Below are 69,166 nucleotides of genomic sequence, written 5' to 3'. Positions count from 1 at the left end.
ATATTGCTTAGCCCTTGATGTAAGAATTTTAGATCGAGAGGGTCTGAGTTGACTCAGGAATTCGCCTTCACTAAACATTCCCAATAATTAAAAACAACAACAAAAAAAAAAAAAAAACAAGGACGGGGGGGGGGCGGGGGGGGATGGCTCAGTGAGTAAGAGCCACTGGCTGCTCTTTCAGAGGTCCTGGGTATGAGTCCCAGAACTCACAACTGCCAGTTTCTCCAGTCCCAGGAAATCCAAAACCCTCTTCCAGGCTCCACAGGTGCCAGGCGCCCACGTGGTGCATACATGCAGGGAAAACATCCAAACACATAAAAAGAAATAAATAAAAATTTAAAAATAGCTGGGCAGTGGTGGCTCATGCCTTTAAACCCAGAACTTGGGAGGCAGAGGCAGGCAGATCTTCAAGTTCAAGGCCAGCCTGGTCTACACAGAATGTTCCAGGACTACACAAAGAACCCCTGTTTTGAAAAGACAAGATAAGTAAACTAAGAAACTAATTAATGAATAAAAATTCATGGTATGGGGTGGCTCCCTAGGTAAAGGTGGTTGGCACCAATCCGGTGATGGAAGAAGAAAACTGGCTTCCGCAAGTTCTCTGACTTCAGTGTGTGTTGTGACACACACTCACGTGCACACACAGAATGAGTAGGTAAGAATGTCTTACATTTTCAGTGTCTTACATTTAGAAGTTCACAGTCTCTAAAAGTGTCTTCAGCCACACTGGCACACCTGTAAGTGATCTTGGGCTGGGCATGGGCTCTGTAACACAGCTCTGACTGAGCGCACACACAAGACCTCGGGTTTGTCACTGCTGTGGGGGTGGACAGCTCTGGAGGGGCTTCAGAGAACCTGGTTTGGGTTCCTTCCTAGCACCCACATGTGGTTCACAAATATCTGTAACTCCAGTTCCAGAGAATCTGGCAACGTCTGACCTCCACAGAAACCAAGCACGCACACCGTGCACATGCTGGAAAAACTCTCGTACACATAAAATAGTAAATGCAAGCGTTCCTTAGTCCTGAGCAGTGTGATTCATTGATGCTTAAAGTGCCGTTAGCACAAAACAAAGACTAGCTTTGAAATTTTAATTAGTTAACTTTGTAAATTTTGTGCTTGAGACAGACTATATTATCCTGTAGCCCAGGCTGGCCTAGAACTCACTGGCCATGTGGACTGTTATCCTTTGTAACCCCCTACACCAGAAAAACCAATTCCTATGATCACTCAGCTGAGCCAGTGTCTGTGTGTCTGTCTGTGTGTCGGTTGTCTGTCTTCTCTCCTTTGAAGCTACTATTTCCTGATTCATAGTTGTGAAGGGGCTGCGGTAAGATCTCCTGACGGTGCAACTTCCTTTATGACTCAGCCCTTTCTCACCAGTGTTGGTGTATTCGCACTCATTATTTAGGAAAAAGCAACAAAAGAAAACACGAGAAATGAAAAATTCATCAACATTTGTTTTACATCTCTAAAAGATAGCCAACACTGAGAGGAGAAAAAGCTTAACCACAATACCATGGTTAGTATCAGTTCTACCAAAGGGACTGAGAGGATCTCTAGGTAGGGGCACTTGCCAAGGCTGATGACCTTGTTCCATTCTTAGAAGACACACGCTAGAAAGGAAGAACTGACTATGGTGGGGTGTCCTCTGATCCCCATACCCCCCACCCAACCCATAACTGAATTAAAATAGTGTTTGTTCTTCGAAGCAAACTGTAATGTCAGCTGTCTCGAATCTCTCTATGTAGGTTCTGAACCCACAGAGATTTTCCTGCCTCTGGAGTGCTGGGATTAAAGGTGTGTGTTGCCACTCTGGTCCTAATTAAAATGTTTTTTTATAAAAGCATCAGAGTAGGGGGCTGGAGAGATGGCTCAGTGGTTAAAAGCACTGGCTGTTCTTCCAGAGGTCCTGAGTTCAATTCCCAGCAACCACATGTTGGCTCACAACCATCTGTAATGGGATCTGATGCCCACCTCTAGTGTGTCTGAAGAGCCACACTGTGCTCACATACATAAAATAAATAAATAATTTTCTAAAAAGCATCAGAGTTGAAAGCCCCCCCCCCCCATGTGGACTTCATGTGAAGGGAAAATAGAGCCGGGGGTGGGGGGAGTCCCACACTTGTAATTCCAGTTCTTGGCAGAAGGGTCAGATGGCTCAATTGGTAGAGCGTATGCCTTACTGGCTTCAACCCCCAGCACTGAGTAAACCTAGCATGTGGCAGTCTGGGTAGCAAAGTAGCTAGCCACCAAGGAGGACTTGTTTGATTCTTCATGGTGGAAGGAGAGAACCAGCTCCCAAAAGTTACGCTTCTCACAAGTGAGAAATAAATGTATTCTTTTTACGGTTTAGGGGCCAAGAGATGGTTTGATGGTTAAGAACACTTGCTGCTCTTGTAGACAGTCCAGCTTTGGTTCCCAGCACCCACATGGTGGTTCACAATCATTTGTAACTTCAGTTCTAATGGATCTGATGCTACCTCTGGTCTCCGTGAGCACCAGGCATGCGTATGCAGGTAGGCAAACACTCATAAACATGGAATAAAAATAAATTGATCTTTTTAGAAAGTTGAACAGGTAAACCTGGAGAGGCCTGTACCCCTGACATCCCACGGAGATGGAAGTGGGAGGGTCAGGAAGTTTGTCTCATGTGATTCATCCCTAGTAGCCATTTGTGGTGTAAGATTGCCTACAGCCTTTTACAACCCAGCAGTGTCAGGCAGGCCACCTGATAATGCACAGCTGTTTTCCCCTTTGTGAAAAAACAAGACAGCCTTAGCTTGTCTTGCTGTGTCCCCTGTCCCCAGCTCATCAATCCCCCACCACAAACCGAGAATCTCATGTAGCCCAGGCTGACCTCAAACCAACTATGTAAGGGAGACTGTTCTCCCGCTGTACCTGCCTGTCTCCACCTCCTCAGTACTGGGGTTACACACACCACTAAGCAGTGCTTGGGATGGAATATATGGCCTTTGGTGTCCTAGGTAGGTCCTCCTTCAGAGGACCAGTTCCCATCCTATCTCAATCTGCTCCTATGAGTCAGGGTTCCCGAACTAAGACTGGGACAATGAAGGAAACTTCTAGAAACATCTCCAATGCCCTGAAAGTAAGGCCCTCTCTGTGCCAGGTATTCTCAATGATCGGGACTGCCTTTGGCTCGTCTGCTGGGGTTGATTGAGGGTCATTGGAGAGAGGAACCATCAGGTGGAAGCCCTCTTCGTCTGATGGCTGGGGCGGAGCCAACCTTTATATCTACTCACCGCTGCTCTCGGACTGCGCCACTTTCTGCTGCTCGTGCCCAGACGCTGCGGCTGGTGTGTTTTCACGTCTTTTGAAAGGTGGGCCATTCTCTGCTCTCACTCATCACTGCTGTTTTCCAGGGCTATGAGCAGGGGAAGGGCTATGGCTGTGAGTCCAGGGGATGGGAGAGCAGCCCTGTGTAAGTAGCAAGAGGTCACATTCGATGAAGAAATATTGGGGTCAGTGCTGGAGACGTAGACTAACACAGCTCTGGTGTGTGGTCTCTGCCCTAGTTTCTCCCCTGTGCGCTGTAAGTTGTAACTTTATCTTTCTGATTTCTGCTATTGGGGTTTCCTGTATGCTAGATAAGCACTCTGTCACAGAGCGATGTCCCCAGTACTGCCTGCATTTCTGATAGAAGCTGTAACCTAGTCGTTCAAGGGGATTGTCAAGTTGCCATCCAGGGGTCAAATCCATTGTGTAGCTTTGGTTGGTTGGTTTTTATAGCCCAGGCTGGCCTAGAACTCCCAGTATGGTCAAGAGTAACTGTTACCTCCTGGTTCTCCTGTCTCCAACACCCACTTCAGTGCTGAGATTTTGCACTTGTGGTTTACGTGGTGCTGGGATGGACCCTGGGGCTTCCTGCGTGCTAGGCCAGCGCTCTCCTGAGTCTCCTCCCCACCCCTTTTAGCTTATTTTCACAGGGACAGTAAACTTAACTATAAATGGCTATTCCATTTTTAAGCTGTGGAAAACAACCACCATCCCACAGTCGATTATGCATCCTGGGAGCAGCGTGGAGGCAGGTTTAAGTGCTTATGAACTTTGTTGGCACATAGTGCTCTCTGGTTGTCTGGGGGCTTTGGTGTCATGGGTCTCACACTTTGTAAAATATTCGCTGTCCAATCCCTTTGTGAAAAATCTTAGGGACTGGGGCCCAGCATGTACAAAACTTGGGGTTCCATCCCAGAGCTGTATCCACCAGGCATAGTGGTGCATGCAAGTCATTGAAGCACTGGGGAGGTGGAGGCAGGAAGATCAGGACTTTAAGGTCATCTTTGGCTGTATATAGCATTTTACCTAGTGAGCTCCAGGTTTCCCTATGCTGAAGAAGAAACTATCTCCACCCTGAGATACCACATTTCATTGAGCAAAGTAATTGGCTTGGGTTTGGGGCTGTTGTAAGGAAACTGCTTGGAACATTTTTGCATATTTCATTCAGTTACTACGCAAGGGCTCTATGTAATTGCTAGGTCCTAAGGTGTGAGTATATGTTAGTGTTGCCAAACCAACTTCCAAAGCGGTTTATTCAAATTTTCAATAAAAAAGTTGATTACACGTGTGCGCAGTCAAGTGTGTGGGTAAATACATGTCATGGAGTGTGTGTGTGTCTTGGTCACAGGACACTAGCAGGAGGAGTCGGGTCTCTTCTTCCACCTTGTGGGTCCCAGGGATTGAACTCGGGTCTTTGGGCTTGGCAGCAAGCCTCTTTACCTGCTGAACCATCTGCTGGTCCTCATTTCTCAATTGTATGCGTATGTTGTGCCATGGCGCACACCTGTGGAAGTCAGGACATCTTTAGGGAGTTGTCTTCCACCGGTGTGTTCTAGGGCTCAAACGTAGACTGTGTGGCTCTTGGGGCAAGTGCTCTTGTCCACTGGGTCAACTCACTAGACCAGCTGTGCCAGGTTTTGACTTGTTCTGACATTGCTAACATTGAATTTTTTTTTTAAAATTTGACCCATCCTGGGGTGTGTATGTGTTGAGTGAGAAATATTGAAGTTTTAGTTTGTGTTTCTGTGATGGCTGAGCTTGGCCAGTTTCTTTCACCATTGTTGTGAGTGAAGGTGTCTTTATCTCATACTGTCCCCACGGGCCTGTCTTTTTTAATTTGGAGTTCTGACTGAAGGCTGCAGCTAGCTCTTTATCAGGCAGGTTGGTTGCCATGGGGAGGCTTAAGGGGACCACCAGGAGCTCTGAGAAGCCATTCAGGTGTAGTAAGGGAAGGCCAGGTGTTCTGAAGCTTATGGCTTTTCACAGCTCGCCAGGAGCCTAGGGATACGGAGGGCACCTGGAGGGGCAGTTTGCCAGCTGAGTCAAGACCTCTTTGATGTAAAACTGGCAGGGGCTGGAGCCAGTCCTGGTGATACCAGAAAAGTTCTGGGCTTTACTCAGATGGGGTCTCAAGAAGGTGGTCCTGTCTAGCATACTCAAGGGCTGAATCTGGATTCCTGCCTTGGACAAGTTACTTGAGCCTGGAGAAAGGTGTAGGTGCATATGCCATCATACCCAGCTGAAAAGTATCTTTAAAAAGTATGATTGTTGTGGGCTGGAGAGATGGCTCAGTGGTTAAGAGCACTGACTGTTTTTCCAGAGATCCTGAGTTCAAATCCCAGCAACTACATGGTGGCTCACAACTACCTGTAATGGGATCTGATGCCCTTTTCTGGTGTGTCTGAAGACAGCTATAAGGGAAAAGGTGTGCTTGTTAGTCAGGTGGTCCTGGAACACCTTAATTCCAGCACTCAGGAGGCAGAGACAGGCAGTTCTGAGTTCAAGGCCAGCCTGGCTTACAGAGGGAAGTTTTGAAAAACCAAAACCCAAAACCATCCCACCAAAACAAACCATTTATTTGGGAGCTTATACTGTTGTACTTAGGTTCTTTGGTGTGCTGGGTACAGAATCCAGAATAGGCAAAGGCTCTCATTACTTGAGCTACAGGTAGTCCTTCGTGTGGTATTTCAAATATCAATCAAGTTGGGTAGACTGTGGACTGTAGACTGTAAACCCACTTTTGCATCTTGCTCCCGTTAGGGCCCCAGTCTTCCTTTGAAAAAGGTAAAGACACTGTTAAACAAAAATAGCTCTATTTTAGAAAAGCACTTTTATCACTGAGTTGTCCCTTATCTATGTATTGGGCACTTCTTCTGGTCTATGTGCTGATTCAGCAGAGAGCTGTATTTGACCCACTGTTTTTGCATTAATAAAGTTTTATTGGGACAGTCAGGAGAATGATTAATCCATAACTATTGTGCTTTGGTAAAAGACTTCAGTGGGTGCAGCTCTGAGCACGTGGTTTACAAAACCTTTAATATCCCCTTCTCTGAGAGTTTGGCCGATACTCTACTCCAGTGAGAGGTGGTAAGAGTCTCTGGCCATGGGTACCAAGAACGGTGTCTGGTAGGAGTAACAGGTGGCTTCCATGTGGTTGGAGGGAGTTTTGATAAGAGTATTTGGTGCTGTACAAATCTTCCCAGAGAATGTTCTGGTTAGAAACAATGGACGTTCTGGAGCACACAGGCTTGAAATAAGTGGTCAGTGGAGCCGTGCTTAGTGAAGGATGTGTGCGTCCAGATGGCAGTCTACAGATACAACAAAAGCTCATGTGATTTATTATATGTACTTAAATCTGTGGGAGGGTTCATAGAATGTGCTATGGTGCACGCATGGAAGGCAGGACAGCTTGGAGGCAGTCCTCTCCCTCCACCATGGAGCTGGAGATATCAGGATGGGCTGGCAGTGCCTTTACCATGGGGCCATCCTGGCAGCCTGGATTCCACACTTTCCCTTTCTCATCCAGGCAGGAGTTGCTAATAAAGCAGATGTCTGTGGAATCTGCTGGTGAGGGACAGTGTCTGCACTCGAACATGCTTGGGGCTTCATTCCCAGGACCCTCTTTCTTGACTTGAGGCAACTCAACAGGAAATCTGCCCATGTGTGCCCTTCCCCTTTCCTTGTGACTTATGGGTGGCAGGGCTAGGTTCTGGCTAGCTGATGGCTTCCCTCTGAGATTACTGGTTACCCTGTTCCTGCCCTTCTGTCCTGTCAAACCTACAATCGAATCACCTATTGCACATGAGGTGGCCCTGAAGTAGAGATCTATGTTCCTGGGCCCTGGAGTCTCTCTCTCTCTCTCTCTCTCTCTCTCTCTCTCAGGCACTTTTTCTCTTTGGTGCCGCTCACTCTTTTGGTCTCTTTCCCTCTGTATCTGACTTTTTAAAATATTTATGAGTACACCATAGCTGTCTTCAGACACACCAGGTCCCATTACAGATGGTTGTGAGCCACCATGTGGTTGCTGAGAATTGAACTCGGGACCTCTGGAAGAGCAGTCAGTGCTCTTAACCACTGAGCCATCTCTCAAGCCCTCTGACTCTTATGTCTCTCCCCCCGCCCCCCAGAGTATTCTCTCTAGGATTCCTCTGGTCTGCAGTACTGAAGGTTGTGTCTAGGGTGAGTGCTGTGTGGCTGAGCTACAGCCTGGCCCATCTTCATTAATGTTTGGTGTTAGGGCATTGCTGGAAGCCAGAGGAAAATGACAATTATCCTTCTCTATGAGGGATGCCTGTGACCTGCTGTTTTTACTACTTTGAAACAATTTCTCACTAGCACTGAAGTGAGAGGCTAGAGGCCAACAAGCTCAGTGATCTGTCTCTGCCCCCACAGTACTGGGGTCACAGCATATGCTTGGCCAGATCTGGCTTTTATGTGGATGCTGGGATTTGAACTCCGATCCTCATGCATGTTCCAAGAGTGTTCTTACTCATGGAGTTCTCTCCCAGTTACAAAAACAAAATGAGAATGTTACAATAGTATGTTTTGAGATGGATTATGGATGTGTCTGGTCTTAATCTGGACTCGGTTGACTGTCCTGTTACTCCTACTTGCAGGCATATCCCACCACATACTGGACATCCTGCCTTTTTTCTCTGACAAGGGGTATCATGTAGCCCAAGATAGCCCTGATCTTAGCCATGGTTGACCATGAAGCTCTGATGTCCTGCCTCTGGCCTTGTTTTGGCTTTATGGGTATGTCCTACTGTATCCACCATCTTCTGTTACGATGAAATGTGTGGTTCTGTAGTGCTTAACTACAAGCACATTTTGCACAGATTTCTGGAACTTTACTGTAGGCATTGCTCTATTTCCTCCTCTGCTCATCTTTTGTTACCACTTGTTTTTCTAAGATTTTTTTTTCCTAGACGTTCATTGATGTGACATGTATTTGTCATCGTTGTTACTTAGCTCGGTCCCTAAGGTTTGTCATGTAGCTTAGGCGCCCTGCCTTCTGCCCTCTTTTCTTTTCTTTAGACAAGGTCCTAAACTCTCAATCCTTCTGCATTAGTTGCTAAGTGCTAGAAAAAATGTCTTCTATCATGCCTGCCTCAGGGTTTTTAAAGTTAAAAACTATGTTTCCAACAAAGTTAACAATTTCACTTGTGTACTATGCATGGGTATGTGACCTTAAAAGTGCACAGTCAGAAGACAACTCCTGGCTTGGTTCTTTCAGCAGTCTTTCTGGTCCTTGTTTGTTCATTTATTCATCTCGTTTGGGATGACTCTTGGGGCTTTGGCTTGGTGAGGTTAGCATTCTGCTGTTGAGCTAAGTCTTCAAAGGCCTTCCATACCATGTGGAAGGCAATGAGAACATTTCTCCGAGATCAACACAGACGGCAGAAGTGGTCCTGCCTCCACTATACTACCTCATTGGTATATTGTCCTAACTCTGAGTTATCCTTTTAAGGAGGTGGTTTCAGCTCTGACAGATGAAGCCACTGAGGAGGAGTCCAGATGGTGTACTCAAGGTCATTTTAGAGGATAAGTGGGTGAAGATGGGGTTAGATGTGAGGCCTTTTGTTTAAGGATTTATGTATTTCCTTCCAAAGTGGTAATGGGATGAGCATAAGGGAAGCAGAATAGAGCAATGCCTACAGTTTCTGCTTCAGAAGATGGAAAGTTCCAGAAATCTGTCCAATTATGAACATGTAGTTAAACACTACAGAACCACACATCTCATGTTAATAGTGGAGATGGTGGTTATGGTGGGGGGCATACCCATAAATCCATTACAAGACCAGTGAGAGGCAGGGGAATCTGAACTTGAAGGTCAACCATATTATCTATAATATTGGGCTAAGAAATTGTTTGTGCACTTCAGGGCAGCGCCCACAGAGGCCGTAGGATCCCCTGGAAGTGGAGTTAACATGGTCTTGGAGTGGTTGGATGTGGGTGTTGGCAAACAACCCAGGGTCCTCTGCAAGAGTCGGTACGTGTTCTCAAGCGCTGAACCGCTTCACCAGGGAGGAAGCTAGCCACAGCGCAGACCAGTCCACGTTTGTTTGAGACAGGGTTGAGACAGGGTCTCTCTGTAACCCTGGCTGTCTTAGAACTCACTGTATAGACTTCGGCTGGCCTCAAATTGAGATCCTGCCTGCCTCTGCCTCCTCAGTGCATGCTTGGCCTTTTTTCCTATTTCCAAAGATTTTGTTTTTAGACCAGGCTGAACACAGAGCTTCCTGCTTCTGCAGAAGTGCTAAGATTACAAGCAGCGCGCCACAGCTGCTGTTGCCACCTCTGCCCGACTCAAAAGATTTTTTAAAAAATTGTTTGTGCATGTGAGTGCAGTGCCCATAGAGACCAGAAGAGGGTGTAGGATCCCCTGGAAGTGGAGAATTACAGGGGCTTGGAGTTGCTGGACGTGGGTGCTGGCAAAGGCAGCACTACCTGCTCTCAAGGGCCAAGCCACCTCTTCAGGCAAAGGAGAGGTGAGTGGCGCCAGTCACAGTATGGACGAGCCCACTACAGCCAGGAGGTATGGGTGTCTCCATCCTGCGCATGCGCACTCACGTCAGGCAGAGCATGGTCTTTCCCCCCCCTCTTGCCCTGTGTGGTACACGCTGCTTCCGCTTGCGCCGCCCCCTCCCAATTGGTTTCCGCGCGCGCGAAAAAGCCGGGGTCTCGTTCAGAGCCGTCCTGTCGTCTGCAACCTGCAAGATGCCAGCACGAACAGCTCCAGCCCGAGTGCCTGCGCTTGCCTCTCCGGCAGCCTCGCTCCCCGACCATGTCCGCCGGCGGTAGGTGCCACGCAGGGTGAGGGTGAGGGGCGGGACCGATGCTGAAGCATTTATTGGGGTATCTCAGGGTGGCCCTGCGGCCGCTGACAGCCAGGGCGCGCATGCGCGGGACAGCGTTTGGCGCGGGCTGTGCTTCCGGTCGCGCGTGCCCCTGGCTGTTGGCGCCAAAATGGGTGGGGGCCGAGTGCTGGCAAGCCCATTGACTGGGAACTTGAGGGAGGAAGGGGATCGTCTCTCCTAGCCCTCTGAAATTGAACAAGCTTGGGTTTTCCCTCTTTGGTCAGCCAGGCTCCTGGGTATGCAGAAAGTGCCCCTCTCCCGGCCTGTGGACACCCTGAAGCCCCTACCCCGCTCCAGCCTCCACTTCCGGTGCCCTGCAGATCCCGCCGCGCCCACCCTCCCCTGGAGGCCCTCGTACAGAAGGGCTCTGCATTTCCCTTCTTCCCAGCCCCGCTGTCGGGTCCTTTTCTCTCTCATGGTGCTGTGCTGGGCCTGGGCTTCTTGCCGCCCTCGTGGGTTTTGTTTTTGTTTTTATCCTAAAGCAGCTCCTGCGATCCTGGAGCTATCAGACTCTTCTCTGCCTGGAGAGAGGTGTTGCAGAATGGGCCCTCCGCTTTGGCAGTGATATAAACTGTGTCCTGAGATCCCGGAGCAATCGAGGAAACCTTTTAACACTGTCCAAAGTGTGTATCACAGGGAGGGAAAGATGGATGGTAGTGAGATGTCTCCGCTCCGCCCCTTTATTTTAACCCCTGTGAACCAGTTCCTTCGATCCTGCGGGCCATCGAAGAAGCTTTTTACATTGTCCAGTGTTTATTCTGAGGAGTGAGGGATGGCAGGTAAACTCCCCTATTTCAGAATATAAATCACCCACACCTCCACCTTAACAGTCAAGCGCTTCACCTTCCAGTGTTGTCACTGGAAATGAGGGACCCTGGGTAATGAGCCCTCCACTAGTACCTTCCGTGCCTCCACGTGTGCAGGGATTGGCGGGAACACTGGATCCCGCTTCCTGTTCCACAAGGGCATCGTCAGTCCATTCAATCCTGAAGGCTTGTCCCACGTGACATTGTGCGTTAGTCATTGGTGCCCTGACTGGTGCCGTACATATTCCAACCCAATTATGAGTTTATTTGTGCTATTTCCATGGGTTAGTCAGGTCGGTTGCTGTTTGAGGTTTGGGGGATGCAGTTGGAGAAAAGGCTGAATTCCCCCTTGTCAAATACTCCCCACCCCCAGGATTGGACCTGAAACTCTGGACATTTTCTACCACTGAGCTACACCCCCAGCCCTTTCATTCTTTCTTTTTTTTTTTTTTAAGACAGAATTCTTGGTGAGTTTTTCTTCTTGCCTATGTCTCCTCAGTGCTGGGACTACTGGCATGTACCACCATGATGGTTTGCATTTGGTAATTGAATGCTTGTTTTTTGATTGTATAGACATAAATCTACAGCTTTTGACACACCTCAACACTTTTTCTTTTACAATTTACTACCAAAAATACATTTGGTTCTTTAAAGTTAGACAATGCTATAACTTCTGTCTCTTGTCTCCTCCTTTCCTTTGGTTGGTTTGTTTACATGCATATTTTTTTTTTCATTTCCAGGAAGGGATTCCTGTAGCCTAAGTAGGCTAGCCTTAAGCTGGCTGTATAACCCAGGCTAGCCTTAATCTCTTTTATTTACTCAGGTGCTGGATTACAAGAATGTGATAACATACCTGGCTTAAATTTTCATGATTTAAACTTTTCTAGCAAAATCTATAGCATGGAGATGTGAGAAGTACCTGCGTTTGGTAGGATACAAGGTTAGGCCTTGGTACAGCTCCTGTTCATGCTGTATTTAAGTGGCAGTGTAAACAAGAGGGCATGGTTCTGCTAGTGTGTAAACAGTGCTTTCAACATCTGCATTTTAAGTCTTCTGCTTGTGTATGAGGACGTGTGCTACACCTTATGTGTCGGTCAGGACCCCTTTCTGGAACTGGTCTTTCCACCGGGTTCTGGAAAGGTTAAGATCACCAGGCTTAGTAGTGTTCCCTAATCTGCTGAATTACCTTGCCAGCCCCAGACTGATGGTTTCCTTGAAATATAGTGAACCTGAATCTTTGAAAACTCAAGGGCTGGTGAGATGGCTCAGCTGTTAACAGCACTGACTACTTTTCCAGAGGTCCTGAGTTCAATTCCCAGAAACCACATGGTGGCTCACAACCATCGGTAATGGGATCTGATACCCTCTTCTGGTGTGTCTGAAGACAGCTACAATGTACTTATATACATTAAAGAAATAATTAAAAAGAGAAATCAAATGCTTTTTTTAGTGAGATGTGGTGTCCATGGCCTGTAATATCAGCCTTTGGGAGGCTGGAGCAGGAGTGTCACAAGTTAGAATCCAACTAAGACCTCATTTCACACCTTGCAAGGTGAGGGATTTCTTTTCCTGAACAGGGGGCATCCTTTCCATTGCTGAGGTTCCTTTGTTGACATGGGTTTCTAATAAATTTTTTTTAAGGCAGTTTCTATGTAGTTCATCTGATCTCGATCTTGCTATTCTTGTGCCTCTTGAGTGTCTGTTACATGCCTGGCTTATTTTTTTGTTAAACTTGTGTATAAATGGTGTGTGATACATATGTATACATATGTGTATATATACATACACATACATATATACACAGTTACATGTCAAGGGGACAGCTTTTTAAATTTTGTGCATATATATACCACACTGTATGTCTGACAGTTGGACATTCTACCTTTATGTGGATTTGGGATCAAACAGGTTGTCAAGGATGTGTGACAAGTGCCCATTTCACCAAGCCATAGTTATCTACAGTCCATACTTAGCACAGTGCATGTGAGGAGGTCGGAGGATACCTTTCCTGAGTTCCTAGTGGTTCTGGAGATGGATTTCGAGTCATCAGATGTGGTAACAAGTGCCTTTGCCCACTGAGCCATTTCAACTGACCCTAAACTTTTTAAATTTTATTTTGAGACGGGGTCTTACTATGTAGCCTCGGCAAGCCTGGAACTCTGTAGACCAGGCTGCTCTCAAACTCAGATATCCACATGGCCAGTTTAAAATGCTGCTGCCTTTTTTTTTTTTTTCATTTGAACTTTTCGGATTGGTTTGGTTTCTTGCCCTCTACCTTATACTGAGAGAGAGAGAGGGATAGGGAGGTTGATTATTTGTATAGGTGCTTTGTGAGTATATCTGTGCACCACATTGTGCCTGGTGCCCACGGAGGCCAGAAGAGGGCATTGGATCCCTGGAACTGGATTTTCACTTTCAACCTTATTTGCTTTATGAATTTTGTTTGAGACAAGGTTTCACTATACAGCCCCCAGCTGTTGAGTTAGGCTGACTCAGTTAGTCGGCCTGGCCAGCAAGCTTGGGGGTCCTTTTTCCATGTCTTTTTCTTTGAGTTTTGATCCAAATTCGTGTCCTTGTACTTCTGTGACTATCACCTCACTGATCTCCCCAGTCTTTTGATTTTTCAGGCAGTTGGGTGGCCTGGGTTGGTCTCGCACTTCCTGTGTAGCTTAAGATGACGTGGACTCCTGATCCTCCTGCCTCCACTTCCAGGTGCTGGCATCCATGTGCTCAGGCACACTGGTTTCTGTGGTGCTGTAGAGATGGAACTGGGAGCCTCAGATGTGCTAGGCTGTGCGCTAGTTGCTGACGTCTCTTCTGTGCATTTAAGATCTCTCCTCAAAGATAATACAGCCTGATGTAACTCGAGCAGGAATCATACCAAGTTCTGTGACTTTATTTTTGCAGTGCTGAAGTTGAATAGGCCTCTGGCTCTGTGGAGGGGGTGGGTAGGGATACCTCTCGCTGCAGCTGTTCTGGAGCATGCACATGTTTGGACAGGTGTTTCGTTAAAGCTTATGCTGTCTCTTACAGCTACGTGGTTGTCATTGTAATCTTCGTGTCCTGTCCATGTCCATTTTTAAAGACTTAGCTGTCATGTGCCCATAGAGACCACAAGGTGTCAGATCCCCCAGAGCTGCAGTTCCATGGGGAGAAGGATGCTGTAAGCTGCCTGACTCAGGTGCTGAACAGAAGTCCTCTGTAAGAGCAATGCATGCTGATAACCAGTAAGCGGTCTCTCCTGAGCTCCCCACTCGTTCTGGGGATAGAACTCAGGGCAGATAGTTTACCACTCAGTGTGCTGTCTGAAAGATGGGGCTGGAGCTGACTGCTCCTCGGAGTTCTGTAGGCCCGCTGAACTCATGGTAGGAGTAGGTTAGGGCTCCAGTCTGGGGATTTCTACCCTGGGCCATCACGACAGCAAGGGGGAGCTTCTGCCTTCCAGGGTGCCAGTGTACTCGGCGACTCTGGAATAGGCTTTTAATCCGAGCTTGCTTGTAGAATGGTCTAGGCTTGTTCTTTCTGCAGTTTGCCTAGGCGTTCCGTGTGCCAGGTCCCAAGTCACCCTTCTGTTTTAAAACTGGTTCTTCGTAGCCCAGGCTAGCTTTTAATTCTGCCCTCCTGCCTCAGCCTTCTGAGTGCTGCTGGGATAACCAGCGTGAGCTGCCAAGCCTGGCTTTTAGCTTTTAATCTTTCTCAGAGGTCGAGGTGATCTTGGTGTATCTTCTTAGTGCTGGCTGTGGATCTGAGGCCCTTGGACATGCCAGGCAAGTGCTGTGCCTCTGAGCCACACCTTAGGACAAACACCCGTGTTCTCTTGCTGTAGTTCTGTATGTAGGTCAGGAATGAGGGATGGGATGGGTAGAGAAGAAACCATGTTCCTGGGCCAGATTCCTTCTGGAAATGGGCAGGGGATGTGTGTCCTCCCTGGGGAACTGTTTTTCATGGCAGGGTTTCTCCATGTGTAGCCCTGGCTGAGTATGTATGCCAGGCAGGCCTTGAACTCAGATCACCTGCCTGTTTGCTGCTGCTTCCCAAGTGCTGGGATTAAAGGCATGTGCCACCATGCTTGGCTCTAATTTCTTTTTTGTAATTTCAAGACCAGGTCTAATTGTATACTTTGGGTGATCTTGAGTTCTGCTTCCTCCTGCAACCTTATGAATACTTATGTACCTGCCACACGTGTATGAGTGCAGGTGTACTCTTTACACCTCAGATACATGTTATCTTAATTTTTATTAACTAAAAAAATTAATTCCTATAGTTGGGGGTTGCCATGGTATGTGTAAAGGGCAGAGATCAAATTGTTGGCATTGACACTTTCCACCTTTGTGTAGATTCTGGGGATCAGACATATATTTAGGTTTCCAGACATATACACACACACATATATACACACAAATACACATACATATAGAAAAATAACATTATATATATAGTATGTATATAAAATATATATATATAATATGTATATAAAATTTAGCACATTTGTGTGTATGTGTGTGTGTTGGCAGGCCAGAAGTCACTGTTGGTTGTCTTCCAAAAATTATCTCCATCTTATTGAGATTTTCTCACATGGGCTGGAGAGGTGGTTAAGTAGTTAAGAGGACTGTCTTCTCTTCCAGAGGTCCTGAGTTCAATTCCAAGTAACCACATGGTGGCTCACAACCATCTATAATGAGATCTGGTGCCCTCTTCTGGCCCGCAGATTATGTATACAGCATGTATACATAATAAATCTCTTTTAAAAATCTTTCTCAGTGAGCCTAGAGCTCTTTGGTCAGATTGGCTGGCTAGCAAGCCTAGGATTTTTCTCCATTTGCAGCTTTTTACATGGGTCCCAGGATCCTTGCTGACTCCTCTTCCCAGCCCTCTTCTGAGAAGGCTTCAGACTTGTTATGTAACTGAGGGTGGATGGCCTGAAACTCGTGATGCTCCTGCCTCGCCTTCTTGAGTGTTGGAGTCGCAGGTCCACACTGGCCAGGCTGGGTTGACGCCTGCCACTACCTCCACTTAAAGCCTGTCTTTCAGCCAAGTCCTGTGTCTGACCTTTCCTCCACGCTTTATGACCTGTGCGGTGCAGCAGAAGGCTCTGTGCTGGGGGACTTAAGAGATGAAGCACATGCCGACTGTCCCTGATCATCCTCCATCTTTAATTTGAAAATGCTGGGATCTTAGTCACATCTGCAGAGCTGCTATTGCCAAATAAGTTAGAGTCACAGGTCCTGGGGTCAGCAGCAGCATCTTGTGACAAGGGCAATACCACTTTGCTACCCAAGATATGAATCATCAGATGGCCTCGTCCCATCTGCCTAGTCGGAGGCAGGGAGCCGGGTATAGCTGGGTGGGAGAGTGTGCCTTTAGCATATTGAAGGCCTGGCTTTCATCTCCAGCAGCAGAAAGAAAAGGCAGGGTTCTAGGACAGGCCCTGTTGTGCTGCCAAGTTGTATTTCAGACCAGCATTTCTGGTTTAGGATGTTGAAATAACTTTGCAATCTCTCTAGTTCATGTTTGTCAAATTTTCCCTAAAAGTATTGCTCCAGTATTGTGGGGTTTTTTTTTTTTTCTTCTTCTTCCTCTTCCATGGTTCTTTTGATGGCCTTTTGGCCTTGGAGCAAGAATGCTTCTGAGCACCTCCACTGTTGCTGGCTCCTTTCTGGACTTACCTTTTCTGACCCTGTTACGGCTGTTCTTGGGGGTGGGGTGGGAGGGGTCTTAGACCAGCTTCCACCCTGGGGCTGTGCAGGGGAGGCTCCCTCTGCCTAGGTTCACTCATCATGCTGTTGGGCTTGTTCTCCAGGGAATATTTGTTTTTCCTCTTGAGACAAGGTTTCTCTGTATCCCTGGTTTTCCTAGAACTCGCTCTGTGGCTCATGCTGGCCTTGAGCTCACATCCGCCTGCCTCTGGCTCCTGAATGCTGGGTTTAAAGGTGCTCACACCTGAGGCTCCACTGAAGAGCTCACTTTAACTGCTCATCTGTGTTGGGTGGGTTAAGATTTGGTTGTGTGCGTGGACGGCACGTGTGGAGGGTCAGGACTGCAGGAGTGGGCCCTCCCCACCCCCTTGGTTGTGCTTTGGTCAGGCTTGGTGGGAGGTCCCTTTACCCACTGGCTCCTCTTAGTGGAGCCACAAAACCCAGGCTGGTCTGGAACTTGCCATCTTGCCTCTACCTCTTGAGTGCAGGGATTTCAGTACAGCTGCTGCACCTGGCTGTCTGCTTTGTCAAGGTTTATAGTTTATCTTAGATGGCTAAGCTGTTGGAAGTCATTGTGAATGAATCACACACAGCCTGTCGGTTAGCATGGGGCTGAGGATGTTTCAAGTTCTCCACTGGAGAACTGGACTTTTTCATTCACTTTGAGACACGTTGCTTTTTGTAGCGTGGGCTAGCCTGTGAACTCCCCATTTTGAGTGCTAGACTTCCAGGCCTGTACTACCACACCTGATTTAGTCTTTCTTGGAGGAATCTCGGGGTGTAGAGACTGTTCTCACAGTAGCTGTGTCCACCATGATTTTAAAGGAGCATGGCTGGGTTTGGAAGTATGACTCAGTAGTAGGCCTCTTGCTCAACACGTGAGTTTGATTCCATCCGAGCTCAGGTGGAGCACAAAAGGGACGACAGTCACGTGAGCTGTTGTGTAGCAGCTGTGTTTATGCCTCCGGCTACAAATATCCACTTCTGCAGCTGCTTTTCTTTGAGTCTTGCCTTTGGCTAAGTCACTGTGGGGTCACTTAACTGTAGACTGTTGCTGGGCTGGTCCTTTGAGCTCCTGGAAGAGTTTTCTTTGCCTCTGAGTGCTGGGGTAGAACTTGGCTTTGTGTATGTTCCACCGCACTCCAGCCTGAGCTTATAAAAAGGTCATCATTCCAGAACCTTAGTTATTTCATGGAGCCAGGCTAGCCTCAAACTCGTCATGTAGTCTAGGCTGGTCTCTTGTACCTCTTCCCCATCTAACGAACTCCCAAGTGCTGGGCTCACAGGTGTGCTGGGGATAGCACCCAAAACGTGCATACCCGACAAGCATTCTGAAGGCCCCAGCTGCCAAGAGCTTGAGTACCCCCCATGAGTACGTCTGCGGGGTGTCGGGCATCTTTCCTAAGCAAAAGCCCCTGTGCTGACAGCCAGGCTGACAGCAGGTCCCTGTCTGCTAACTTAGTTTCATTACCCAGCTTGTTGCCTGGAACAGGCTCTAGCTCCTCACCGTTTCCCTACTTTCTTGGGGTTCTAGCATACCGCAGGCATCCATGTATAGGAGTGGTGCTAGAAGGCAGGGTCTGCCAGTAACAGTAATTGGAGTAACCATGGTGACCCTAGTCCTGCAGCTGCTGGGAAGACTGGATCTGCCCTCTGATTACTGAAACCTGAGAAGCCAGACTGGAAGCTGCTGGGATGGGGCAGAGATGCACAGGCCAAGCTCCCGTGGTGCTCTTGCTTCTCTACAGACACCCACCTAGCTGGTTAGACCTGTTCACTCTCCACTGCCCCAGGCGCTCAGGCTGAGTAACAGGTGGCCGCTTCTGTCTTTTCCTTCTAGTCTCTCCCCTGACCGGACAAATCCAATAGAGTTCTGTGTTTGTGAACTTAGCCACACATTCTGGGGATTGAGCTCTGATATTTCGGCATGCCGTATTGTCCTTCCTGTCTTGTGCACGGAGTCCAGAGCCTTCACATGCTGGGCACGGAATCTGCAGCTCCTCATTATGTGGCTATGTGGGCGTGCCTGGTGCCCTGGACCCTCTTTCCTATTCATTCAGCTCTACAGAAGGCTGCCAGCCATACACGGCCTTCTGGAGCCATCAGCTGGCTGGTTCCTACAGTGCAGCCACAACGCATGCTGACATTGTGCAGGGAAAACGGTTGTACGTTATCCAGATTATAGAAGGACCCTGACAGCTCCCCACTTTGTTTTCTTGTATATCTTCCCTCTGCTTGGAAATGGTCTCCTGCAGTCCAAGTCTCAAACTCGCATCGTACAACCAAGGATGACTCTGAATTTGTGATCCTCCTTCCCTTCATGCTGAGTCCTGGGATTACAGGCGTGTACCACAGTATTCATCGTATGAAGAGCTAGGGATGGCACCCAGTGCCTCATGCGTGCTAGGCAAGCACTCTCCTTGCTGAGCCACATCTCCAGTTCTGTTTGAAGTATACAGTCTCACTCCGTAACCCAGGCTGTCCTCAGTGCTGGTCTGATGGTGTGAGCAGCTATCTGGTGTAGTTCCTGGACTGTCCTTACCCCTTGCTAGTAGAGTGATGTGTACACTCACTCAGGTTACTGAGGACATGGTGGGAAGGCATAGTAGAACCTGCTAGAAATTCAGGTGTGGTGGAGCATGGTTGTAGTATTGGCACTTGTGAGGTAGAAGGAAGAAAAGTTCAAGGCCATCCAGTGGTGTGAGACTTATCTCTAGAAAACGGCCAAAAAAAGTTGATGCTAGACACCAGGACCGGGGGCCAAAGGGTGGGGCTGTTTCCCTAACACTCAAATACTGTATGCATTCTTTTTCTTTTTCTTTTTGAGGATATAGTTCTCACTGCGTTGCCCAAGTTGGCTGCAAAGTTACACAGGCTTAAGTGATCCTTCTGTCTCAGGAGGCTGATACCATACCATACCACAATTCCAATCTCTCCACCCCCCTTAACTTACTGTTTTTGATTGATTCTCAGAGGTAAATGAAGTTGCTTATTTACTTATTTCCTTTACCCAGGCTCAAAGACTTGGAAAGAGATGGCTTAACAGAAAAGGTAACTGCTCTTCCTTCACATACTTGTGTAGGTACTTGGTGTGCTTCCGAATGTGTTCACGTAGGAGCACCTGTATGGAATCAGGTGTGTGTAGAGGCCAGAGATTGACATCGGACACCAGCCACTATGCACTTAGAGACCCACAGAATCCAGAACTCATGGGTTCAGCTAGTCTAATGTCAGCTTGGTCTAGAAATCCTGTCTGCCTGGGTGCTGAGATTGTAGGCTGGCTACTATGTCTTATGCTGGTACTGGGTGTCTGAACCCTTGTCTTCGTGATTACAAGTGTTTAATGTCCAAGCTGTCTCCCCAGTCCCTTAGGTTTTTGGTTTTGTTTTGTTTTTTTTGTTTTTTTTTTTTTTGTTGTTGTTGTTTTGTTTTTTGAGGCAGGGTTTTGAGCCATAGCTTGGGCTGACCCTGAACCTAGTACTAGTAGGTAGTTCACATCTTCCTTCTGTATTAGTTTAATTTCCAGTTTGGAAGTCTGGGGTTCCTCAGCTATGTCCTTCCCATAGGAGTGTGTGAAAGAGAAATTGAATTTGCTGCATGAATTCCTGCAAACAGAAATAAAGAGCCAGTTATGTGACTTGGAAACCAAATTACATAAAGAGGAATTGTCGGAGGTAAGTCTGTTCTTGTTCCCAGTTTCCAGAAAGTTGTCTGCTTTCAGGTCTGACAGAAGCAGAGGTCCTGTTCCTAAGTTATCCTTTCCTGTTGTAGGAAGGCTACTTGGCTAAAGTCAAGTCCCTTTTAAATAAGGATTTGTCTCTGGAGAACGGAACTCTCTCTCAAAAAGCCAACGGTTGTCCTGCCAACGGGAGCCAGTCAACTTGGAGAGGAGAAATGGAAGACTCAGACCAATCCCCAAGATCCAGGCCCAAGCCTCGGGGACCCAGGAGAAGCAAGTCGGACAGTGAGACCATTTGTAAGGACACGAGACATAGTGGTTTATGGCTGGTTGGTATAGCTCAGGTTGCCCTTAGACGTCTGTTCTGCTTCGACCCCCTGAGTGCTGGCATGATAGGCCTGTGCTGTCTTCAGCGGTCTCCATTGACTTGTTTGCATCTTGGAGGCTGTGTGTCTTAGTCAGAGTTTCTATTCCTGTACAAACACCATGACCAAGAAGCAAGTTGGGGAGGAAAGGGTTTATTCAGCTTATATTTGTACATTGCTGTTTATCACCAAAGGAAGTCAGGACTGGAACTCAAGCAGGTCAGGAAGCAGGAGCTGATGCAGAGGCCATGGAGAGATGTTGCTTACTGGCTTGTTTCCCCTGGCTTGTTCAGCCTGCTTTCTTATAGAACCCAGGTCTACCAGCCCAGGGATGGCACTACCCACAATGGGCTGGGTCTCCTCCCTTGATCACTAGTTGAGAAAATGCCTTACAGCTGGATCTCATGGAGGCATTTTCTCAACTGAGGCTCCTTTCTCTGTGATAACTCCAGCTTGTGTCAAATTGACACAAAACCAGCCAGTGCACTGTGGTTCATTTGAAGACCGTACACTTGAACCATGGCACGTGCCACATGTATTCTAGTTGTTTCTTGTGCTGAGAAGGAAGCCTAAAAGCCTTGTGAACACAGCCTGCGCTGACACTCGGCTGTTCCCTTACTCTCTGGTTTCTTAACTTCCCATTCCTTGTTCATCTGTCACTGCCTCTGGAGTGCTAGGGGTGTAACCCAGGACCTGCGTGTGCTAAGGGAAGGAATCTCTAAGCCAAGCCCTGGCAGTTTTTTTCAGGGGAGGGAGGAGCAGTGTTGCTGGTGCTGGAGATGGAGCCCAAGTGCACAGGTGCCCTGCCACAGAGCTGCACTGGGCCTCTGTTTATTTTCTGTGCACTTGTATGTAGCTTAGACTCCCTCAGCTGGTCCCTGCGTGAGGTTCCGGTTTAGGCCTTGGAGGTTTATAATGGTGCAGACATGGTACGTGGTCACTGTAAACCGTTCTTGATTCTAGGCTGTATGATACTGTTGCCAGATACTAAGCATTGGCCGTTCTAAGGGCTGTCTGTTGGCCAGAGTAAACTGTATGCAGTTATAGTCTAGATTGAGAGCCAAGAAATGTGCATTCTTGCAGCGCCTGCAGCCTGCTGCCTGCAGTCACTTGTTCTTGAAGTGTGCCATGTCCTTTTCTCTTTTTACGCAGCGGAAACTTCATCTAGTTCAGTGGCTACAAGGAGAAGCGCCAGGCAGACCACCATCACGTCTCACTTCACGAGGGGGTTAGTAGTAATGAGGCTGGTTAGCGTTCCTGGGGCATAGTAACCTTGGAGAGAAAACGAGTCCAAGTGAACTTCTGCCTTCCATAATTCATAAGTTTTATTTCTTTAAAAGCCTTGGTTTTAGTACTGAGGATAGAACCCAGGGTCTGGTTCCTATTCGGAACTACAACTGAGCCATGTCCCTATCCTCTCCCTGGGGGATTCTAGGCAGAGGATTTCCATTCTGCCACACTGTGGCCTCACATAGATGGTCACACTTTCTAGGTTTTTGTTCACTAGACATTGACAGACGTTGCTTGTGAACACCTCTTTTGACACCTTGTAAGAAAATGTAAAGCATACATACATAAAGCTATAGAATACAGTACAAGAACCCTTAATGCTCAGTCGGAGAGATGTCTCAGCAGTTAAGAGCACTGGCTGCTCTTGCAGAGATTCCAGGCTTGATTCTCTCCCCAGACATGGTAGTTAACGACCATCTGTAACTCTAGTCCTAGATCTGCTGCCCTCTCCCAGCCTCCTTGGGCACTGCATGCTTGTGGTACACAGACATACATGCAGGCAAAACACTCACAAAGCTTGAACAAAACAGAACCCTCATGCTCGCCACCAAATAGTAAAAGTATGATGCTGCGTTCATGCCTCTGAACTGCTCTGTAGTAGAACCTTGCTCCGTAAAGCTGTATCGGCCAACTTCATACCAGCACAAATGTATGCAAAACATTTTTTAAAAAATATTTAGTTTCATGCATATGGGTATTTTGCCTGCATGTGTATCTATGCACCATATTGTGCAGTGCCTGTGGAAATCAGAAAGGGTTTTGGATCTCCTGGAATTGGAGTTACCAGTGCTGGGCTCTGAACCCAGGTTCCCCTGCAAGAGGAGCAATTGCTCTTAAAGCACCAACCCATTTCTCCAGCTGCACACATCTTTCTATACATACGTAGTGTGTATATGCCATGCATATGCATTTGTGCCATGTGATCACCCATCTGGCCAGCCATAGCCTAGGCGGAACTCAGGTCTTCAGGAACACTGGGTGCTCTTGATCACAGAGTCATCTTTTCAGAACAGTGTTTCTCTGAAACATTAGAGCATTGCCTGTCACTTTGCAAGTCTCAAAGAAATGGATCTAGACATCAATGGCTTCTTACAAAGATAACAGATTTGGTAGAGGTAACTGTTCTTTGAGTCAGCCTCAAAGTATGAATCTGAGCAGCTCTTTTTTTAAAGAGACCTGGTTTTAATTCCCAGAACCTACATGGTGGTTCACAGCCTATAATTCGGATCTGATGTCCTTCTGGCCTCTGCAGGCACCAGGCACACAGTTGATAGCTATACATTCAAAATAAAACGCTGTCACACCCTTAAAGCTGGGAATGGGGAGATAATCTAGTAGGCAAAGTGTTTGCTTGCTTTGCAGGCATAAGAACCTGTGTTCAGTTCCCCAACACGCATGTTGAAACTCGGTGCTTGTTTGCAGTCGTAGCATGGATAGTGTGGGCATGGCACATCCTGTGCCCTGGCTGACTAGGTAGAGTAGCCAAGCCAGTGAGCTCTAGGATCAGTGAGACAATGGTCTTAAAAGTAAAGTGCTGGGTGGTAGTGGCGTACACCTCTGATCCTACTACTCGAGGTAGAGGCGAGTGGATCTCTGGAGTTCAAGACCAGCCTGGCGTATAAGAGGTTCAGGTCAGCCAGGGCTACAGAGAAACCCCGTCTTCCAAAAGAAAGGCAGCTTCATCCAATTCCAGGTGACTCAGTGCTTAAGAGCATCTGATCCTCTTGCAGAGAGGACCTGGGTTCAGGGCCCAGCACCCACTCACAACCACTGGTAACTCCAGTTCTGGGGGATCTAACACCCTGACTTCCACAGGCACTGTACAGTGTGGTGCATAGACACATGGGCAGGCAAAACACTCAAACACATGAAATTAAATCTACTTTTTAAAAAACAAATGTGTGGATGTGAGCACTGTAGTTATAACTGCCTATAACTCCAGCTCCAGGGGACCTGACTCTCCTGGTTCCCAAGAGTAAATGCACACATTAATATAATACAAGTAGCTACTAAAACCCTTCAGTTCTGAACAGATGGGTCCCTCCTGGCAGGGAAGATACCTGGACCTTTAAGAGGTTCTTTTGTGGGAGAAGGGAAGTTTGAGGGCCACTGGACAGTTGGGGTACCTCAGAACTAACAGTCTCTTCACTGTGTGACAGCCCCGCCAAACGGAAACCCAAGGAAGAATCTGAAAAGAGAAACATGGATGAATCTGTTGCAGAGAGAGACCAGGTGGGCCAGCTCTGTTGACTCTGGACACTTACTGTGATTATTTGCTGGCAGCGTGAGCAAAGGTGGTCGATCTAAACAGTCTCCTTGTAGTGTAGGGGTGTTTCAGTATGTGGGTTGGGGGAGGGACGACCTGTTGATGGAATGTGTTACATGGTGGCCAAGTCTGATGGGTTTGAGATGGTAGCCCAGCGGGCTGGAGTCCTGTGACAGCTGATGCTGTAGGTGTGGTCTGATGGCATGGGAGACAGTTCTAGTTACTTTCTTCAATATTGGAATCAAACCCAGGGCCTCACCTATCCTAGGTGAGCACTGAAGCCCTGTACTGTTTAATATTGGGTGCTAGTGTTTATATATGCACTCTTGGGATTTCTATGTATTAGGTTTTATGTGTGGGTTTGTGCACATATGTGCAGGTGCCCAAGGAAGCCAGAGTTTAGAGGGAGGTGTAAGCCGCATGAGATGGAACTGGACTGAAGCCTGGTTCTCTAGAAGAGCAATATGCACTCTGAGCATCTCCACACACCCTGCTCCTGAGGCAGGGTGCCACTGTGTAATCCAAGCTGCCCTGAAACTGTAGCTCAGGGTGGTCCTGCCTTAGTCACTTGAATGCCAAGTTGCAGGTGTGGGCTAGCACGTCTGGCTCTCTCCACTTGTTTAATTTGTGTTTGTTAATCTGCCTTTTGAACCAACATTGTCTTATCCTCTTCCTCCCTCTGCCCAGGATAAGAAACGCAGAGTTTCGGGCACAGCGCGGTAAGAATCCATAGTCTCCTTTATGGTTTGTCTGTTACAGAAGTTGCTTTCTAAAAGGTTAGAGTCCTATAGTAACTAAACCTGTTCAGGGTGCTGAATTTGGGGCCCAGTTGTTTCAATTCTTCCCTCATCTCAAGGAGAGGTCTGGTATTTGAGGCCTGGGTTTGAAAGTTCTCGATTCAGTATTTGAGAGAACTCTTGGCTGTCACAGTCCTGGGGTGGCAATTGGTGTGGGGAGTTGGGTTCATGAAACTGCTTCTGGAGACTGAGCTGCTTGGGTCCTGCCTGTGTAAAATTCTACTTTGCCTGACAGTGATGCTGGAGTGTCTGTGGAGAAACGGGAAGTAATTCCAGGAACCCAGCAGTGTAAAAAAGGGCAAGATGAACAGGTAAAGCCCCCCACAGACACACACACTTCTTTCCTTGAGCATATTTCTCTGGTTCTGGGAGTGAGGTAGAGGTGGAGAGAGCAAAGTGTGGCGGCTAATTTAGGGTCCTTGACTGAGTCTCTATGGAGGTCTCCTTTGTGAGCATAGAGGTGGTGCTGAGGTTTCATAGCAACATCCAGATACAAAGCTGCCTTCTGGGCTGGGCTCCAGTTCCTCGGCAGAGTATTTACATAGCATGCTTGAAGCTCTGGGTTCCATCTCCACTGTCCTCAACAAAAAAACCTAACTGCTAGGAAGTGAAGGTGGTGAAGCTTCTGAGCTAGCTGCACAGACTTGATACATAATCTTTAAAAAGACATATTAACAGTTTAGCTTATGGTGGAGTACTTGGCCTGGCATGCATATGCAGCCTTGGGTTTTATTTCCAGGAACAACAAAAAATTTCCAGGCACACTTAGTTCTAGTACTTGGGAAATAGAGGTCATCCTTTTCTACCTAGCAAATTCAAGATCAGCCTGGGCTACATGAGACCTATCCAACCCCCCCCCCCAAAGGGGGTTACTACATTGTGTCTGTTAGGGTCCACACACGTGGATGTGAAACAACTTTTAGGGATTACTTTTATCATGGAGCCCAGAAAACTTAGGTCATCAGTCTAAATGACAAGTACCTTCAGCCACAGCCCTCTTGTGTTCAGGGAACTCCAACTCTGGTCACTGGACCTGCACTGCCATTTCCCTCACCCTTTAAACATTTGTGTGTGTGAACTGAAGCACCAGGGTTTGCTTCAGTTTTTCCTTCCCTGCCTCCAGGGTTTTGTCTCATAAGGACACCTTTGCTGTCTGCTGACTCCAAAAGACAGTTTTCTATTTGTCTTCCCGAGATGGGGGTTTTGTGTAGAAAAGAACTTGGCTGTCCTGAACTAGCTCTGTAGACCAGACTGGCCTCCTGAGTATTGGGATTAAAGACCTGTGCTGGGCTGGAGAGATGGCTCAGTGGTTAAGAGCACTGACTGCTCCTCCAGAAGTCCTGAGTTCCCAGCGACCATCTAGCTACAGTATACTTGTAAACAAAATAATAAAAAAAAAGACCTGTGCCACCGCTGCTGGGCTTCTTAAACTTAAGGAAGCAGAGTGGGGAGTTAATAAAGATATGTTGATACATAGCTTATGTGAGCTAAGAAAGGAAACCTAGAGATTGGGTGTGGAGTAAGACAAAACCAAGTGTGTGGTCTGGGCTTCAGGAAGAGCCACCTAAAGTGTTTTTGATGCTAGTACTCGCCTCACCAATCTTACTAACTAGAACCTAGTAGGGCTACTGCAGGTCTGTTCATTCCATAGCAGGAATGCAGGACAAACTGGGGAATTTACTTTTTGGTGCCAGGGTCTCAGTATGTATGTGTATGTGGCTGACACAGAACCAGATTGGCTTTTTAATTTTTATTTCCTCTCTTAGGAAGATGCCGGGAAACTTCAACGTCAAGCCAGAGAGCTGTAAGTGCAGCTGTCCTGCCTCTGCACTCTACGATGGTGCTTAGCTGCAGTTCACTGTTGTGAATAAGGGGCTGGGACCAAGCGCTAGTGTATTTGTAGTCTGAAAGTCCTGAGAAAACCCAGACCAAGCCGTGCTGGAGAGATGGCTCAGCAGTTAAGAATGTTAGCTACTTTTCAAGAACATCCTGGGTAAAGGTGCTTGTTGCACAAGTCTGACAGTTTGAGCTCAACCCCTGGAACCCACACGGGTTATCTTCTGACTTCATATGTGTTTATACTCATACAGATAACTCAAGTCAAACCAAGCTGGCCCTGGTGGGACATAATCTGTAACCTCTTGTGTTGGAGGCTAAGGCAGGAAATTTTCCATGAGTTCAAGGCCAGCCTTGAGTTATAGTGAACCATTGGTTCAGAAAAGAAAAATCAGTAAGAAATGAGCATTATGGTGAACACCTTTCATCCTAGCACTCAGGAGATAGGTGTATCTCTAAGTTCTGAGTCGGCCAAGTTTCAGGCCAGCCAAGGCTAGAGACAAACGCTGCTTCAACAGCAAAAGGTAGTCTGCCTATCCTAGCAAAGGCTGACGTCGTTAGTAGCCTGTGTCCCTCTCCTTACTCAAACTTTGCCTCTGGTCACATTGTCATCCATCATGTGGCTGAGAGGTATAAATTAGCTTGTACTCCAAATGTGCTGGCTGACACTGTTAAAGCTCAGCAACCACTGAGCTCACCAAGGCTTGCAAGCTGGCAGCTGACCCTGGCAGACAGTGGGCTGACCTTCCTTGCCCCTTGAGTTAGCCCACCTGAGCACAAGCAAATAGTGCTGGATTCTAACACTAATTTGATTCTGTTTGCATATATTTATTTGTATGTATTTATGTAGTCCTGGCTGTCCTGGAACTTGCTCTGTAGACCACGCCGCCCTTGAACTTAATAGAGATCTGCCTGCTTCTGCCTCCCAAGTGCTGGGAATAAAGGGGTGCACCATCTCTACCTGGCTTGTTTGGAGTTTAATAGATGGGATCTCCCAGACTTTGATCCTCCTGCCTCAGTATCTGGAATACAGGAATTTCTAGGCCTGTCCTATCACTTCCAAATAGAGATAACAATCTTTTTTTGGGGGGGGGCATGTAGCCAGAATCTGACATAGGTGCCTTTCTTACTGGTCTACATCATTCATTCAGGCTGGAGGTCACCATAGGGCTGGTCTCGCACACTCCTAAACACTGGAATTACAGGTGGATTGGCATGCTAGGCCTGCCCCGCCAGTGTTTGTGTAGACGCTGGGCAGTCTGAACTCCAGTCCTCTGCTGAGCTATTTCCCAGCCTCAGATACTGGTGTTTAAGCTTTTGTTAACTTGACTCATGTAAATATTGATGGCCCAAGTCCAGAGGATAGTCTAGTACAAGACCCCAGATGGGCCGGGTGCAGAAGAGTAAGGACAATCGGGCTCCTGCGTGAGGCCAGCTTTTTGTGCTGATGTTGGGCCTCACTCCACTCCATCTCAACAGTGTTCACAGGGCAGGTGCAGACAGTTCTGCCAGCGAAGGCTGCTGGTGGGTTGTCTTAACCCCTGGCATCTGATTATCATTCACTTGAAGAGCTGAGTGGTGTGGCTGATATACTCAGGGTATGTGTGGGTGCATACAAGTGTTTATCTGAGTGTATATACATGCTGCATCTTGCCTGCAGAGAGGAGAGCTCTCAGGGTTCAGTTCCCTCCTATTGTGGATTGTGGGTATGGAACTCGGATCAGACTTAGGTAAAATCCTTTGTTCAGACATCTGGTGGGTCCCAATTCTGCACAAATATATTAAAACCATAAGATTAACAGATGATAGGAAAGGTTGCCTAGTCTTGAACTGAGAGGAAACATTTGAAGCCTCATTTGACTGCTTGGATGTTGCCCAGAGCCTTTGACCAGTTCATAAAAGATTTTTTTTTTTTAATTTATTTTGCTTTTTTTTTTTTTTTTTTTTAAATAATGTGGCAGAACACTGAGGCAGAGATCAAGGGAGGAACCAGACGGAGAAGCAAAACCAGGAACTAACTTGGACATGGACGATGATGAAGAAAAGGCAATGTCCTTATCTATCTTAAGTTGGGTGTGCTTGCTCCATTGGATTGGCAGAGATGGTGCTGGGCAGGGGTCTGGGTGCAGAACCTACTCACAACTCGGGCAGGTTTGCCTGGTCTCCTTTGGGTGTTGGTTGTAACTGCATGTCCAAGCCTGTTCAGCAAGCCTGCCTGCTCCTTGAAGTCCTAAGTTCAGGTCTTGACTCTTTTCTCCCTTCTACCTCCTCAGCTGAGCATCCTCACAACATAAACAAGCCTGGCAAAATGGTACCCTCCTGTAATCTCAGCACCAGTATGGTAGAGGCAGGATCTAGATTTCATGTCGTGAGCTTGGTCCTAAACACGAGGATCAAGACCAGCCTGAGCTATAAACTGTCTCAAAACATCCAAAATCCCCTCGGCAAAGCAAAAGCATACAGTTAGATGGTGGTGCAAAGATTCTCTCAGTAAAATATGCTGAGATTGAACAACTCAGTGTTTGCCTGGGTCCTCATGTCCTCCATGAGTCCCTCTAGTGCACATGTTACCTAGCACCCTGTGATTAACACTCATACCAGGCGGGCTTATTGGTAAGGTCACGGTCTGTGTCTAGTGTGCACTTGTTGGTTCTGTTTGAAACAGAACTGTGTAGCCAAAGATCTCCTTGAACTCCTGGCTCTCTGCCCCTCACTCCAGCCCCAGTGCTGGGATCACAGGTCTGTGCCACCACTTCCAAGACCTCATTCATGCTTGGCATGCACTTTGTCCATTGAGTCCTAGCCTGTTTGTTTTTGAGACAGTGTCTCACTATGTAGTCCTGACTGACATCAAATTCGGAGCTCCACCTGCCTCTCCCTCCTAAGTGATATTAAAGGTGGTGTCACCATGCTCAGCTGTGGTTTTGTCTAAGGCAAGGTCTCGGGCTTCATCCTCTAAATGCTAGGTTACAGCATGGCCACCATGACTAAAAAGTTCTTTAGTGCCTGTTCTGTGAGAAATAAGAAGTACAATCTTAAAGCCTCCAGTCTCCCTACCCAGGAGATTCTGTTTTCTGGTGTTCAACCTATGCTCGTCTCCTTACATTCACTCACCTGCTTGGCCTCTGAAGTAACGTTTTTGTTTTCTCTTAATTGCTATCAGGATAAAAGAAGTTCCAGACCTAGAAGCCAGCCCAAAGATCTGTAAGTGTCAAAGGTGCTTGTGCCTTACTGTCCTGATATCTCCTAAAGGCTCTGCTAGGGAGTGTTTGAGTGGATAGGGGGACCAGGGCAGCTGGGGTCCTAGCTCAGGAATCTTCAAAGGTTCCCTGGGCCACCTGCAGACCTTTCAGAGTCTTTGATTATTGATTTAGGGGTGAAAGTGTTGAACTTTTCATGGAGCCCATGCTGACCTTGAGTTCCTGGTTAACTGCCTCTACTTTCCCTATGCTCGTGGACTTATCTGCATGGGTATTATGGCTACATATGTGCCATTGTTCACATCCCTGGATTTAAAGGAAGTTTTTTTATATACACATCGATTTGGTTATATGCATTGAAGATGTATCCCAAGAGGTTATGGACATCTTAGAGCTGGAGTCACAGGCTAGGGTGAGCTGACTTGTCATGGGTGCTGGGAACTGAACTTGGGTCCTCTAGAAGAACATCAGGTACTCAACTGCTGAGCCATTTCTCCAGCCTCTTGGGGTTTTTATTAGTACTGAGAATCTAATGCTACCAAGAGGTTCCAGTGTGTTGCCCAGGCTACCCTGGAACTCTGATCCTGCTTAACCCTTAAGTATGAGGGTTGCAAGTGTGAACTACCATATAAGTCAATGTTTGCTTTGTGTGTGTATGTATTTGCATGCGCATGTATACAGTCAAGCGGTTCACACAGTCTCTCACTGAACTCTTATTAGCTGGCCAGTGAATCTGGATCCTCCTGGGCTTACCTATTCAGCAGACTTCTGGCCCTGTGGCTGTAGTTACCAGCTTTTGTGGATGCTGGTGTTGAGTCTCTGGTCCTTACTCTTGTAACGCACCTTCGGCTTTGGGCTGTCTCATCTGCCGGAGTCACTCTCGGAAGCAGGCCTGCTGGAGTTGGTTTTCAGAGCTAACATTTGGTGTGTTACTTGTTTGTAGAGCCACCAAACGGAGACCCAAGGAAGAAGCAGAGCCCGAGCAGATAGCTCCAGAGACTTCTGAGGACAAAGACGAGGATGAGAGGGTGAGTGTTCCGGCTCTGCTCTTCTTGACTCTTATAAACATTGTATCTGTGTGGGTGTCTTACCTGCGTGTGTCTGTATACCACATTTACACAGTGCCCACAGAAGCCAGGAGAGGGTGTCAGGTTATCTGGAACTGGCTGGGTCCTCTGAAAGAACAGCCAGTGTTCTTAACAGCTGAGCCAAGTCTTTAGCCTCACTTCTATTTTTTTCATTTTTGAGATGGGGCCTAGTTAACCTCAAATTTGAAGTCATCGTTTGGTTGCCACATGCATGCCACGGTATGTGGACACCACACACGTAACATGCACACACAAGATAGATGAATATGATTTTCGTCTCTTTAAGCAAGATGAACTTGCTTTGAAAATAGCAAGTGCCTCAGTGCAGAAAATACTAGCACATGCCTGGTAAAACCACGCTCCTGGTCTCGGGATTTACTTGTATTTAAGACAAGGTCTTCTTTAAACATGCCTGGCATTTTCAGTGTTGCGCACAGGTGTTCCATGTTGTCTGTCTTTCACAGCATGCACTTAAGATCTGGACTACGTGCAGTTATGTGCTACTTCCAGGACTATGTTCCAGGAAATTAGTCATCAGGTGATTTTGTCCCTAACATGTAAAAAAACGATGGCATGTAGTTAACGGAAACAAAGATGCTTGGACGATCAGAGGTCATCCGTACAGAACATGTCATCCATTTGGTTCATAACTGACATCATATGTGGCTTGTGACGGTCGTTTGTTACAGATTTGGCACGAATGTCTATAGTCAGTGTGGGCTGTAATGTGACATGTCCTGTGGTTTTCGTCACTTCTCTGGCTTATTTCTTGGTGCTCTCTTAGAGACTGGAGGTGGTGAGCAAGTGCTGAGGCTTTAGCTCGGGCACGGGCACGGTGGACTTGATCTGTCAATCTTGTACTATTTGTCTTTAAGTATGGGGACGAGAGCCAAGGCTCTGCTGCCAAGACACAGCATCACTTCTAAGTCAACGTTTTATTCTTTGCTCTTGGTTTTTTTTTGAACCACGGTCTTTGACTGTAGTCCAGGTTTACCTCAGTTCCCTGCCATGAGCCACCATACCTGCCTCACCTGATGTCTTCATAGTGTTTTTACCTAAAACTGAGTAGAAGCTTCAGAGGGCAAGAAGCTCCTTCTGTCCTCTGCTTGTTGGAGTTTAAATGATTTAAAACCACTGTCTTTGTGTGTGGTCTGAAGCTTTAGCCTTGTTTCTTGCTGCTGAAAAAGTGGGTTTCTGGGGCCAACAAACAAGGCCACTCTGGTCATCTAGCCTGTGCAAGGCTCTGGACTTCATACCCAGCATTGCAAAGGGGAGCATGAGGTGGAAGTAGCTGCAGTCCCACATCCAGAGGGCAAGAGGCAGGCAGACCTTTTGATTTGGGGCCAGCCTGGTCTCTGTAGTTTGAGACTTTCAAAGTAGCAACCTGACTTCTTTCCATACTGAAAGGAATTCCGAATTGAACTGATTCTCTACATCACCTTGCTCAGGAGATGCCTCAAGTTTTTGTCTATTTTGAACTTTGATTTCAAGAGGTCCTTGTTTTGGAGAATCCCACAATTACTGGGGAGGCTGCTCTCGGACCAGTCCGTAGCTTTGCATAGCATGAGGAAACACTGAAAGGCTCCGTCCTTCCCCTTCCCACAAAAATGGCTTATTATAGCCAGCAGTTGTGGTACATGCCTTTTAATCCCAGTATTCGGGAGGCAGAGGTAGGCCAGACTCTTGTTCAAGGCCAGCCTAGTCTACAGTGTGAGTCCCAGGGCAGACAGCTGCACGGAGAAGCCCTGTTTCAAAACAAAAACAAAGGTAAAGCTTTTGGACTAGGGCACCTCTGTTAGAATCTTGTTAAACCTCGCTTACCTGCCTAAGTCCCCTGGCTTCTAATGTGTCCATGCTGGGGGTGCTTGCTTGTTTTTGGTTTTTTATTTTTTTAAGACAGGGTTTCTCTGTAATGGAATTCACTCTATATAGACCAGTTGGACCTAAAACTCAGATCCTCTGTCTCAGCCTCCCAAGTGCTGGGGTAAAGGTGTGTGCCACCACTGCCCAGTTTGTTTTTGAAATAGTGCCTCCCCAGGGCCTCACCAAGTATTCCAGGCTGACTTCAACTCCTGGTCCTAGACTTCTGAGTCGTGTTGGGGCAGACTTTTCATAGGTTTTGGATATTGGCATAATTTGGGCCTCATTACCTGACCATAACCACCCTTCTTCCTGAATTTTGTGACAGCCATATAAGTTTTTACTCCTAAAGTGCCATCCAAACAGATGTCCTGACCTCTGTTCCTTGTGTTTCCTTTGTTTAGGAGGAGAAGAGACGAAAAACGACACGTAAAAAACCGGAACCACTTACCATTCCCGTACAGAGCAGGTGATGTTAAGACCATTCCAGAGAGGGGTGAAGAGATGGCTGTTAATGATCTGCCATAGCAGCCTTAGCTTCTCTTGGGAGTGCAGACCCAGGATGCTTTGCTTCTGCTGGGCGCGTTGGTAAAGGGTCCCTCAGACCTCAGCGTCCTGGCAGTCACAGTGCTTATTGGCATTGGCGTGTACGGGGAGGGGAGTGGCTTAGAGAGTGCAAGACTGGTGTATTTCAAGTTGATGAAATGGCCAATAACATTATGATTCTTTCCAGAACGGAGAAAAAAACTGCTCAGAGCAAAGGCAGTATGATCCCAAAGGTAAGGACATCTGCAGGAGCTTGGCCTGCAGTGGTATAGCAGTTCCTAATGTTGGAGGCTGCCCTCAGGCCATACCTGTTTTTCCCACAGGTCACCCCACCACAGTGCCCCGAGTGTGGCCAGTATTTAGATGACCCTGAACTGAAGTACCAGCAGCACCCTGTGGATGCTGTGAGTCCCTTTCTGATCTCACCCTTTTATGCCCTGCCATCTGGTGCCTGTCTCACTGTCCCCCGTCCTTCAGGTGGATGAGCCACAGATGTTGACCAGCGAGGCACTGTCCATCTATGACTCCAATTCGTCTTGGTTTGATACCTATGATTCCACTCCCATGCATAAGTTCACTTTCTTCAGGTAATTACCATGCTTGGTTGCTTGTGGCAATATGCTATTGGTAGGTGCTCATATTTGGGGCATCCAGGTATAACCCTTGGTCCTAGCCACAGGGCTTCTCGTGATGATTACCCTTTAAATAGCCAAAGGCCAATTAAGGTTTGGACTTCAGCCACAAGAATCCATTTTGTTTCTCCTGTTTGTTGGGTTTTCTGGTTTAGTTTTTTGAGACAGGGTTTCACTTAAGTAACCTAGTTTGGCCTCCAACGTGATAGGTAGTCGTGGATGACCTTGGTCTCCTGACTCTGGGTACTGGCGAGCCAGAGCTCACTTATGCTAGTCAAGCACTTTCAATTGAGCCACATTTCCAGCCCTGGTATTTGTTTTCCAGACAGTGTTTCTCTGTGTAGCCCTGGCTCTCCTAGAACTCACTCTGTAGATCAGCCTGCTTCTACCTTCCAAGTTCTGGGATTAAAGGCATGTACCACCACCTCCAGAGACCTACTTTCAGTTTTTGAGACAGGGTCTTTAACTATGCCGTCCAGTCGTTTTGAACTCCCTTTCATCCCTAGTGTTGAATTCCAGGTGTACCACCACTTAGCTTAATTTTTTTTCTTTAATTTGAAACCAGGACTCACTATGTAGCCTTAGCTAGAACTCCTGAAATTGACCAGGCTAGACTCAGCTTGGATCTACCTGCCTCTGCCTCCTACTAGCATTAAAGGTGTGCATACCTGCCTAACTACAAAGCCTAGCCTTGTTCTGATGCTTTTTCACTGGCGCTGGAACCTTAGGGCCTTCTGCACTCTAGGCAAGTGGTCTCATCCCAGGACACGCCCCCAGGTTTGTTTGCTGCTTTGTGGTTGGTCCAACTCTTAAGTTAAATTTTTAGTCCGTGCCATTCTGAAGCTCATCCTTGTGCTCACACAAGGACCAGCTCTGTGCAGAGTGCCAAATCCACAGACATATATATCCCTGAGCCTTGCCTTGTTCAGAAAACCAGTGAGTGCTCTCAGATTTAATACTTGCAACCCAAAAGCACTTTGGATTTGGGTTATTTTGCAGTATCACAAGGCATCCTGAGATCCACATCTAGAAATGACACTCACTTGGGTTCAGATTCACCACCTGCTTTGGACATAGCTATCCAGGCCAGACTTTGAATTTTTGGTTGTTGAACTACCTCTGCCTCTCAAGTGCTGAAGTTACAGGCCTGCTCACCATCCCTAGCTTAGACAGCATCTCTTTAATGCACTGGGGGTTCGACTTAATTTGTTTGGAAGGGTCAGAATTTTGGGTTTTTGGTTAGTAATACTCAGCCTAACAGCTCCAGATAGTAAGGGGGCGGGGAGCAGAGAAGTGGCAAAGTTGTGGTCAGAATGGAGGCTTGACACGAAGAAAGGCCTTAGTATGGAGGCCAGTGGGGCACAGTGAGGAGACAGAGGCCTAAGGCATGCTCAGTTTGCCTGAAGGCTCGGGCTGGGCCTGACTGGCGGTAAATATAAAAGCCATAGTGGCTGGAGAAGCAGTGCAAGGATGTGGCCAGGCTGGATCATACAAGTCCTGGGCTGTATATGATGGAAGGGTCCTCTCAGGAGCCTCCATTGGCATCCCAGTAGTCATTAAATCAAGTGCTGTTTAACCCACCATGGGCTGAAGTACCTAGGACCATTTGGTTCAGGATACCCGAGTGTGGCTGTGGCTGTCCTCCCTACCAGCTGACTAGTGTCTGTCCTCTTCCCTGCCACTTGAACATTGGTTCCCATAAAGGACAGTCTGCCAGTGGTCTAGAGGGCTAGGCCCTAATAAGCAGGAGATCTCCAAGGGGCCAGCTGAAGCCTGCCTTGTAGATAGCAGTCAGCAGTGAGTCTCACTGTGGCACCCTCAGCTGAGCCCAGACCTTCTCCTTCACTGAGTTGGATAGCCACCTCCTTGGAGGAGGAGGATGCTGAGGGAATGCAGCCCTTGTGTTAGGAACTTGCATTGGCTGAGTGACGTAGGCTCAGGCCTGGTACTGCAGTGTTCTTTTTAGTCTGGAGAGTAAACTCCAGTTTGATACCTTCATAAGGCAGCTCGCAAACAACTCCAGCTTCAGAGGAACCCTCTGACCTTGGTATATGTGCTTGTAGTGGGTCACTGCTGGGTGAAGGACAGTGTTGTCAAAGACTTGATTTATAGCTCTGTGTTGGTAAAGTGTTGTTTGTTGCCTGTTCAGTGTGTATTGCAGTCGAGGTCACTTGTGTCCTGTCGACACTGGTCTTATTGAGAAGAATGTTGAGCTCTACTTTTCTGGTTGTGCCAAAGCTATTCATGAGGAAAATCCATCTGTGGAAGGTACGTGAAATGTTCAAACGGGTTGTTTCAAGAAGCAAGCTACTTTGGAGGCAAGATCTCCCATGGGAGGTTTTGCTTCAAGGGAGAGCTCAAGGTCCTGCCATTAGCTGAGCAAATGACCTTGGAGAGGCAGCATGCTGGCTGGGTCTTCCTGGCAGGGACGTGAGTTTTGAATCACCATTGTTCAGTCTGTTTTGTTATAGACATTTTTTTCTATAGGTGGTGTAAATGGCAAAAATCTTGGGCCCATCAATCAATGGTGGATCAGTGGCTTTGATGGTGGGGAGAAGGCGCTCATCGGCTTTTCCACTGGTGAGTATCGCCCAGTATCCTGAACCTCCCGCCTATCTGGGCTTGGTGGGCTTCGGGCAGAGTTTCATCAGGCCTGGGAGGATCTGGTGACTGTTCACTCTAACTGGCCTGGAAGTGGGTCCTCAGGTCGTCTGACAAGACTAATGCTTAAAATTTGAATGGGTCCAAATCTTAAGAACCCTTTTTCTTCTGGCCCAAGTGGTACTAGCTAATGGAGAAGTTGGGCTTTTGGGGTTTGGCTGTGGGTTTTTAGGTTGTAGGATAAACTTTAGACTGTTCTGGAAGCTCAGATTCATACTTACCCTGTGTTCAGCCTGGAGGCCATCAGTTTTGAGATGGCCTTAAATTTCTTTTTCTAAACTTTGAGTGTGTGCACCAGAGTGTGCGTTTGGGGTTATATAGTACAACTTGTAGTCGATCCTCTTCCTCTTCCATGTGAGTTCCTAGGGTCAAACTCAGATTGTCAGGCTTGCAAATTAGTGTCCTTATCTGGTGAGCCATCTCATTGGTTCTGAGACAGCTTTTTAAAATATATTATATGCTGGGTGTGAAGCAGATACCTGTTGTCCTAGCTACTCAGAAGGCTGAGGAGTTCAGGGCTAGTCTAGGCAACATGACATGACCCTATTACTTAAGCCAAGCAGACATATGCATAAACAGGTATTGGAGGAGATAGAAATGCTAACCACCCTAACTGGGCTGATTATTCATCCATAATTCTTAAAAAAAAAAAAAAAAAAAAAAAAAAAAAAAACCAGGCCATATGGTTTTTTCCCCAGCATTTGCTGAATATGTTCTGATGGAGCCCAGCCCAGAGTATGCACCAATATTTGGGCTGATGCAGGAGAAAATTTACATCAGCAAGATTGTAGTTGAGTTCCTGCAAAGCAATCCTGATGCTGTATATGAAGACCTAATCAATAAGATTGAGGTGAGAGCTTTGCTTTCTCTGGTTTGGATCCACAGACAAGATCTGCACAACCTTCTGCTACCATTAGTTTCGATAAATGTATGAAGCAGGCCTGGGGGCATGGCTCAGTTGTAGAGCCCCTGCCTAGGTTTCTGTGAGGGTTGAGGTACACTGTGGCTTAGTGGGACATTGCTTGCCTAGCATATATGAAGTTCTAGGCTCTCCCTCAGCGTTACAAGGATGCAACATATTAGAAACATCTGATCTTTTCTTCCCTCTAAAGACCACTGTTCCTCCTTCTGCCATTAATGTGAACCGGTTCACAGAGGACTCGCTCCTACGCCATGCCCAGTTTGTGGTGAGCCAGGTAGAAAGTTATGACGATGCTAAGGACGATGATGAAACCCCCATCTTCTTGTCTCCCTGTATGAGATCCCTGATCCATTTGGCCGGTGTCTCCCTGGGACAGAGGTAAGGTGTTAATCGGACCGGAGGGACAACCAGAGGAGGCAATGCCCTGTTTGTTCCCTGAAATGGTGGACATCTCCCTCAGGCGAGCGTCAAGACGCAACAACGTCCTCGACTCGGCCAAGGTGAAGCGAAAAGGACCCACCAAAGCCACCACCACCAAGCTGGTCTATCAGATCTTTGACACCTTCTTCTCAGAGCAGATTGAGAAGGATGACAAGGAGGACAAGGAGAATGCCATGAAGCGCCGCAGGTGTGGAGTGTGTGAGGTGAGTGGACCAGCCTTGGCTTTTCTTGAGTGTGAAGAGCAGTTCATGTTTTCGGGTAGAGCTGCCCTCCTTGAGGGCCAGATGAAGATAGGGAGGTTTCCTGAGAAATTAGCTGTGCCTGCTTCCTGTGGGTGTGAAGAGGATAGACGTGACCCCAGGAGCCAAAGCCCAGCCCCGGGGCTCATTTCCTGGGATTCCATCTAGAATTGAAGGTGCATGTTTCTCTTGGCTGAAGTTTGTGGCTGCAAAAGCCTCTCGCTGTGACTTCCAAGAGCTGGGTTTACAGGCCTGTGATCCTGGCACTTGAAGTGGATCCAGGAGGACCAGGATTTCAAGGTCATTCTCAGTTTTTGAGTCTGAAGTCAGCCTGTGCCATGTTTGAAAAATTAGAATGAATTTATCCTAAACCATAGCCTACACATGCACATGTATCCTGAGGCACTTACGCGTACAAGGCTGACCTGAAACTGCTGGTGTTCCTTCAACTGCCTCGTGTGTACTGGGCACCCAGGTGTGCACTACGTCCCCAGACCTGTGATGTCGGCATGTCCTGGCAGCTGCTTACAGGGCTCGCCTCGTGCTGTACAGGGACTTGGGTATCCTGGGGGTTTTGAATGGGAGAGGAGACTCCTAGGTGTGCTGTTGGTAACATCCAGGGGCAGCTGGGGTTTTATTTTCGTCAGAGAAAGCCACCTCTTGCAGTTTAGTTTCTAACTTGCCTGGATACAGTAGATTCTGGCTGGTTTCCATGCCACCCAATAGCATGTCCTTGAGGCAGCCCTCTTCAGGATGCCCTGCCCTCACTATTCCTTGACTTTCTTCAGTGTCTTTGTATCTAATGTTTGTTTTTAAAGGTCTTTGGTGGTGGTCATGTTTTAAAAATGGAGCTGGGTGCTTGATGGCCCTGTTTGGTTACCTTGTTCTCATGATCTGTTAGAGGCTGTCCCCACTTACTGGTTAGGGACTCTGGTAGCTCTGTGACACCTCAACAGAGCTGCCTGTGAGCTTCTAAAGTACCATCAGCACCCTATTTCTAGACTCTCAGATTCACACGTCCCTTCTCTTAACGGCATCATGCTACCATGGCACCTGTGCATGTCCCTTGTGAACAGCTGGTGACTTGATACCTAATACAGGCTGCATAGTAACATGTAGGTTATCAGTTATATAGACACCCTCACTAATAAAAAAATTTAAGTGTGAAAACATACTGCTTTTGTGTTGAACAGTTTTCTCACACCCCCCCCCCCCCCCCAGCAACACAGCATGGCAGCCATACATGGGCCACAGTGTGCATCTGAAGGTCAGAAGAAACTCTAGAGTTGGTTTTTCTACCTTCCTGTGGGTCTTGGGTATTGAACTCGGGCTATAAGGCTTGGCACCAAGTGCCTCTACCCTCTGGGCCTGGATGTGGTGGCCCACACCTTTCAATTCCAGCATTCGGCTGCAGAGGCAGGAATATCTGAGTTCCAGGCCAGCCTGGTCTTGCACAGTGGGTTCCAGGACACCCAGAGCTTTGTAGAGAAATCTTGTCTCAAACAAATTTAAAAAGCCAAACAAAATAAGTTCCCAGTTAAGAATTGCTGATTGATCGACTTTGGATATTTTTCAGGTCTGTCAGCAGCCCGAGTGTGGGAAGTGCAAGGCGTGCAAAGATATGGTTAAATTTGGTGGCACCGGGCGGAGTAAACAGGCTTGCCTCAAGAGGAGGTAGGCTGTGCTATGTTCTCAGATAACAGAGGGGCCAGGGAAGTCTACCTTGTGTCCTGTGGGGACGTGGTGTGGCGAGGACATGCTTTTTGCTGGAGTTGAGTGCAGTGTGTGTTTTGCAGGTGTCCTAACTTGGCCGTGAAGGAGGCAGACGAAGACGAAGAAGCTGATGATGACTTGCCAGAGATGCCGTTACCCAAAAAGTTGAATCAAGGAAAGAAGAAGAAACAGAATAAGGATCGAATCTCCTGGCTTGGGCAGCCTGTAAAGGTGAGGCGCCTTCTTGCATACTGCTGTGCCTCTGAGCTCAGCCATGCAGCCAGGACACTGCTGGCTGGCCTAAGGAGGGCCTTATAAAATTAAGCCCTTTCCCTCCCTTGTTCTGATAACTGGGAGGGGAATGCAAGGCCCCGGGCGTGCTGGGCTAGAGCTCAGCACCTGAGCTGTACCTCATTCTTCACTGGTAAACCATGAGCTGCAGCCCATACACTCCACCCTTTGTGATGCTCCGTTCTACCTCCCAAGTGCTAAGCCACATGCTACCCTGTCAGATTGTTCGTTTATATTGTTTTTATAAAAATTAAGCCCGACAGTGGTGGCACACCTTTAATCTCAGCACTCGGGAGGCCTAGGCAGGTATATCTGAGTTCTAGGCTATCCTGGTGTACACAGTATATTCCAGGACAGCCAAGACTAGGGAAAGGTCAGAAGCCTTGGGTTTTTTGTTTTGGTTTGGAGAGAGGATTTTTATTGTATGGCACTGGACTGGACGACTTGGCCCTTTTTTTTAAGACTGGTCATATGTCGATGACTAGGGTTGAGCCACTGTGGGTGCTGGGAACCGAATTCAGGTTCTGTAAGAGCAGTGAGCACTCTTCTCCAGCTTGATTCGTTCAGTCTTTCGAATGTTAGCATTGCAGTCAGGGTTTTTTTTTTTTTTTTTTTTTTTTTTTTTTTTTTTACTGCGTTGCTCTGGCTGGCCTGAAACTGTAGGTAGGCCTACCTCTGCCTCCAGGTCACTGGGATTAAAGGTGTATGGTATTATTACACCAGGCTTTTTTTTTTCTCATTACATTTACTGGATGCCACAGCACCAGTGTGGTGTCTGAACAGACTGCTTATGTCTCTATTCTCCATCTTCCATGTTGGTCCCAGAGATCAGCTTGGTCATCTACCTTGGAGGCAAGCTTCTTTATCCACTGAGCCATTCCATCCTTCAGGACTCAGTAGATCAGAAGTCATGTTTTTTCTCTTTAGGGTTGCTAGGGATGGAACCCAGAGCAACTGCTGACCCACACACCCTTAGTCCCAAGTAATTTTCATAGGCAGTTAAGGAGAGCCGCCACACAGGTTAAATGTAGTGAGACCCTTAGATGTGACTGTCACCTGAGTTCTATTGCTTGCCTTCAGGTTGAAGAGAACAGAACTTACTATAAGAAGGTGAGCATCGATGAAGAGACTCTGGAGGTGGGTGACTGCGTCTCGGTCATTCCAGATGATTCCTCCAAGCCACTCTATCTAGCCAGGTGTGTGCGCCTAAAGTCTAATCCTGTCAGAATAAAACCCATGTTCTGCTGGTTACATTGAGATATCTGTTCCCCGTCCTGTCTTATGACTACAGGGTCACTGCACTGTGGGAAGACAAGAATGGGCAAATGTTCCACGCACACTGGTTCTGCGCTGGGTCAGACACAGTCCTGGGAGCCACCTCCGACCCCCTGGAGTTGTTCCTGGTGGGCGAGTGTGAGAACATGCAACTTTCGTACATCCACAGCAAGGTCAAGGTCATCTACAAAGCACCTTCCCCAAACTGGGCCATGGAGGTGAGTGCCTCTTGTCCCCTACTCTGTGCCACCGTGAGAGCTGGGGCTGACACAAGGCTTTGTTTCCATAGGGAGGCATGGACCTTGAGACCACATTGCCAGGGGCTGAGGATGGGAAGACCTATTTCTACCAGCTCTGGTACAATCAGGACTATGCTAGATTTGAGTCCCCACCCACGACCCAGCCAACAGAGGACAACAAACACAAGTGAGTGGGAGCCAGTAGTCCCTGTCCTCTGCTGGCAAAGGCTCACTTTCCACTCGTGCTCTTCACACTTATGGGAATGTTTAAAATGTGTGGACAGCCTGGAGTTACCTTGAGCAAGTTGTGGCTTTCTGTTTAAAAATACTCACTTATGGTGCTGGGTTTTAGCCCCAGGCCTTGGGCATGCTGGCTGAACACACTGCTGTTGATGTTTATAGCCTCTGGCTTGTTTCTAGTGTTTTTGAACTAGTCCCCAAGAACTGTCTTCCAAGTGTGGACATAAGACAGCTCTCCCTACACCTGCAGATTTGTTCTTGGATTTCAGTGGCTGCCACAGTCACCATTCTGCGACTTCGGAACCTTGAGTTTCTACTCTGGCTTTGACTTCTGCAGGTTCTGCCTATCCTGTATCCGGCTGGCTGAGCTGAGGCAAAAAGAAATGCCGAAAGTCCTGGAACAACTTGAGGAGGTGGATGGCCGGGTCTACTGCAGCTCTATTACCAAGAATGGTGTTGTCTACAGACTGGGTGACAGTGTGTACCTGCCTCCCGAGGCCTTTACTTTCAAGTGAGTCCATGTTCCGTAGCCGTCAGCTGGCTCTGATGTTCGCAGCAGACCCCTTAGGTGCTAGACCATCAGTCTGCCTTCTGAGAAGTGGACAGCCTGACGGCATTTCAGCTTCAAAGCCGTTAGCTTTGTAACAATGCCTGATGTAGCTGAACTCTAATAATGGAAGCCATATTCTGGCTCATTTTGGAAGTTCAGTACAAAGTCGGGCAGATAATCACTCTAAGCGTGACAGAACTTGTCATCTGCCTGGGGGACGAAGGAGAGGTTCTATTGCCACTGTCCCCCTTAAGGGCGTACCTCCAGGGACATTCCTCACCCTGTAAATGCTCTATCACTTGCCGATAGTGCAGCCCCAGGGGGGCCTGGCCTTCAGCACACTGCCCTGGGAGCCCTTTAGCATCTGAGCCATGGGTGTTAGGTGAGACTGCAATACTGGACAATCCATTCCTGCCTCCACTCTGTCTGAGCCTGTTAATGCAGACCCATGGTCTGGCAAATGGGATCTTTTACTGTGAGCAGCATTACCCTGTACTCCACATGTCAGATGTCAGGGGACATCACCTTCACCCTCACACTGTGTCCTCAGCACTAGGAAAAATTGGGGTTGCTGCTCATGGTTGCCGACCATACCTCAGCATTTGTACTTGAGGATCCAATTCCCCAGTGCCTAGTGGGACCTTAATCCCCAAATTCAGCTCAGTTGTTTTGACCCATGGAACTGAGAACTTGGTGGGTGCCTCTGTGCTACTGGTGTTGGGTGTTTCACCAATCTAGCAGCTCTTGTCTTTGACGCCCTCTACAGCTCTTGTCTTTGACGCCCTCTAGGGTGTTCCCTGTGTTGTATACCAAGCACAGCATGTAGGCCACACAGATTCTCAGAGGGAGGCCTCTGGGACTGGAGCAGACTGTAGAGACCCAGATAAGAAAGTCAAAAGGCAACTTCTAGCCAGAGTGGGCAGCCAGCTCTGTCATGAGTCGGACCAAACTTGGGCTTTCTCAGGCTCCATCCCTCAGTGTACTTTACTGCCGAGCTGCATAGTTGAGGAGAGGTGAGAGTCCTGTTGCAGTCGTCGTTTTTCTTAGCTGACACCTGGGGAGATGGCATGGTTCTCTCTCAGGAGCTGTTCTTAGTGAAGTGTCCCATCCTGTGGCCTCAATTTGTTTGCTGACAGGGTCTTGTCACATACGAGTAAGTTCACAATGCCACATGGCTGGTAGTCAGGTCCAGGTCGGGTTTCCTAGGCTAGCCCAGAACTCCTGATGCTCCACCAGTCTCCCAGGTCCTGGGATTTCAAGTGCAAGCATCCATTCCAGCTTGAGCTCTGGGAATTAGGTGGCTTTTTGTGTGGCTTTTTGTGATACTTTATTTGCGTTATCTTTCCTTAATGGTCCTTGGATGTGATGAATCAGACTTGGCTCACTCCAGTCATCTGTATCCTTCTCTATTCTCTGCAGCATCAAAGTGGCCAGCCCTGTGAAACGCACAAAGAAGGAGGCTGTGAATGAGAGCCTGTTCCCTGAGCATTACCGGAAATACTCTGACTATATCAAAGGGAGCAACCTAGATGCCCCAGAACCCTATCGAATCGGTCGGATAAAAGAGATCCATTGTGGCAAGAAGAAAGGCAAAGTCAATGAGGCGGACATCAAGATCAGGCTCAACAAGTTCTACAGGTGGGAGTGCTCAATGGCTTCTGGTTCTGAGGGCACAGGTGCACTGTAGAGCTGAGCTTTTGGTGCTCATAGTTGTGGGCCAAACGGACCAAAAGCTGATGTCGAGCATTCCTGATTTGTTTGGGTCCTCCTTCCCAAAGCACAAAGCACAGTCCTTCTGTCTGCCCTCCCTAGTCCTGCTCTGCACCATCCTGGCTGGTTCTGGAGTTTTCCAGTCCTTGGCTTAACTCAATACTCACCTTTGTGCATGTGTGTGTGTCCACTTTTAAGCTTTATTCCTTTAAGGTTTATTTATGTATAAGTACACTGTAACTCTTCAGACACACCAGAAGAAGGCATCAGATCTCAAATGGTTGTGAGCCACCATGTGGTTGCTAGGATTTGAACTTGGGACCTCTGAAAGTCAGTGCTTTTAACTACTAAGCCATCTCTCCAGCCCTTGGGCTTCTTTGAGAGTGGATTTTAGCCGACTATTCTCTAGGGTTCGAAGCTAGTCTGGTCTACATAGTGAGATCCAGGACAGCCAAAGCTCCAGAGAGAAGCCCTGACTTTGAAACAAAACAAAAACTGGGTTTCCTTCTGGAGTTGAGGCTCTCCTGAGACTGTGTAGACCACTTCCTCCTGCCTCAGCCCTCATTCTTTTTATAAAAATCCTGTAACTGGAAGTGAGGAGGGGCACTGTGAAAGAAAACTTCCAGATGAACCAGTACATGCTTCACCAGCACAGCTGGAACTTGATCCCTGTCTCAGCATCCCAAGTGATAGGATAATAGGCACCTGCTACCGTGCCTGGTCCTCCCGGAGTCTTTGTAACAATGTTACAGAAGAGCACGGTACCCAGCAGTGATGCAGGCAGAGAGAACACCAGTCCACGATGTGGTGCCCAGGAATCCCATTCCTGCTGTGGTTTTAGGGCCAAGTAAGGGTAATCACCAAGCTGGCAGGCAGTCTTGGAATGTGGTCTTTTCTATGGTGCAGTTTATACTTGAGCATCCTGAAACCAGAATACTCAGTTCTGCAGCTGACTTCATATTACAAGCTGCCTCAGGCATACTTAATGCTATGGAGAGGCTGGAGAAGTGGCTCAGTGCTTAAGATTTGGAGTTTTTCCAGCACCTAGATGGTGGCTACAGGCCTCTGTAAAACCCCAGTTCCGCAGGACCTGATGCCAGACATACATGGAGGCAAAGTACCCATACACATTACATAAAAATGAATAGATCTTTAAATGCTGCCTAAAATGACCTGTGAGAACTGGTATGGTGGCTGATGTTTGTGATCCTAGCACTTGAGGTGTGGCCACAGGAGGATCACTGAGTTCCAGGGCAGCCTGGACAGCAGAGCAAGACACGGTCTAAGAGGGCCTTGAAGCTGTATGAGGTATAGAAGCCTAAGATTTTCGTTCTCAGAGTCAGTGCCCAATTGCTGGTTCCAGGCATTTCAAATGAGGGTGCTCTGGCCTGTGAAGCCGAATTCACCTGGTATCCTCCTTCCAGGCCTGAGAACACACACAAGTCCATCCAGGCCACCTACCATGCTGACATCAACCTGCTGTACTGGAGCGATGAGGAAGCTGTGGTGGACTTCAGCATCGTGCAGGGCCGCTGCACCGTGGAGTATGGAGAAGACCTGCTCGAGAGCATCCAGGATTACTCACAGGGCGGCCCCGACCGCTTCTACTTCCTCGAGGTGTGGAGCCAGGCTTCAGGGGCACACATTTGAGAGCAAGGTGCCCCGAAAAAGTGGCTCAGGCTGAGGCAGGGCTCAGTGACATGCAGATTAGGCTGACCTTGAACTGACAAATCCTCCTGCCTCTTCCAAGTGCTGATAGTAGACTGTGCTCCAAGCCTACCCCCTACCCACTGAGTCTCAGGTGTGGGATTTTGGCTTTTAAAGAAAACAGTACAGTTGAGGGTGTGGATTGATCTATTGAGGTTTTGTTTGTTTTTTTTAGTCTTTATGTGAGTACACTGTAGCTGTTTTCAGACACACCAGAAGAGGGCATCAGATCCCATCACAGATGGTTGCTGGGGTTGAACTGGGTTGTGTTCCAACACTGAACTGGCCCCGACGCCCAGCACTCAGGCTGGGGAGGCGGTGGGGCATTGACAAGGTCAGAGGTGATGGCTAGCAGACCGATTGTTGAACGTGTAGATGTTAGGGCAGAGCTGCATGTTCATGCACACAGGTCTGACAGCACGCGGTTCTGAAGAGTCCACACTCAGCCCTTTTAAGAGTAGTAATCGAGAATTTTGTCTTTTAACGTTTTGTCTTAACACCACTCAAATTTATGGGATTCCGTTTTTTTTTTTTTTTTTTTTTTTTTTAAGGCTTCTAACAGCCATGTCTAGGGTTCTGATACGTGTTGAGTGTCCCCCTTCTTAGAGGAGCACACTTAGTCCCATGTGAGTTGTAGGCACCTCTCTGTATTGTGGACTGGCTTCAGAGTAATACTTGTGTCTGAGCTTGTCTGTCCCCTGGCTGTAGGTTTTGTCTGTTTCCAACGGTGAGGTCAAATTCCATTGGTGGTTAATTGGCTGTGGTTCTACTCCGAGATTAAAAAACTGTCAGTTCTTAACAGTAAAGGGATCAATGAATTTCTTCTGTACTAATGTGGTTTCTCTCTGTGCAGGCCTACAATTCAAAGACCAAAAGCTTTGAAGACCCACCAAACCACGCCCGTAGCCCTGGGAACAAAGGGAAGGGGAAGGGGAAGGGGAAAGGTATGTCCCTGTCCTGTTAATCCTGAGTGTGGTTCTATGGAGAAAGGATCATAGAGCAAGATAAAGCATCACTTCAATAAAGGCCTGAGAAGAGAAGTCTGGTGGCCCTTCTGACGGCTAACTGTTCCTTCTCCAGGAAAAGGGAAGGGAAAGAATCAGGTATCGGAGCCCAAAGAGCCTGAGGCAGCCATCCAACTGCCCAAGCTTCGGACCCTGGATGTGTTTTCTGGCTGTGGAGGGTTATCGGAAGGATTCCACCAAGCAGGCATCTCAGAGACGCTGTGGGCCATCGAGATGTGGGACCCGGCAGCCCAGGCATTCCGGCTGAACAACCCTGGCACCACGGTGTTCACAGAGGACTGCAACGTCCTTCTTAAGCTGGTCATGGCCGGTGAGGCGACCAACTCTCTGGGCCAAAGGCTGCCACAGAAGGGCGATGTGGAGCTGCTGTGTGGTGGACCACCCTGCCAGGGCTTCAGTGGCATGAACCGCTTCAACTCCCGTACTTACTCCAAGTTCAAAAACTCCCTCGTGGTCTCCTTCCTCAGGTAAGCGAGGACCACCTCTCTACCTTGCTTGGTGGTGGTGGTGGGGTTAACTCCTAGTCTAGATGCAGATTTGTGGAAGCATCCCCGTGCCCTGTTGCCAGCTCCCTGGGCACGTGGGTGTCTGCAATGACTAGTGTTTGTTCTGCTTCTACAGCTACTGTGACTACTACCGGCCTCGATTCTTCCTTTTGGAGAATGTCAGGAACTTCGTGTCCTTTGGACGCTCTATGGTGCTGAAGCTTACTCTGCGCTGCCTGGTCCGCATGGGCTACCAGTGCACCTTCGGCGTGCTCCAGGTGGGCGCCACAGCAGACCGAGGGACGGATGGCCTCTTGTAGCACAGTCCTTGAACTCTTGCTCTCCATTGCGAACCCGGGAGGGTTCTAGGCCTGCTGTGGGCAATAGAGGGCAGCAGTGTGGTTGTGTGAAGATAGTGGTTCAGCTCAGATAGAAAAAGCAGAGAGGGCTAGCCAGGTGTGGCGTCACACACCTTTAATCTCAGCACTAGGGAGGGAGGGAGGGAGGCAAATCTGGGTTTGAGGGCATCTGGTCTACAGAGTTCTAGGACAGCCAGAGGTAGAGAAAACCTGTCTTGCCAAAAACAAAGTATGGGGTGACAAGGTGCAGTGGCCCAGACCCCTGTCTACTCCAGTCCCGGAAGGCTGGAGTAGAGGAACCCCCCACGGATTAAAGACAGCATCTCAGGATTCAGAGCTAGCTCAGTATTTTGCATTCACGGGCAGCACATTGCCTCTGTCCTGTCCCCAGCACCTAGAGTAATCGGGGTTAGCTGGAACCCAGTTGGTAGAGAGCGCTTGTTTAACCTGGGTTCCATTACCACCACACAGACGTGGTTGTACACGCTAGTCATGCCAACCAGTAAAGGGATTGCAGGTAGGATCAGGACTTGATCTCATCTTTGTCTATATAGCAAGTGTGGCCAGCCTGGGCTCCATGAGACCTGGATTCCATAACCGGACAACAAAAATTAGCTGTTCAGGTGCTAAAGTTTAAGTTGAAAGACATAGTGATGGGTTAGCATTCCGGGGGGGGGGGGTGTGGCCTTAACTGAGCTTGACGGAGTTGGGATGGCAGGAACCTGAGCAGGCTGTTGATTTGGTTCTGGACATTCAAGTTCCTGTATTGGATTGTTCTGCAAAGGGCACGGCCCTGGCTGAGGCAAGCCGTTCGCGAGCTGCAGGTGTTGCTGCCGCTTTCCAGTCTGGCTCTGAGAAGAGGCAGCTGGGCAAATGCTCTGCCTAATGTCATCTGTTCCCTGTGGCAGGCTGGACAGTATGGTGTGGCCCAGACACGAAGGAGGGCCATCATCTTGGCCGCGGCCCCAGGAGAGAAGCTGCCTCTGTTCCCAGAACCTCTGCATGTGTTCGCACCTCGTGCCTGCCAGCTGAGCGTTGTGGTGGATGACAAGAAGTTTGTTAGCAACATTACGAGGTAGGAGTTGTGCGCAGCCCGTGTGCGGGACAATGGCCACGATGCTGCCCTGCCCTCCGTGTGCACAGCAGCAGTAGACCGCTGGCTGGAAGCCGGCGCCTGGTGCGGGTTGGCATCGTGCAGGCAGCAGGCTTGTGTAGCGCCCAATCCTACGTTTGACCAGAGGCCGCCTGCTTGACATCTAATAGAGCACCTTCTGCTGCAGGCTAAGCTCAGGTCCCTTCCGAACCATCACCGTGCGAGATACCATGTCTGACCTCCCTGAGATCCAGAATGGGGCCTCAGCACCCGAGATCTCCTACAATGGAGAGCCGCAGTCCTGGTTCCAGAGGCAGCTTCGAGGATCACACTACCAGCCCATCCTCAGGGACCACATCTGCAAGGTAGCTTCCCTGTGGTCTTGCCAGTGCCTGGCCCAACTTCTCTCCTAGGCTTACTTACACCTCCACCAGCCTCCAGGCTCAGCATCTCTGATCTACCCGCATAGTATCCTCGGATGGCCCTGGTTGACATCAAATGTCCCCACAACACACCCTCTCGATAGCATTTCAGTATGGGCTTCTTGTACAACTGTGTGCTTCCTCAGCTAACTCCACACGGAACCTTGTCCTATGCATTCGTCTCAGATGTCCCTCTGACATGCCACAGGTGTCATCAGCTCTGTTCTTACATGGCCATCTCTCAGCTAGGGTTCGATGATTGTCTCATCCCGATAGGATCTGAGCCTCTGGCTTCCCCTTTTGTGTTTCCTGAACTGGGTTTCAGCTGGGGTTCCCTGTGTTCTAGGACATGAGCGCATTGGTGGCGGCCCGCATGCGGCACATCCCACTGTCCCCGGGATCTGACTGGCGAGACCTGCCCAACATACAAGTGCTGCTGAGAGATGGCGTTACAACCAATAAGCTGCGTTACACCTTCCATGACACGAAGAATGGCTGCAGCAGCAAGGGCGCCCTGCGCGGAGTCTGTTCCTGTGCAGAAGGTGGGACCTCGGGCTTTAGTCACCACCCTCCACTGTCTTACGACAGCCCTGTGTGTGGGCTTGCTGTTCAGTGGGGGTAACTTCCTGCGTTTTCCTAGCAGTCCCCGTTGAACACATCTACTTGTTAAGCCAGAGGCCTGGCCATGCCTGGGTGCTACTAATTAAATGGCTGCCATGGTGCGAGGTTACGACAGTATGGGGTGCCAGATGAAGCAGCTGTAGCTTCCCTTCAGGAAGCCCCAGTGCAGAGATGAGGTCTGAGGTGCCTCAGTCTCCCTGGTGCCAGCCTTGGCCATAGCTCAGTATTCTTTTGCAACAGGCAAGCCCTGCGACCCTGCTTCCAGACAATTCAACACCCTCATCCCCTGGTGTCTGCCGCACACCGGGAACCGGCACAACCACTGGGCTGGCCTCTACGGGCGTCTGGAGTGGGATGGCTTCTTCAGCACCACTGTCACCAACCCCGAGCCCATGGGCAAGCAAGGTCGGGTGCTCCACCCAGAGCAGCACCGTGTCGTGAGCGTGCGGGAGTGTGCCCGCTCCCAGGGCTTTCCAGATACCTACCGGTTATTTGGCAACATCCTGGATAGACACCGGCAGGTCAGTTTATCACCAGAGCTTGTCACCAAGTGGCTTCAGCTCTTGTATTGGGAGTAGGGGCCACAGAATGGGGCAGCAGCAGCAACATAGTGACACAACACCCTTCCTAGGCTTTAACGCACTGGGGAGGCGGGCGGTGGGTCTCTGGATCCCAGCCTAGAGCTACATAGAGACCCTGTCTCAGAGACTGAATAAGAACTGTTAGTGACCTGTGGGGGTGTGGACATCAGTGGGCTGTGCCACCTGTGTAGACTGTGTCCACAAAGCCCATGTCATGGTCAGGCCACTTGCGAGCCTGGTGTCGAGCTAGTGTCCCCTCCTTCCGCAGGTGGGTAATGCTGTGCCACCACCACTGGCCAAAGCCATCGGCCTGGAGATTAAGCTCTGTTTGCTGGCCAAGGCTCAGGAGAACGCCTCAGGTATGTGCTACCTTCCTCATGGGCAGCTCTAGTCCTTGGGGCCTGTGTACCAAGTCCTCACAAGAGCCGGAGCAGGCGGCTCGGTGGCCTGTGAGGCAACGTAAACATTCTGACGGTAGCACCTGCCTCGGACCGCCCCAAGCACCTAGGCCCAGAAATTTCGGGGAGTTGTCTCTGGGCAGCCAAGTGACTTCTTTTCCTTTCTCCTCAGCTGCAGCTAAAGGAAAGGACGAGACTGCTACCAAGGACTAGTGCTCTCGCCCTGAACCCCACATGCACTGATGTTTTTAACCTGTTGAGCCCCATCATTTGAAGTGTGCTCAGTGTCTGTGGCCATGGCTGACACTAAGCTGTTTGTATGAGGTTTGTTTTGTGACCAAGCCGTGTAGCACTTTGTGCATTCTGAATTTTAAGGGTTTTTTTTTGTTTTGTTTTGTTTTTTTCTTATTCTGTATTCTATCAGATCTGCCACTGTGCAGGTGGCAAGTGAGACTTGATGTAGTTTTATATGTTGTAATATTTCTTCAAAATAAAGCGCTTCTATAAAGCACCCGCTAGTGATTTTTCTCTGGCAGCATCTCCACCACCAAAGGAGGAGGAAGGGGCTTGTGCTTTATGGTCTGTGGACCTGCCACTGCATCTACCTCAGTGGTGGCTATATTTCTGTGACTGTTCTGGCCAGGGAAAGGCAGATGGAACTTTCCAGAAAGCCTCAGACTGTCCTGGCTAATCTCCATAGGCACTTTGCCCTTCTTGTTTTTGGAGTTGACCTTTTATTGTGTCTGGTAATAAAGCAGTCATCCTGGGGTCACGACAACATAAGACCTGGATCGTGGAGCAAGAAAAGAGACCATAGCTAAGGCACCCTAAAACCTCCGACTCCTGGGTCATTGGGTATGGCTCAGCACATCTTTTTGATACTGTGTAACCATACACACACACACACACACACACACACACACACACACACACACACACACACACACACACACACACACACACACACGGGACCATTATGTCCGCCTGCCTTCTGAGTACCACTGTGCTGTACTAAAATAGAGCAGGAGCTTTTTAAGGCGCCTCTGCCCAGGCTAGCTCAGAACTCCGTTCTCGAGCCTTATCTTCCCCAAGACCTGTGTTTATCTCAGTACCACGCAGACCATCTGGAGGGTGTGCTGCTGTGTTAGCCCCTCTGCCTCTGGAGCAGCTGCTGTCTTTCAGCTGGGCTGGGCTGTACTTTGGCTGTAGTCTCTAGAGAACTTGGCAGGGGTGGCCTCCGTGCTGGCTTCTTGTAATGGTCGTGTGCCAAACCTCCACCTCCACCTACTGGCCCCTCGTATCGGCACACAGTCATGCTCCTGTGCTAGAGCACTGGTCATTCTTCAGAGCCTCGGGTTTGAAGGTCAGACCCTGGTCAGAACAGTGTGCTAGGTGGTTTGAGTTTGCTTTGAGACAAGATTCTCTCTCTCTCTCTCTCTCTCTCTCTCTCTCTGTCTCTCTCTCTCTCTCTCTCTCACACACACACACACACACACACACACGTCACATAGCTCTGGCTGGCTTTGATCCGTCTGCTGGGCTGCTGGGATTGGAACCAATGCCAGAGAAGCTGCACTACCAGCTGATCCACATCCCCAGCTCTGTAAAATTTATGTCAAAACTTTATAGTGTGATGTTGGGTGTATACCACAGCTCACATGTGGAAGACAACTTTGAGGTATGTATTCCACCTGTGGGTTTGCTGGGCTTACACATCAACACTCAACCGCTGAGCCATCTTGTTGCTCCAGAATTGGGTTTGTTACTGAGTTAGTCTCACTGTGTCTCCTGGTGGTATTCCTATTACTGTGAAGACATCATAACCAAGGCAACTGTAAAACAATTTGGGGGACTTGCTTCCAGTTTCAGAGTCCATGAACATGGCGGGGCAGATCTCATTTCTACAAGCAGGACCTCCCCTCCCCCACAATTATACCCCCAATAAGGCCACGCCTAATCCTTTCCAAAGGGTTTCACCAGCCAAGCACCACATTCAGATACAGGAGACCATTCTCAAATCACTACACCCTGGCTGGCCTGAGATTAAAGCAGATCTGCCTGCCCCTGCCTTCCCAGTACAGGAGTAAAGATACCCCTTGTTATGCATGGCATTTAATTCTTTTGAGGGTGTGTAAGGGATTGAAACAGGGTCTCAGATGTGTAACCAAGTCTGGCCTGGAACTCACTCTGGGTCAGAGATTAGGCTGGTCTCAAACTCTGCCTGATCTACCTGCCTCTGCCTCCCAAGTGCTGGGACTCAAGGTGTGTGCTGCACTATATTTTGTGTGACTGTGTGGCCTTGTGTCCCCTGATACACACGTAGAGGGCAAAAGGGCAGTGGTTTTAGCAGCAAGCTCTTTGACCCGCATCACCTGGACAGCCTGAGAAACAGTTCCTGTGTCGAACTTGCTCCTCTTCACCGCTGGAAATGTGCAGAAGTCACTTCCAAGTCATTAAAAGGAACAACACCAAAACTTCCAACTTCTTCCTACCAGTTGTGCCTGAGTAACCTTTTTGGTTTTTCAAGGCAGGGTTTCTGTGTAACACCCTTGCCTGTCCTGGAACTTGCTCCATAGAGTTGCAGATTCACCTACCTCTGCCTTCTGAGTGCTGGGATCAAAAGGCATGTGTCACCAGGGCCTGGCTGTGTAGCTTACTGACGAAACTTGTATTTCCACTAATCGAGTTGACAGAGCATAGAAGTGGACGTAGACAGCTCAGCAGCTAAGAGTAATAGCTACTTAAAGCCACATAGATCCCGGCACCCCACATAATGGTTTACAACTGTTACTCTAGTCCCTGGGGTCTGGCACCCTCTTCTGGCCTCTGTGGATACTGCAGTCATACTGATGCAAAACACTTGAGCAGTTGGATCTTTGAGTTTGGGGTCAGTCTTAAGATTGAGTTTCAGGACAGCCAGGGCTACTCAGAGACAACTTTGAGATAGTCTCATATAGTTCAGGCTGGCCTTGAACTTCCACCACTCCTGTCTCAGACTTTCTCCCAGTGCTGATGTTGCAGATATCCTGTATATGTATAGCATCTAGTATGTCAAAGGGCAAAGCAGTAGCTGCAGCTGCTGTCTCTACGGTAAAGACCTAGACGTGGGTAGAATGCGTCTGAGCGATCCACCAAATCCCCCGTAAATGCTGCAGACTATATTCTGTTTTTGAGATCGAGTCTCTATAGCCCTGGCCGTTCTGACTCATTATGTAGCAGAGGGGAAGGCGTTGAGCAGTGGCATAATGCTCAAATATGGTGCGTGAAGATGGCTCTGGACAAACGCACTTGCAGCCGAGCCTAATGGCGTGAGTTAGATCCCAAACGATGGAAAACGAGAACCAATATCCGAAAGTTAATTCTCTGATCCCCACACAATCACACAACACACATTTAAAAATGTTTTTTAAGTTGTTTTAAAACGGAAGACACCCTTGATTCCCGCACTCTGGAGGCAGAGCAGTGTGGACCATTGCTATGAGTTCAAGGCCAGCCAGGTCTACACAGTGATACCTTGCTTTACTTTGATTTTGAAAGCCTACTGAAGGACTAAGCGTGGTGGCTCGTGCCTTTAATCCCAAAACCCGAGAAGCAGTGGGATCTCTGTCAGAGGCCAGCTGGTCTACATAGCCAGTCCCTGGACAGCTGAGAGACAGACTTCGTCTCCAAAACAAAACAATCAAAAGCCAACTGTGCAAGCCAATAGGCAGCACTCCTCCATGGCCTCTGCTTCAGGCTTTAAGTTCCTGCCATGACTTCAGGATAGAACTCCAAACTGTAAGATAAAATGAGCCCTTTCATCCCTAAGTTGCTTTTGGTCATGGTGTTTATCACAGCAATTGAAACCTGACTGACAGCTTACCCAGCATGCACTGGGCTCCACTTCTAGCACTAAATAAACCAGCGGTGACAGTATCTGCCTGTCATCCTAGCACTGGGGAGGTGGAGGTGGGAGGATCAGTAGCTTGAAGTCATCCTCAGCTACGTATGGAGTTTGAGGCCAGCCAAAGCTACACAGACTCTGCTCCACAGGGGGAGAAAAAAGCACCACTGTTTGTCTAATAGGTTTTTATTGTGCATTCAAATGGCCTTTGAGGCTCATTACTCCTGCCTCAGCTGATGACGGGTCTATGCAGCCCTTCCCCTCCACCACACAGCCTACTAACGGTCACATCTTTGCACAATTTGTCAAAAGTATGCTGCTAGGTTCCAAGGAGAAATCACATTGGTACTTTATTTTTGTACCTTTTGAAACCACCTGGCTGGTTTTTTCTTTTATTACAAACAGGGTGTTGCTCTGTAACCTGGGCTGGCCTCAATCTTGAGATGGCACTACTGCCTCAGCCAGCTGTGTGGCACCTGGTGGGTCACTTTCCTAAAAGGTGGCTTTGCAGCTGGGATCCTTTCCTTGGTTTCCCAACTTCCTTCTCTAACTGTCTGCTCTACTCTGCCCCCTAGCGGATGCTGCAAGAAGTGTCCTCACAAGAAAACAGTAAGGTACCGCAGAAAACCTTAAAATGACTGTTCTCCAGCTCCGAGGACAAAGACCTAGAACTAACTCTTCAGTCTGTTTTTTTTTTCTTGAGTCATGACCCCACTCTATTTCATCATTCCCAGCTGAGTTCAAACTCTTAGATTTTCCTCCTCTGCCCCCTAGCATTGGAATTGACCATTTTGTTTAGTGCATCCTTAGAACAACAGTAAAAAACAAATATAAGTTAGTTATCCAACTTCCTTTTATGGCCATATGGTCCTTGGGTGTTGCCTGACCTTTTCTGATTCCATCCCATCTCTGTAAGTGTTGGCGTTCTTGGTCCCAAGGACCCACTCAGGATGAATTAAGGCCTTGTTGGGCGCAGGGAAATCCATTGTCTGTGGACTGAACCTTGAACAGCCTCTTAAGATTTCTTCAGGGTCTTAGTACTTCTAGAAAACAATTATTCACTCTGGTGTTTACCTAGATACCATGGTTCTACAAGAACTCCACTACAGTGCAGTGTGTGAGAACACACCATAGCATACCTGTGGAGCTCAGAGAGCAACCTGCTAGAGTCAGTTCTCTCCTTCCCTCTGATGGGTCCTGGGGTTGAACTCAACAGGCTCAGGGAAAGCACCTTTGCCCACGGAGTCATCCTGCCAGCCTAAGGTACAAGATCTAAGTGTTGGGCATATAGGGCTGTGTACAACTTTCTGCTTTCCGGGACAAACACATGAAACTTGGAATTGATGTTCCTAGAGGCAGAGAATCTGATATAATCTTCGTTGACTTGACAAGAGTTTAGCATGGGAGATAGTTTAAGGTAGCAGGAATAGAACTTGCAACATGTTTTTGCAGCTAATGAGGTATTGGGACGTAGGTAAAATGTTATGGTCTAGATAAAATGTTAAGGCCTATGTAACTGTCACCTGGCTAGCCTATTGCTATAAGGAAATGTTCTTGTATGTTTCTGCTGTTACTAAGACACTTTCTAATGCTGAGATCGGTTACATATTCTGTTATGTTCTGTGCCCTTGGAAAACAATCATAGAATTCAGTGGAACTGTTTTACACAGTTACCCACAATAAGCTTGGACCCACACCAACCACCCAACAGCACTTCCTGAACCATGCGTAACTTTTTATGGTATTTGATTTTACAAGCTGTCTCTGGGATGAATCCCAACATAAAAGAGACACCTGCACCAATGTAAGAAATTATTTGGAATATGACTTCTATTTTGGGTAGGGATTGGGTTAAATTTAAGTTCCCAAGGCCTCCCTGGGGACTGACATCCTACTTGGCAGACAGAGACATGGATCTGACATCCTGGTTGGTAAGTTAAGACATGAATGTTAGACAAGTCCCCTGCCACAATTGAATACCCCAGCCAATGGGAGCAGGGTACGTGTGCAACAAAGACATGTTCCCAAGGAAACCCCCGTCCCTAAATCCTGATTGGTGAAGTAACTAGGCACAGATGTTTGTGGATTTGGGGCTTAAAAACCCTGCAGGATCTTAAGTTGGGGTCACAGTTCAGTTCCTGAATCTGGACTATGACCTTGGTCAACCAGTCCTGGGATGTATGCTAAATTAACTGTCCATCTCTGACAGAGATCATGTTCATGCGGTTTGTGAGTCGATTCGTGGACCCCAACAGGAGGCTTGCTGCAAGCCTGAAGGCCTGAGCTCAATCCCAGGGCCCACAGAGTGGAAAGAGAGGCCGCCTGTGAAGTGTCCCTGACCTCCACATGTGTGCTGTGGCATAAGGGTTTGTGTGTGCACAAGCATGGTATCTTCACACGCAATACAAACACACACACAAGGTTGTATGAGAAAACCTACCGTGCTACACAGGAAAGGAAGCACAGGGGACCAGGTGGCCTCTTGTTCAAAGAAAGGATGTCCTGGTACAGGACAAAGAGATTTGGTCTGAGTTTATTTCGTCTTCCACAAACCAGAATCCTGGTATCCTCCGAACAATTCTGAGCAAGGGCATTCTTGATGTAAGTGCTTTTCAGTCAGGCTTGTTGGCACACAATTATAATCCCAGTTATTTGAATTCAGGAGTTCAGGGGCAAGCCTGGGGAACGAAGCAAGACCCGAGGGTTTTAGTTTTGGATACAGAATCTTATGTAGCACAGGCTAGCCTAGAATCCAAGAGGCAGCTGAAAATTGCCTTTAACTCACGATTTTCCAGTTTCCACCTCTAGCATTAGGATTACTGGTGGCTAAAAACTAATTCTCCAGGAAGAGGAAGAGACCGAATAGATTTCAGGTGTGGTGATTTCATGTTTGTATTCCCTGCACTTACGAGAGTGAGGTGGAAAGATCGCTATGAATTCAAGACCAGCTGGGCTACATCAGGAGTTTCAGGACAGGCTCGTATTCAAGGCCACCCTGAGAATAATGCTCATGACCCTGTAATTTCAGCCTTTTGGAGTTGAGACAGAAGGATTGCGGAGTGTTACTGGCTATTTTAGCTATAGGGTGAGACACTGACATCTAGCCCCATCACCCAAAAGAGGAAAAAACATTTTTATAGAAGTTCGTAGAAGCTCTTTTCTGGACCCCTTTTCCAGGTTGGACGCCAGCGCTTTGCGGCGCGCAAGACACGCGTGCTCACTTTTGTCCGCAGGGAGGCGCTGTGGTCACCGCGGTCTGGCCGCTCTAGGCTGAGGCCGCGGCACCGGAAGTCTCTTCTACGTGGGCTTCCGGTCTTTACCCGGGCTGGGTGCTGCGTGGAGTAAGACTTCGAAATGCCGACTGGCGACTTTGAGTAAGTGTTGGATGGCGGTGGGGTCGCCAGAGAGGCTGTATGGGGGCAGTTCTGGGGTGTATGGTGGTCCGGGTGGCGCGGGGCCCGGGGCCCGCTCACCGATCTCCTGTCCCCGCAGCTCGAAGCCCAGTTGGGCCGACCAGGTGGAAGAGGAGGGAGAGGACGGTGAGTGCTTGTGCGCGGCCCCGCTCGCTGTGAGATCCGGGTGTCCACGCTCAGGCTAGGGCCGCGCGTGGCCAGCCCCACCCTCGCTTTGCGCTGTGCCCCTGAAGCGGATGCAACCCGCAAACACCTCCCCCCACCCCACTCACCCATTGGCTTGAAAGTTCTAGCCCTGTGACTCACTTACCTTCCTCCTCGAATTTCCTCTGGCAGACAAGTGTGTCACCAGCGAGCTCCTGAAAGGAATCCCTCTGCCCACCGGTGACACCAGTCCCGAGCCCGAGTTACTGCCCGGAGGTGAGCGACGTCCGTCCCTGCCTTCTCCCTTCTCCCTTCCGACTCACGCCTACTTGGCAGCTAGTACCCATTACCCTGGAGTCAGTTTCTGTCATCTTTCTCCAGACCCACTGCCACCTCCCAAGGAAGTCATCAATGGGAACATAAAGACGGTGACTGAGTACAAGATAGAGGAAGATGGGAAGAAATTCAAGGTGAGGTTGAGGTGGCATATGGTCAGTGTGCCTTTGTGTTCAGGGGCTCTTAGATTGGAGGTGAATGGTGGCGGTGTTGCTTCGGATGGCTGAGGAATGACCTGAGACTCTGGAAGTAATCCCCTCAATTTTCCATCTTCAGATTGTCAGAACCTTCAGAATTGAGACCCGGAAGGCATCAAAGGCTGTGGCAAGGAGGAAGGTGAGATTCTACCTCATTTGGGGCGTGGGGACGTTCCCCAGGACTGGCCCAGAGGAGTTAGGAAGCCCCATCTTGTTGATATAGAATGAAGATTTAGTGTTAGGCCTTGGAAGTTTAGGGCTCAGGAGTAGATGAAGTTAGTTCTTGTTTGGTTTTGTTCCTCCGGCACACAGCACATTTCACCTTTGGTTTGAGGTGGTCTCTTTACACCAGGAACTAGACTAGGCTTGCTGGCCACTAGATCCTGCTGTCTCTACTTTTTAAGTGTGTGGGTGCTTGGGATCAGACTCTGATGGGCACTTCTGTGACAAATGCTGTGCTGAGACATATCCAGCTCTCTAGGGGTTTGTGTTTGTAGTTTGGTTTTCCAGACAGGGTTTCTCTATGTAGCCCTAGCTGCTTTGAGCTCTTTCTGTAGACTAGGCTGACCTTGAACTCAGATCCACCTGCCTCTGCCTTCCAAGCGTTAGGATTGAAGGCATTGCCACCACTTCCTGCCTTGTTATTTTTGAGAGGCTTTAGCTCTGTAGTCTTTATTCTAAATCCTTCTGCCTCAGTTCTACACCAAGAAGCAAGCAGCCTCTACTTACCAAGGGGCAAGGGCTTCTAGAGGAAGGACAGCAACGCTTGAGCAAGGTCCCATGGCAGTCATTTAGCACAGCATGGCTTCTTAATTTCCAGGCCAGCTCAGGGAGGCTGGGAGCTTTGTTGTACCCATTTGACAGGAAGGAAATGAGTCTCAGGTTTAACAGGCTCAAGGGTCCTAAGGTCTGGGTGATTTCTCTTTCATTCCTGGCGGGAGCTAACCCACAGACCTGCCCAGAAACTGCCCTGTGCTCAACTTCTTATGAGTGTTTGGAATCAAGCTTAGTTTGCTAGGTTTATAGCAAGCATACAGCATTTTTTCACACTGAGTACCCCACCAGTGCCTTTTTCATGTTTGTTTAGGCAGGGCGTCATATATCTCAAGCTGGTTTTGAGCTTGTGTCCCAGGATGACCTGCAGCTCAGGATTCTCCTGTTTGCACCTGGCAAATGTTGGTGACAGTCACGTAACACCACGTCTAGCTTAGGAAATGGGGATTGTCACCATTATCACAGGGAAGGCCTCTAGGGAGACTAGAACATAGGATTCAGGGCCCTGGAATGGTCGTCTGTCTGGGGTACCGCACTGGGGGATTCTTCTTGCCTTCGTCCTCACTTCTCCTTATCATTCTCTGGGAGCTCAGAATTGGAAGAAGTTTGGCAACTCGGAGTTTGACCCACCAGGGCCCAATGTGGCCACTACCACAGTCAGCGATGACGTCTCCATGACATTCATCACTAGCAAAGAGGTGAGCCGGGTGAAGCTGGAGCCAGAGAAACGCAGTGGGGTTGGCGTGGGCAGGGCATAGCAGCCCCTTCTGAGCCATCCCTCCCTGCTCCCCACAGGACCTAAACTGCCAGGAGGAGGAAGACCCAATGAACAAGCTCAAGGGCCAGAAGATTGTGTCCTGCCGCATTTGCAAGGGCGACCACTGGACCACTCGCTGCCCCTACAAGGACACACTAGGACCTATGCAGAAGGAGCTGGCTGAGCAGCTGGGCCTGTCTACCGGGGAGAAGGAGAAATTGCCAGGAGGTGTGGGCATGGGATGCCTGGGAAGTGCCTCAGCTGTCCCTTTTGTAGTGTGCTGTTTTCTTTCCCAAGTTTGAGTGGCTTCAGGCATGGTCATTCTGGTGTAAGTGTGACTGGTGACTCATTCTGACTTGGTTGTGTATGTGTGTGTACTCATATGTGCTGGACTCGGTGTAGCTCTGGAGACCAAAATCCAGTGTGTCCTGTGGGACTTACGGAGCTTTGCTTCTCACTCCCATGGATGCGTAGCCTAGGGACATCCCTCACGCGTCACTCTGGATGCTGCCAGGCTGGTGTTCTCTAGTCCGGGGCTCTGCATGCCCGGATCCTGTCTGCCCTGTGCATGTCAGCAGAGACTTGAAGAGAGCTAGTTTCCTGGATTTGATGTTCGGGTCACCCAAGAATGAATACCTGTACCTGAGGGGCTGGGGCTGAATATCACTTCTGTCTGCTGCTTTCCAGAGCTGGAACCCGTGCAGGCTACCCAGAACAAGACAGGGAAGTATGTGCCCCCTAGTCTCCGTGATGGGGCCAGCCGCCGAGGAGAGTCTATGCAGCCAAACCGCAGAGGTGAGGGGGGTAGGAAAACCCAGTTAGCAAGTGAATGACTAGACGCCCTGTAATTATCCTGCATTGTGGGCGTGGGGTCCAACTATGCCGTGCTCCTCACTGCTACCTCTCCCTGCCCTGCCCTCAAAGCTGACGACAATGCCACCATCCGTGTCACTAATCTGTCTGAGGACACTCGTGAGACTGACTTGCAGGAACTCTTCCGGCCTTTTGGTTCCATCTCTCGAATCTACTTGGCCAAGGACAAGACCACTGGGCAGTCCAAGGTGGGTGAGCTGGGCAGAGGAGTGGGTAGCAGGAGAGCAGGGATTCGTGACCCCATTTCTTACTCCCTCCATGTCTGTCCCTGGCCCACAGGGTTTTGCTTTTATCAGCTTTCACCGCCGGGAGGATGCTGCACGTGCCATTGCAGGGGTGTCTGGCTTTGGCTACGACCATCTTATCCTCAATGTTGAGTGGGCCAAGTAAGGACCTTCGCGCCCCTTCCCATATTCTCCCCAGCCCAGTTACATGGTTGCCAGGCCTGTCTGAAGGAAGGTCCTTTATTTGGGAAAGACTTTGCCAGGCTGACCCTACGGGTCTTAAGTGGGCAAGGCCTGGGCTTCCCAGGTGTGTGAGTGTGGTCTCAGGTAACCTTTAGGGTCACATGTCCCATCTGCATCCTTACCACCTCCTCCTTCTTTCCAGGCCGTCAACGAATTAATGCGACACTGCCCCCTGCTGCTGTTGTCCAGATCCTCAGGAACAGAGCTTCCAGTAAACAGACTCCAAATACGCAGTGTCTTGCTCCTTCTTTCATGGGTCTCCCTGGGCAGTGGGGGGTGAAGCTGGCCCCTCCCTCAGCCTATGGTTTTATTAGAGGACCTGCCCAGATGGAAGGTAGCTTCTGCTGGTGAGGCACCAGCCCTGAGGGTAACTGGAGGACCCTTGTCACAGCCAAGCCTTTGGCAAGAAGGTTGCAGGGGTCAGTTCATGGGTTCAGCTGGGCTTGGTAGAGGCAAATCTTGTCCTCAGAGTCTCAGTGACATGGCTGGGTGCCATGTAAAGCAAGGGGTGCATACATGTGGCCAGGGGCACAATGATGTGTTATCAGGTAGCCAAGGAAAGGCTTGGCATCCACATGGAGCACTTGTGTGATGTAGGGTGCAGAGAGCTACACCACGGGCCACCAGCACTACCACATGAGTAACTCCTGAGCTGTGATCATGCCCTGGCTGCAAAGCATGACCAGCCCCAGGACACTGTAGCCATCCATACCTGGCAGTATCAAGCTGTAGGGTTTTTTTTAAAGATTATTTTGTGTGAGTACTGTCAATATTTTCAGACACACTGGAAAAGGGCACTAGATCCCATTAAAGATGGTTGTGAGCCACTGTGTTTTCTGGGAACTGAACTCAGGACCTCTGGAAGGGCAGTCTGCTCTTAACCACTGAGCCATCTCTCCAGCCTAAGCTGTAGGTTGTGAAGGCCTCTGGCTGTCTTCCATTTCTAGGCACTTGACACAGGCGGCATGTCCCAAGTCTTTGTTGGGGCTGTTTCTGGCAGGATAAAGCAAGCATGGGGGTGGGGGGGTTGCAGCACTGATAGCCCAGGGTTGCATAACAGCCATGTGTCTGCTAAAACTGATGCATGTGAGGAAGATGAGCAGGTGGTGGGCCACACCCCCGAAGCTCCCATTCTTAGGCAAAAGTAGGCACCCAGAGGAGTCTGTTAGTGCATAGAACAGGTTGCTGGCTGCTAACTGAACAGCTGGGTGCCAGGGCCTCTGCTCTTGGGTCATGAAACAGTACAGGGCCAGGCCATTGCCCACTGTGGCCAAGAGGAACTCTGCAGTCAGGATCAGCCCAGAGGATGTCCTGAAAATATTGCTAGTAGGTCCCAAGTACTTTTGTGGGCATAAGTCACCAGCGAGCAGAGTGAGCAACCTGCCTTACTGCTGCATTTGCATACTAAATAGCTTGCCTTCACCCACTCTGAACATCTGAGTCTTCTAAACCACCAGAGGGTACCTAGATAACAGTGAGGAGGTATCCACTTACCATTACAAAACCCCACCCTCAATTTAGTCTATCAGTTCCTTTAAAAACCACATGCAGTGTGGTCATTTCTGGCTTGGCTGCCTCAAACTCACTTAGTACCTTCCCACATCTTCCTTAATGTCCCTTTGAGCTGGCACCTGGTGGGTATTGGTTAGCCCTGTAGAGCACATGTCCCATCAACTGGTTGAAAGTAGTCTGGCCACTGGCCTATCTCTACTTGTGTAGGCAGTGACCCCTCCCACCTACTCCCTGTACCATCACATCTCTTAGCCTGTCACAGCGGAAGTACTGCTAGCTCTCTCCCCGCCCCAACCAGAGAAAAGACAAAAAAGTGCCATGTTCAGGTTTATTGGAGGTAAGAACTGGGCAGTTCCTTTATGAAAGGAAACCGGACTGCCCTGAACCTCAGGGCAGCTTCCGGGCCCCAATTTGGGGCATTCACGCATGGTCCATCCACTGCCAGCCAGGTTCAGGTTTAGGTTCCTCTCTTTGATGTTGCACCCAAGTCACGGGGTCTGGCTCTGGGTCCCAGCTTGGCCTTGACTCTCTGGGATCTACCATGCAGCTTCAGAGCCCGCCAGTTGCCACCCTGACCTCGACCTTTATTACCAGGCCTCTGCTTCTTCTCTTTCTGCTTCTTTCCCAGAGGGGCCCCCTGCCGTCTCCGCTTGGCCATTGTGGGGAACAAGTCTGGAGGGAGAGAAATGGCTAAGGTACTCAGAAGAAATAAAGGGTCTCAGATGTCACCAGCACAGACCCTGCCACATACCTTCATCAGGCTCCTCGCCCACAGCCTGGCGAAAATACTCAGCATCATCCTCTTCATCGTCAAGCTGGCTTGTCCCCGCTGCCTCTGGAGGTGCCCCTGGGTCCTCAGCATCACTGTCACCATCGGCCCTTGCACGAGCTCGCTTCATGCCTGCCAGGCTCTTCTTTCTAGAGGACATGTGTGTCAAGAGTCAGCTTGTTCAGGTGACCAGGCGCCCAACCTTTTCTGTCCAGAGCCTTTGCATACTTGTGAGCCTCCCGCAGCTGCTGCTTGCGCTGCAAGTTCTCTGCTTGTTGGTTCTGACGCTGAGCCTTGAGTCGTAGCTTCTCCTCCTTCGCTGCCAGGATGGCCTGCAGCTCCTCCTCGGTCTTGTGCACTATGAGGAAGAATCAGATATATGTCAAGATCACAGTGGACTGACCACTGCTCTCACAGGCTGGCCTCACCCTGTCCCCTCACCAAAATTGTGGAAGAGGACATTGCCGTTCCCAACACCCTCCTGGATCTTAATGAGCTGCAGCGTCATCCGGGGCCCAATCTGGCAACACAAGGATGGGAAGAGTCAGACCAGCCTCGGGACGGGGAGCTACGAGGGCCACCATGAGCCATTCCTCACCTCTGTAAGTCGGATGGCACTCTGCTGGGCCTGCATATTGCCGCGGCCAGCCACAGCCTGGGGCAGTTCTGTGGTATTGTGTTCTCCATCTGGCTCCACCTCACTTTCCGACAGCCCCACACCCCTGTGTAGGACAACAGGTTACCTTGGGTGCTCCAAAGGCCAGATCTAGACCCCTGAGCTGCAGCTGCCACCCACCCACTTTCTTACGCAGATAGCAGCTCACTGATGTCCTGCAATCTACTCATGTTAGGAAACTTCTCCTGTAAGAGCTTCTTCATGCCCCGGCTTGCACCCACAGGAACCACTTTGATGCTGCTGCAATGGTGAGAGCAGAGGGAGAGGTGAAGGGTCATGGGTTCAAGGTCAGCTCCTTGCCCTCTTCTGTACATGCATCAGGGCGTTTACTTTGAGTCTGAGCAATCACACAATCTCAGCGGCAGAATTCTCATCAAGTGCATGGGGTATCCCACCTCGAGTCCCTCCCACCAACACTCACTAGTGTCGAAAGTCCAGCTCCTGGGAGTCAGGATTGTAGTTAATCAGAAGGCAGCGCTTGATGGTGTTTAGGTTCACCTGGGGCAGAGGCAAGAGGACCAGTGAGCCGCCATGGACGGAAGGAGTGCAGTCTGTCTGCAGATCTCAGTGTTAGGGGCTACAACCAGCCCTCAGACTGGCTGAAAGTCTCAGCTGCAGAGGCCACCATCAGACCTTGTAAGCTGCCTGATCAGAGAACCACTTGTGCAGGATTTAGCATCTGCAGCTCTGAACCAGAGTGTACTTGAAACTCTAGTCTTGCTAGGTGGCTAATAGAGAAAAAGATCACAAGTCTAATCTCAGCCTGGTTTAACATGCAACTTTGAATCAAGAAAAAGGAACAGATATGGCTTAGTTGGCAGAGTGCTGGCCTACAATGCATGAAGGCCAAGTCTGATTACCAACACCTAAAAAGTAAGTTAAGCAGAAGAGATGGAAGATCACACAATAGAGATACCTGCTTCCTCTCCAACTGCCCAACCACCCCCGGCAGCTGCCACAGATCTGACCCACCGTGTGCACGTTGATGGATGGGAACAGGTTCTGGAACATGGTGGCCATGAGCTTGATGTGCATGCCCTGGGGGCCGAAGCTGTTGAGCACCAGGAGGGGCGGGTGGTTAAACTGCTGCTCGTGCATCCGGTGGCGGCGCAGGGAAGAGACAACATCCCGTATTAGTGTGTACTGAAAGGAGAGGTGAAGAGAGGCTAAGGACCACCTGTGTGACCAGGGTCCTCTCTGGGGCAAGCTGGGCTCTCATATCTACCCTTCTTCACCTTGTTGATCTGGAAGGTCAAAGTGGGGCCTCCTGGGAGTCGCATCAGCTTCTGCCAAAGAAAGGTTGGATGAGGGTGGAGGGGTCTGGATAATGGGTGGGGCAAAGGGAAAGCCTTGCTCCATTGTTTCAGAGCGTTTACTTTGAAGCCAGCATCACAACAGCTCAGGGCCATGGGGGTCATCATGAGACAGGAGCAGCTGGGACCCAGGGAGGGATGGGCATGCTGTGGTGCCCACTCACCAAGTACACACTGCTGTCTGTTTTGCTTAAAATAATAAAGTGTGTGACCCCCAGGGGACCAGCCACTGCCACACAGTCCTTCAGTGAGTTCTTCTTTCGAACCTGATCAATGGAGAAAGAAATGGATAGACGTTTCCTTAACAAAGATTAAACTGATGATTCTGAGATGTTGCTTCTGACCACACCACTCCCCTCCCTTTCTGGAAATACCGAGGTCTTTTTGTACAAGCACAGATGGAGGTCAGAGGACAACCCTTCTGGAGCTGGTTCACCCCCGCCACTACGTGGGGCACAGAATTGAACTCTGGCTTAGCAGCAAGCCCACTTTCCCGCTGAGTCACCTATCGATGGCCAGACCTCACTATGTAACCACGAATGGTTTCTAAGGTGGTCTCCCCCTCCTTCCTCTTCCCGATTTCGCCTGTACACCATTATGCCTGAGGATTGAGCCAGGCCTCCCACACGGAAGGCAGGAGCTCTGCTCAACTTCTGCTGAAGGGCTAAGGGAGGCAGACCTGCAGCCGGCTGGCGGTGAGAGGTTCCATGACCCGCCGCACATCCAGGCTGAGCTGCTGGACACTGCGACCCGCTCGGCCTCGCGTGAACACGAATGAGTGCGGCTGGGCGGCGTAGGCCTCGAGGTTGCGGAGCTGCGCCTGGGCGCGAGCGCGCTTCTGATGCCGGGACTGCGGAGACGACAGGCAGGCGGTGAGCGCCCCAGCCTCGGTCGCGACCCCACCAGCGCCCCATGCCCGCCCGGGTCGCCGCGTCTCACCCGCCCTGACTGCCCCATGCTGCCTGCTTCTCCACGAGGCAGCCCCGGTAGTCGCTTCCGGCGTACACCGCTCACTTCCGGGCAGGAGACTCAACGAGGACGGATCTTACGCACTGCGTAGTCAACTTCCGGCGCCACATGGGTCTTAGCGCTTCCCACTTCCTGCGTGCCCAGCAGTGACGTCATCAGTTCCAGCGGACCTAATCGCTAGGTGACTTAAAGGACCAAGCAATCTTTAAAATTTTTGGTTTGTTTGTTTGTTTCTTTTAACAATACCATGCTCCTTTTGACAGAAATGGCAGGGGCTGCACAGTCATTTGAAGGTTGGAATCCTTATCCTGTACGTTTTTGCAAGGCGTGCGACTTTTTTTATTCTGAATCAGGTTCTTGCGCTGCCCACGTTGGCCTGTAACCAACAGATCGGCTTGCCTGTGTTGAGCGATGGGATTGAAGGCATGTGCCACCATTCTTGACTGGCTAAAGTCACACAGATCCGTGAGTCTGTGTCTTCCGAGCACTGGGATTAAAGGCATGTACAACCATGTCCACCCCTTCTCCAAATAAATTGTACTTATTTATTATCCGTGGTGGTGCATATGTGGAGGCACCACATGAGATCAGAAGGTAACGTTTTAGAGTTGTTTCTCTCCTGTCATAATGAGGCCTGCAGATAGAAATCAGATTCTCAGACTTGGTGGTAGAGGCATCTCTCTACTCACTGCGCCATCTTGCCAGACCCCCTAAAACGTTTTACTTATTTTTTTTAAAGATTTATTTATTATGTACACAGTGTTCTGCCTGCAGGTCAGAAGAGGACACCAGATCACTTTACAGATGGTTGTGAGCCACCATGTGGTTGCTGGGAATTGAACCCTGGAAGAGCAACCACAGAGCCACTCCAGCCCCCTAAAATGTTTTAAACTATTTATTATTATGTTATGCCCATGGGTATTTTGCATGAATAGATGGTTGTGTGTCACTGTCACATCTGTGTCTGTGGAGGCTAGAAGAGGGACTCCTGAAGAGGGAACCCTTAGTGTTTCAGCCAATTTTATCATACAGTCAGCTTACTAATATTGGATTGCCTTATGTTTTTCAGACATCCTTTTAGGTTGACTCCTTCATTTTCTTTCTTCTTTGTATCCATTTCCTTCCTTCTTGTTTCATTTCTCTTTGCAGCCCAAGCTAGTCGTGGGCTCAGCATCCTCTTGCTATCTGCCTCTCCATCTGTTGTATTTTAACAACCATTCCTCTACTCTGAACCTCAACAGACCCCTGACTGTGTCCTCAATGAGGGAAGTTGCAATGCTGATCCTCTGGCACACTGGTCCCTGACACTTGGGGCTCAGCAGTCAAAGGCTCTAAGTTTGGAAGCCAAGCACTCTGCATCTCTCTTCCCACTTGTCCCTCCCCCACCCCATCTCAGCTGCAGGTCTCTATGACAGGAATGACAAGAAGGACACTTGTCCCCTCCAGGAGCCTGCCTGCATCTGTTATGCATCTGCCTCCCTCTGCACCTCTTATTTTGCCTTCACACCCTATCTGGCTCCCTGCCCCCTTTTTTTGGCTTATTTATTTTATGTATATGAGTATACCATAGCTGTCACCAGAAGAGGGCATCAGATTCCATTACAGATGGTTGTGAGCCACCATGTGTTTTCTGGGAATTGAACTATTGAGCTATTTTCTTCTTTGTTCCCTGGACCCCCTGGGTATTTGGAGATAGGAATTCTTTGTGTAGCCCTGGCTTTTCTGGAATTAGCTCTGTTGACCAGGCTGGCCTTGAACTTACAAGGACCTGCCTGCCTCCTGAATGCTGGGAACAAAGGTGTGTGCCACCATTGCCTGCCAGCTTTTTCATTTAAAGGTGTACAGTATGTGCAGGAATGCAAGCCCACTTATCCTTCTCTTTTTCTTATTTTT

At 48.9% G+C, this 69,166-nt stretch overlaps 3 protein-coding genes across 6 annotated transcripts; 2 read left to right on the top strand and 1 right to left on the bottom strand.

The window, feature by feature from the left end:
- The first annotated feature begins 10,011 nt into the window (after positions 1–10,011).
- On the top strand, positions 10,012–51,556 carry DNMT1 (DNA methyltransferase 1). The gene is made up of 38 exons (XM_080930250.1): positions 10,012–10,097; positions 19,674–19,710; positions 20,226–20,333; positions 20,431–20,635; positions 21,856–21,931; positions 24,153–24,225; positions 24,947–24,978; positions 25,292–25,367; positions 26,823–26,860; positions 28,854–28,938; positions 30,056–30,096; positions 31,036–31,120; positions 33,445–33,509; positions 33,774–33,819; positions 33,910–33,990; positions 34,064–34,173; positions 36,368–36,486; positions 36,706–36,798; positions 37,578–37,729; positions 37,992–38,179; positions 38,262–38,445; positions 40,058–40,155; positions 40,278–40,425; positions 41,566–41,681; positions 41,777–41,978; positions 42,050–42,186; positions 42,577–42,750; positions 44,209–44,427; positions 45,924–46,116; positions 47,060–47,150; positions 47,287–47,698; positions 47,853–47,994; positions 48,984–49,150; positions 49,356–49,533; positions 49,937–50,132; positions 50,452–50,732; positions 51,061–51,151; positions 51,363–51,556. Exons 1-38 carry the CDS (start codon positions 10,018–10,020, stop codon positions 51,401–51,403), a joined length of 4,860 nt encoding a protein of 1,619 aa, XP_080786376.1. The 5' UTR covers positions 10,012–10,017; the 3' UTR covers positions 51,404–51,556.
- Positions 51,557–58,380: 6,824 nt separating this feature from the next.
- Positions 58,381–62,263, top strand: EIF3G (eukaryotic translation initiation factor 3 subunit G; the record flags this gene model as incomplete). 2 transcript variants are annotated; one of them, XM_080930266.1, is made up of 11 exons in its annotated part: positions 58,381–58,447; positions 58,566–58,612; positions 58,823–58,906; positions 59,012–59,100; positions 59,243–59,302; positions 60,531–60,635; positions 60,733–60,922; positions 61,382–61,489; positions 61,619–61,755; positions 61,847–61,953; positions 62,177–62,263. In XM_080930266.1, the coding sequence occupies exons 1-11, from the start codon at positions 58,428–58,430 to the stop codon at positions 62,190–62,192; spliced, it is 963 nt and encodes a 320-aa protein (XP_080786392.1). In that variant the 5' UTR covers positions 58,381–58,427. The 2 variants fall into 2 exon arrangements, with proteins under 2 accessions (XP_080786392.1, XP_080786393.1); XM_080930267.1 differs by lacking the exon at positions 62,177–62,263 and having other exon boundaries at positions 61,847–61,957.
- A 1,611-nt stretch (positions 62,264–63,874) lies between these two features.
- Positions 63,875–67,301, bottom strand: LOC308430973 (suppressor of SWI4 1 homolog). 3 transcript variants are annotated; one of them, XM_080930257.1, is made up of 12 exons: positions 67,244–67,301; positions 66,984–67,154; positions 66,469–66,570; positions 66,227–66,277; positions 65,964–66,134; positions 65,413–65,489; positions 65,124–65,231; positions 64,914–65,037; positions 64,757–64,835; positions 64,544–64,673; positions 64,298–64,464; positions 63,875–64,218 (listed from the first exon to the last, which is right to left on the bottom strand). In XM_080930257.1, exons 1-12 carry the CDS (start codon positions 67,259–67,261, stop codon positions 64,004–64,006), a joined length of 1,413 nt encoding a protein of 470 aa, XP_080786383.1. In that variant the 5' UTR covers positions 67,262–67,301; the 3' UTR covers positions 63,875–64,003. The 3 variants fall into 3 exon arrangements, with proteins under 3 accessions (XP_080786383.1, XP_080786384.1, XP_080786385.1); XM_080930258.1 differs by having other exon boundaries at positions 65,124–65,228; XM_080930259.1 differs by having other exon boundaries at positions 65,964–66,077.
- Between the last annotated feature and the right edge of the window lie 1,865 nt (positions 67,302–69,166).

The sequence above is a fragment of the Micromys minutus genome, assembly GCF_963924665.1.
Source record: "Micromys minutus genome assembly, chromosome: 16".
Lineage (NCBI taxonomy): Eukaryota > Metazoa > Chordata > Mammalia > Rodentia > Muridae > Micromys > Micromys minutus.
This window is presented reverse-complemented; position numbering and strand designations above follow the sequence as displayed.

Coding starts and splice junctions, on each gene's coding strand:
- LOC308430973 (XM_080930257.1), bottom strand. Junction 65,490..65,963: donor CATCCATCAACGTGCACACG/GTGGGTCAGATC, acceptor CCTCTGCCCCAG/GTGAACCTAAACACCATCAA. Junction 65,038..65,123: donor ATCAGTGAGCTGCTATCTGC/GTAAGAAAGTGG, acceptor TGTCCTACACAG/GGGTGTGGGGCTGTCGGAAA.
- DNMT1 (XM_080930250.1), top strand. CDS start 10,018: ATGCCAGCACGAACAGCTCCAGCCCGAGTGCCTGCGCTTGCCTCTCCG. Junction 24,979..25,291: donor AGAGTTTCGGGCACAGCGCG/GTAAGAATCCAT, acceptor TTTGCCTGACAG/TGATGCTGGAGTGTCTGTGG. Junction 30,097..31,035: donor AGAAGCCAGCCCAAAGATCT/GTAAGTGTCAAA, acceptor ACTTGTTTGTAG/AGCCACCAAACGGAGACCCA.